The 71,017-nt window shown below is 48.3% G+C and overlaps 1 protein-coding gene across 10 annotated transcripts; it reads right to left on the bottom strand.

Moving 5' to 3' along the window:
* Positions 1 to 38,553: 38,553 nt before the first annotated feature.
* On the bottom strand, positions 38,554 to 70,675 carry KIF23 (kinesin family member 23). 10 transcript variants are annotated; one of them, XR_014785431.1, is made up of 24 exons: positions 70,467 to 70,675; positions 68,122 to 68,191; positions 66,308 to 66,436; positions 65,365 to 65,470; positions 64,528 to 64,664; positions 63,797 to 63,906; positions 63,518 to 63,691; positions 62,450 to 62,562; positions 61,026 to 61,147; positions 60,711 to 60,813; positions 55,971 to 56,050; positions 55,751 to 55,870; positions 55,317 to 55,476; positions 54,554 to 54,718; positions 53,984 to 54,141; positions 53,459 to 53,632; positions 46,803 to 46,982; positions 46,147 to 46,476; positions 41,659 to 41,889; positions 40,996 to 41,078; positions 40,331 to 40,412; positions 40,169 to 40,239; positions 39,818 to 39,918; positions 38,554 to 39,200 (listed from the first exon to the last, which is right to left on the bottom strand). XR_014785431.1 is itself a non-coding variant. In XM_084817586.1 (24 exons), the coding sequence occupies exons 1-24, from the start codon at positions 70,478 to 70,480 to the stop codon at positions 39,185 to 39,187; spliced, it is 2,970 nt and encodes a 989-aa protein (XP_084673712.1). In that variant the 5' UTR covers positions 70,481 to 70,568; the 3' UTR covers positions 38,559 to 39,184. The 10 variants fall into 10 exon arrangements, 8 of the variants coding, with proteins under 8 accessions (XP_084673717.1, XP_084673718.1, XP_084673719.1 ...); XR_014785432.1 differs by having other exon boundaries at positions 63,518 to 63,688; positions 70,467 to 70,568; XM_084817586.1 differs by lacking the exon at positions 39,818 to 39,918 and adding an exon at positions 62,888 to 62,929 and having other exon boundaries at positions 38,559 to 39,200; positions 70,467 to 70,568.
* Positions 70,676 to 71,017: the final 342 nt, after the last annotated feature.

Here is a 71,017-nt window from a genome sequence, read left to right as displayed (position 1 = left end):
TGCCCCTAAAGAAGTTCTGAAAACTGTTTGGCCATTTTCTTGACAACAAGATTGCCCTGCTCCCACTACTCCATTGGTAAGTAATGCTAGGACCCACAGCCACTTCATTTTTGGCGAAAAAGTCCCTTCAGCCCCTCAAGAGCCTGATAGTCCCACGCCATCTCTAAATCTTGCCCTGTGCCTACCTGAGCGTCCGGGGTCGGGGAGGGCAGAGGGTTATTGCTTGTGGACCCCGGGTCTCTTTGGGCACAGGATGCAGAGGTCTGATCTGGATACTTTTTTATCCTAGTATGATGAGTCCACCTATCCCACCCAAAAGTTTTACCGCTGTGTGGCTAGTCAGGGCCACAGTATAGGGTCCGTCCCACCTGGCAGTCAGGGGCTCCTTTTTCCACTTTTTGACTAGTACTTGGTCTCCAGAGCGGAAAGGGTGGACAGCCTGGTCAAGCAGCAAAGACTGGAACTCCGCAGCATGGCGGTGTAACTGAAACAAAACAGACTGCAAACCAGTAACATGGTCCCACAACATTTGCTTTCCCACTTCCCAAGTGGCTCGCTCCCGTTGTCCTGGGCGCAGAACTCAAGGTGGTCGCCCAAACATGAGCTCGAAAGGGGATAACTTAATCCCTTTGCGGGGTGTTTTCTGGATTTTAGTTAAGGTGAGGGGGAGAGCCTTGACCCATTTGAGGTGAGTTTCTGCACAGATCTTAACTAAGGTTTCTTTTAGGGTCCTATTCATCCATTTGACTTGGCCAGAGCTTTGGGGCTGCCAGGGCATGTGAAGGTGCCACTGGATCCCCAGAGCCTGGGCGGTTTTCTGAGTAACTTGGGAGACAAAGTGGCTCCCCATATCACATTCACTGGACTCAGGGAGAGAAAACCGGGGTACTATTTCATTGAGTAGGGCCTTAGCCACAGCTTGGGCTTGGCAAGTATGGGTTGGGAAACACTCAACCCATCCAGTGAGCTGATCAACAAACACAAGCATGTACTTAAAACCTTTACATGGGGCATCTCAGCAAAGTCAACTTGGAGCCTTTGGAATGGATAGTGGGCCCACAGTCTCTCTCCCATCAGGGCGGGAGGCTGTTTTCCCTTGCTGTGCATTTTTAGGCAGACAGGGCAGTGTGTGACTATTCTCTGTGCTTCTGCGTGCGGGGCGGGCCCTAGGATGGTGCGTCTAGCTAAATCTACCATGGGTCCAGCTCCCATATGGCCCTGGGTGTTGTGCAGGTCTTCCAAGATCTGCCTTAAAATTACTAAAGGGGTGTACACGATTCCATGGGGCAGGACCCACCACCCGTCTAGCCCCTTTTGCCCTCTGCAGATCTTGGCCTGTGTCTCTTCTTCCTCAGTATATTGGGGCTTTGTTACTGGCGCGGGCTTGGTCAGGCATATCCAGGTCATCCCGTCCTTGGCGGCTTCTTTGGCTGCGATGTCAGCTTGGTGATTCCCCCGATTCTGAGCAGGATCCTCGGCCCGTCCATGTGCATATACATGCACAACTGCTAATTCCTTGGGCAGCATCAGAGCTTCAAGGAGGGCTGTGATCAGACGTCCGTGGGCCACCTTGTGTCCAGAGGCAGTTATGAAACTTCTCTCTCTCCATAGCTTGCCGTGTGCGTGCACTGTCGTAAATACATACTTGGAGTCAGTGTAAATGTTTGCCCGCTTACTGGAGGCCATTTTTAAAGCTTCTGTCATCGCGACCATTTCGGCAGCCTGGGCCGAAAGGTGGGCTGGGAGTTTATATAGCCAGCGGTTTGAGCGGATACCACAGCTGCTCCAGTGTGTCGATGCCCATCTTTCATGAAACTGGACCCGTCAACGTAGAATTCTTCATCGGGGTCGGGCCAGGGAACGTCTTGCAGGTCTGGTCGAGCAAGGGTTTCTTCGTTGAGGACCTCTAGGCTGTCGTGGGTGGCTCCCTGGCCGGGCTCCAGCAAGAGGGTTGCCGGATTTAGAGTTGTGGAGGTCTTGAAGGTGAGATTTGGGGCAAGCAAAAGGGCAATCTCATAGTGCGAATGCCGGGCGGGGTTGAGGTATTTCTCTCCACCTCCTGAGCCTAATATCTGGGGAACCCCACGGGGAACAACCAATTCCATGTCTTCTCCTAAGGTTAGTTTCTTTGCCTCTTGAACGAGGAGGGCGTAGGCTGCAACAGCTCGCAAACAGGCGGGCCATGATGGACCAATGGTGTCCAGCACCCTTGAGTAATACTGGGTGAAGGGAGGGCCCATACTCCTGGCAAAGCACACCTGCTGCCACCCCCCCTTTGCTCATGCACAAAGAGGCAGAAGGCCTTGGCAGGATTTGGGATCATCAAGGCTAGGGGAGACATTAGGAACCGTTTAAGCTCTTGTAAGGCTTTTTCCATATCCTTGGTCCAGGTCCAGTTGAGCACTCCTTCCTTTGTTAAGGATTCATAGAGTGGCTTAGCCTTGCCACCATAGTCTGCAATCCATAAGCAGCAGAATCCGGTGAGGCCCCAAAACGCCCAAAGTTCACGCGGGCAGCTTGAGGAGGGGTAGTCTTGAATGGCCTGTATTCGGCAATGATCAAGGCGGTGCTGGCCTTTTGATATTTTATAGCCTAAAAAGGCGACTTCTGCTTTTACGAGTTGCGCCTTTTTGCCAGAGACTTTGTACCCACAGGTTGCCAGCAAATTGAGCAATTCGCGGGTATATCGTTCACAGTCTTGAGGGGTCTCGGCGGCAATCAACAGATCGTCACAATACTGTAAGACCTAGCCCTTTTCGAGGCCCCCCTTCCAGGCGGCCAGGTCTCTTTGTAGTTGGGACCTCAAAACCTCAGGAGCGCATGTGAGCCCCTGAGGCACTACTGTCCACATTAGCTGGGTCTTATGGTGGGTATCAGGGTCTTCCCATTCAAAGGCGAACAGGGGCTGGGCCGTTTCATGGAGGGGTATTGAGAAGAACGCATCCTTCAAGTCTAGGACAGAAAAGCAGGTGCTCTTTGGAGGGATCTGGGTCAGGATTGTGTGGGGATTCGGCACGACAGGATAGGGAGCTATAATTAATTTGTTGATAAGGCGTAAGTCTTGCACAAGCCTGTAATCTGGGCCCCCAGTTTGGGGACCCCCAAAATGGGGGTGTTGTATGGGGAAGTTCCTTCACTGAACCAGCTGCAAGCCTTGAATTTCTCAATGAGGGGTTTCAGGCCTTTCCAGGTAGCCAATTTCATTGGGTACTGGCAGACTTTGACAGGGCCGTGGCCGGGCTTTAGAGTAAAAACAACGGGGGCTGCAGTCTTTGCCCGGGCCCATCCTCCGTTCTCAGCCCAGGCGGAGGGGTCCACACCCGGGAATTGTGACCACTCAGGACTCCCCTCAGGAGCCCTGACCGTATAAGTCAACAAGGCCATGTGGTAGTTGGACGCCTGTTGTTTAGGAATTCTAACTTCTATTTGGCCATTGCAAAAGCTTATCTCGACCTGTAATTTTGTCAAGATGTCTCTTCCCAGGAGGGCTACGGGGCACGCGGGGATGCAAACGAACTGATGAGTAAGGTGGGTGTCACCAATTTTAGTGAGGAGGGGTCGGGCCTTTTCGAGGCGGGTCATATGATCCTCAACACCCTGAATCTGCGCACTCCCCCCTGAGCCCCCTGGAGGCAAAGGGGACGAGGCTAAGGGTAGGCCCAGTGTCAATTAAGGCAGGCATGGTCTGGCCCTCTACTTCAATTGGGCGGGACAGCTAATACCCTGGAAGACAGAAACAAAATTCAAAGTAGTCTTGATAGACTGGAGCGCTGGGCAGAAAACAACAGAATGGCATTTAATAGGGAGAAATGCCAAGTTCTGCACCTAGGAAGAAGAAACCAAATGTACAGTTACAAGATGAGGGATACGTGGCTCAACAACACTATAAGCGAGAAGGATCTTGGAATTGTCGATCACAAGCTGAATATGAGCCATCAATGTGATGTGGCTGCAAAAAAGCCCAATGCTCTTTTGGGCTGCATTAATAGAAGCATAGCTTCCAAATCCCGGGAAGTACTAGTTCCCCTCTACTCAGCACTGGTTAGGCCTCATCTGGAGTACTGTGTCCAGTTCTGGGCACCACACTTTAAGAAGGATGCAGACAAACTGGAGAGGGTTCAGAAGAGGGCAACATAGATGATCAGGGGACTGGAAACAAAGCCCTATGAAGAGAGACTGAAAGAAATGGGCATGTTTAGCCTTGAGAAGAGAAGACTGAGGGGAGATAAGATAGTGCTCTTCAAGTACTTGAAAGGTTGTCACAGAGAAGAAGGCCAGGATCTCCTCTTGATCCTCCCAGAGTGCAGGACACAGAATCATGGGCTCAAGTTACAGGAAGCCAGATTCCGGCTGAACATCAGGAAAAACTTCCTGACTGTAAGAGCAATACGACAATGGAACCAATTACCCAGGGAGGCGGTGGGCTCTCCCACACTGGAGGCGTTCAAGACGAGGCTGGACAGCCATCTGTCAGGGATGCTCTGACTTGGATTCCTGCATTGAGCAGGGGGTTGGACCCAATGGCCTTGTAGGCCCCTTCCAACCCTACTATTCTATGATTCTATGAATTTTTACTACAGGGTCCAGGTGTGCTCGTTGTAGGGATGTACGAAAGTTCCGCCACGGATCTCGGGGAGGCCAAATGCCAGCGCATTTGGCCCCCTGAAATCGGTGGCAGAACGGCCCGCTACCCCCCCACCACCCCCAGGACGGGACTTACCTGGGGCGGATCTTCCTGGCGGCGGCGGCGCAGCAGCGGCGGCGGCCGCAGCAGCTGCCACCGCCGCTGCCATTTCCAAGTTTAATAAACAAAACAAAACGTAATATCACGGCTAAATTTTAAAAAAACACCGTGATAGGCTACATAAATGTTTACGTATGATTAAAAAAACAAAAAACAAAACGCGCGTACGCAAATGGCGGTGCCCATGGGCATTTACATAGACTAAGACGTGCCAAAATAAGGAACGCAAATGGCGGCGCCCATGGGCGCCACCATTTGCGTACGTGCTTTTTTTTTTTTTTTTAATCAGCCCTGATAGGCTACATAAACATTTACGTAGCCTATCACGGCTGACTACAGGGATGCAAACAGCGGCAGCTATGGCCGCCGCCATTTGCGTCCCTGCTAGCCAGCAGCCGGATGTCCGGCTGCTGGCAGAGCCGGCTGGCGGAGCCAGCTGGTGCCTTCACAGAATTGCTGCGGAGCACAGCTGGCTGGCCAGGATTCTGGGGGGGGAGGAACGGAGCACCTCCCCCCCGGCGAGGGTTACGGGGGGAGGGACGGAACGCCTCCCCCCACACCATCAGCATAATCCCCGAAAGGTAAGTGATTTTCGTACATCCCTAGCTCATTGTTGAGCCAAGAGGGGGTACCTGGCACCCTGATGCCCCTATTCCGAATGATTTTCAGCATAAAACAGGGGAGCCAGGGGGGCCGGTGTCTGCACAGGACCAGTGGGCACACCACTGACCTGGTTCTGGGGACATTTGTTCTTCCAGTGTTTACAGCGGGCGCACTGGTTCCTGTCTAAACGGCGGCCCGTGTTTTTATTACTCTCGCCGCACCCTGGTCCGCTGCACAAGGACCCTCCCCGTCCCCCGCGGCCCCTTCCTCGGCATCCGGGATCTTCACCCCGGATGGCCATTGCAAGGAGCTTGGCCCCCTCGACTTTCTCTTTTTCTTCCCGCCGATCATAGACTTTCATAGCAATCTCAATAAGCTCTTCAGTGCCCTTGTCAGGAATGCCTTGGCGGCCTCTCTCAGTAGATTCCAATAGCCAACTCAAGACAGACGAAAGGGAATTCTTTTCAAAGCTTTAATCCCATTACAACTTAGTGACTCTTTCACTAAGCAGAGTGGCCTAAGCTTCAGGCAGGCAGGCAGTTGATCCCCATTTGAAAGAGAGTCACTTGAAGACCCAGAACTTATGGGCTAGGGAGAGATCCTCCCTCTTTCCCTTGGGTCCATGGGAGGTGGCCGTTGCTTGCACGCCAAACGGGCGCTACGCCTCCTTTCCGTGCCCTCCATCGCTCGTCGCTCTTTGAGTCTGCGTCGAGCATCTAAGAAGCCCCCCTCCCACACTCCCTCACTACCTGGGTCACTAACTATCTCTGGAATGCCAGCAGGAGGAATCTCTGCCAGGTGCTGAGCCTGTGAGGGATGAGCTGGCTCCACTCCCATGGATTGCTGTTCCTCCTCAGAATCAGAACTGCTCTGGGGCTCTCTGGGCTCAGTTTCCACCCTGACAGCCCTTTCCCATTACTGCTTCTACCTTTTGCAACTTTCTTCTAATGTCATCATAAGACTGGCCGACAAAAAGGGACACCAGAACCCGCCAATTGTCGGGGTTCTCAGGATCCAGGTCAGTATACTTCCGACATACCTCACACAGCCTTTCATAGAATCCCGCTGGGGATTCTTCTTTTGTCTGCTTTACTTCATACAACTTGGATAAATTGACTGACTTTCTAATAGGGATGGCGGAGAATTTCTCCACGAATCTCCGGGAGGCCGAATGCCAACGCATTCGGCCCCCCGAAATTGGTGGTGAAATTCTCTGACACCCCCCGCCCCCCCCTGGGATGGGACTTACCTCCTTCGAATGTCCCTCTCAGCGGCGAGTCCCGGCAGCTTTTCGGTGGCATTTCGGCGGGGGCTGGGGCGGCAGCCGGTCTTCTGACCAGCTGCCGCTGCCGCCACCGCCATTTCCCCATAAAGAAAAAAAAGAAAGAAAAAAAACGTGATAGGCTACGTAATGATTTACGTAGCCTATCACAGCTAGATTTTCAAAGCCGTGATAGGCTACGTAAAGATTTACGTAGCCTATCATGGCTGACTTTGAAAATCTAGCCGTGATAGGCTACGTAAATCATTATGTAGCCTATCACGTGTTTTTTTTTTTTTTTTAATTTACTTTTTTATTTCGCGGCCGGGGAGACGGGGCACTCCCCCTCGGCCTGAATTTCGGCAGCGAGGGATGGGGCGCCTCCCCCCCGGCCTGAATTTCGGCCGGGAGGGGCGGGGCGCCTCCCCCCCGGCCTGAATTTCGGGGGGAGAAACGGAGCGCCTCCCCACCACCACCGAACACAGCTGTGGAACCAGGTAAGGGACTTTCGTCCATCCTTACTTTCTAATACACTTCCTCATTCCCTTTACAATCAAATTAGCATAGCTGGCGTGCTGCTTGCACACTGCATCAGTCCCATGTGACCACCCTGGGTTGGTGTCGGGGATGGCCTCAGCCCTGCTAATTTTATCTTTGTCTTGGCTTTGTGCTCGAGCCATCTCAAAAGCACATTCCCTTACTTTTGTTTTTACTAGTCTACGCTCCTCAGCTGTCAGTAGGGTGCGCATGACAATCTGCATGTCTTGCCAAGTGGGCTTGTGAGTGTCAATGATAGTCTCGAAGACCCCGGCCATTCGGCCCGAGTCTTCGGAGAATGTAGGATTTTGATGTTTCCAATTATATAGGTCACTGGTAGTAAAGGGGACATACACATAGGTCGTGTGTCCCTCTGAGTCAAGGACTTCCCTTAAGGGAGCTTGGAGAGATGTTTTTGGCGCCGCCTCAGGGTCATTTTTGGGAGGGTCCGATTTGTGGCTTTGGAGAGACTCTAACCGAGCCTTGGCGGCAGCTGCCTCCCTCTCTTCACATTCCTTTTTCCAAAAATCCTCCCCAATTTTTTTCTCGGCCTCAATCTCGGGCGGAGTTTTCTGGGACACAGGTTGTGGGAAGCTGGGATATAAAGGGGGGGGGCTAAAAGGTCCTCGGGTGCCGGAGGAATAATGGGGGCTGACAGGGGGCAGAGGCCGTCCGAAGCTGCAGCCTTCGGGGGACCTCTGCGGACAATCATCATTTTACACTGAGACATTTTACATTTCAACAACCATGATGGCGAAGGTTTTCTTGTAACCATGGATTCCCAGGAATCAATATGGAAATTGGTCTAAATGGTCGTCTCTGGTGACTACTTGGTAAACAGAAGAGACCAGCGAAGGGTCATAAGAGCCTCCCTCGGGCCATCCAACACCAAACGTTGGCCACTCACGATTACAAAATTTCTCCAAAGTTTCTCTAGACATTTTGACACCATAATCACCCTTAAACTGTTTCCAGTGCTGAAGCATACACCCCAGAGGTGTGCTCTCAGAACATTTACTAGAGGCAGAACCCATGGCTCTCCTGGCCCCTCTTCCAATGTTAATTCCAAAAGAGAAACACACTCTTACCTCGTCTGAGGTGGCCGCGTCCGGCTGCTTCAAACCGTCACCTCTGAGAGGAGGACTGCTTGTTCTGTGTCCAGGAAGGGACTTCCCCTCTAGGGTCCCCAGCGCCAATCGACACACATCCGAGAAGCAGGGGAATGGCGGATCCTAATTCAGGCTTCCGGTGCGCACTTCATTCCTTGCCGTCGGAGGTCGTTTGGCCACGGGGGTCGACTAGAGGAAAAGTCCTGGCGGAGTCGCCATTTGTTGCACAAATTATGCTTAAGTTCGTTCCCTCTAGGAGGGGTATGCCAATATCCCCTTACAGACACACAGAACTCTGAGATGCAGTCCAACGCAGTTTTATTTGGCAAGAGACAAACAGTGCTGTTCGGGTGGATTCTTGCGGCTGGCGCCACAAAGGAGAACCACACCCTGAACGTTTTTGGTACAGCTTATATATGTTCGGGTCACATGACTTGTTTCTTTATCGGCTGGATACTCTAAGGTTCATAACTTTTGCCCTGCCTACTTATGACGTCTCCTTGACATGCTTATCCTCCTACTACATACATCGGATGTACATTATAATGACCCCATTAGCTATGCGGGGTGGGTCTCACAATATTCATGAACTTCATTAAGCATGTGTAGTTGACATGTCTCTATGGCTGACGTGTCCTTGCAGGCTGGGCAGGAAGCGATCTAGCTGGAACTGGTTCTAACCAGCTGCAGGCGCCGTGGCTTCGCAAGGGGGGGGGGACTCCTCTGGCTGTACGTGATATGAAACAGACCGTTGCTGTTGGTGTCAACAAGGCAGTTGCTAAGACTATCTTCCTCTGGGACTTTCCACCGCAGGAGGCTGCCTGAGATGGCTGCCACTACTTTAAGATGGTGTCTCTTTGGTTTTATCTCTGCTATTCTCAAAAAGTGCATGGCGCTCCTTTCCATTATGAATAGGGATGGCAGAGAATTCCATCATGGATTCCAGTGAGGCCGGATTCTTTAGAATCCGCCCCCCCGGAATCCGTGGCGGAATGGCCTCCTGCCCTCCCGCCTCCCCGCAGAATCCCCCTGGGACGGCACTTACCTGGGGTGGATTTGGCGGCGGCAGCCCACTACGCTATTTGCGTTCCCCTTTTTTTTGCCATTTTATCTTACGTAAATATTTACGTAAGATAAATCGACCAAAAATAGGGCACGCAAATGGCGGCCGCCGTAGCCTCCACCATTTGCGTACGCTGGGTTGTGTTTTTTTTTTACCCAGCCGTGACAGGCTACGTAAATTCTTACATAACCTATCACAGCTGCAAGCCAGGATGGCAATGGCGGCGGCAGCAGCCTGGCCGCGGCCGTCCAGGAGACCAGCCGCTGCCGCCAGAGCTGCCGCCGCCGGAGCCACCGGCCATCAAGGATTCCGGGGGGGAGGACTGGATCACCTCCCCCACGTCGAGGATTATGGGGGGAAGGACGGAGCACCTCCCCCCCCCCGGGAAAGATTCCGCGAAAAGGTAAGTACAGGTACTACGTACATCCCTAGTTATGAAGTAGATGGAGAACAGAGCACTCACTACTGAGGCTGGCGTTCACCAGTTAACAGGAGCTATGCAAGTTAAGCAGGTTGAGGGGGATCTCCCAAACTTTCTCTCTCTCTGCTCAAATATATAAACTCAGGAAAATTTACTTTAAATCTGGTTGCAGAGAGAGAGGGAGAGAGAGCGGGGGAGAGAAAGAGAAGCTCTTATTGTCCCAGAACTACTCAGAACAGTTACCAGCACCCGGCTGGCTGGCTGTTGACAGTGACTTCCAGCTGACAGACCCTTCTCAGACGCCGGCTGGCCTTTGATGGCTTTCCAAAATTGCCATCACGACCTTAGAACAAGGCCTGGCTAAGGCCCTTCCCGGCTCTCGTCTCTGCTAATCCCTCCATTAGGGCTTCAAATATCTCATCCTGGGTTACTCATTAGCTGCTCGTATTTCTCAGTGGCCAAGCAGGCCTGACGTTGCTCACAGCGCCTGCTGCCAGCGGAGACTTTCCAGCCAGTCTTCAGGCCTCTATTTGGTGCCATTAGTGGCGGCCTTAATGGCAGCTGTTGGGAACAGGTGCTTGACTATTATATTTAGCCGCCAAATCCAATTACGCACGAACAGGGAGGGGCAGGACTGCTTGTCCCTACTCCAGGGTGTTGGCGAAAGAAAAGGGCGAGGGAAACACTTCTAAAACAATGACACGCATGCACCATTAAAACAGAAGCCACTCCGTTCATATGCAAAGCTGTGCCTCAACCGCTACTTAGTGCTAGGCAGCTTACTCACTTCTCTGTTTCTCAGGTAATCATGTGCACACCTTATTTTTCAGGCAGGGAAGCACCGCGGTGAAGTGGCCCCCGCCCGCCCCCATATGAAAGCAGGCCTGCGCAACTTGTGACCTGTCGAGCCAACCACATCCCGCCCATCTAACACGGCAGCTCACCAGGGGTTCACAGACGCATAGGATGGTGGGGTTGGAAGGGGCCTCTGTGGGATGGCAAAAACAGGGCAGACTACCATAGATAGCTGGCAGGTGGCCTGGGCCAGGCTACCACAAGAAGACCGCTGTGCCCTGGCGTGGCTGGGCCCTGGCAAGGGGCCTGCCACGGACAAGAGCTCCCTGGGTTGCTGCTCCACCTTGATGCCAACTCTCTTGCCCCCTTTCCAGCCCAAGCAATGACAGGAGGAGGAGGAGGAGAAGCAACGGCCGCTCGCTTTGCTCACCTGCCTGCCCGCCTGCCCCGGGCTGGGCCCACCCCCACCCCCTGGAACCAGAGCCATTTCAATCTGACTTCAGGCCTGAGTATGGTGCTGAAACAGCCTTGGATCACCGTGACTGATGACTTCTATTGAGAGAGAGATGGGGGACAGCTACCCTGCGGATTCTCCTGGATCTCTCAGTAGCGTTCAACACAACTGACCACAGCGTCTTACTGCAGCGATTCTACGGGTTGGAAGTTGGAGGCACTGTGTTGCAGTGGTTCCACTCCTACCTGTAGGATTGCTCCAGAGAGTAGTGTCGGGGGAGTTCTGCTTGGCTCCATGGCACCTGTGCTGTGGGGTCCTACCAGGGTTCTGTTCTATCCCCCATACTGTTTAACATCTATATGAAACCACTGGGAACTGCCATCTGGGATCCTTAAAACACCTCCCCATCCAAAGTGAGCTGCAATTTTTTCCTCCCCAAGCTCACTTCCAAAGGGAACGGGTTAGCAAAGGTGTACAACTGCTTATCCAAAACCTAACTCTAGCAGGCCGCCTAGCTAAGGATTAACTAGGTACAACTGGTATAACAGTACATAACCACTGACAAACAAACATGCTAATGTCTAAGTGCTCTGCTCAAAGCAACAAGGGGCTATATGACGGTAAACAACAAGCAAGGCAAGTCACACTACTTCGGGACACGGCAAACACACTCAGGAGATATCTGGGACCTCAACCAATAGTCATACTACTGTCTAAAAATAATGAATTTCAAAGTATCATGACATGAAAGTACAGAGTTGCAAACAAACCTTCAGAATATTAGTAAATGGAATACACACCAGCAAGGAGTTACACAAGTTAACAATTGGTGGATTTATCTTTCCATACAGGATTACTTGCAATATAGAAAAAGTGTAAGGCTTAGTAACTTAGTTTTATTCTGGTTGTACTTTTATATTGTAGTTTTAAGCTTGGACAATGCCAAGGCAGACAAATATCGTAAGGTAGGTGTGTAAAAAGCATGCATTGTTATGTTTTTGCCATTTAAAAAAATACTGTTTTCCTTTTGACTTTTAAAAAGCCATGTAAACTCTGGTTTCCTGAAAGAAATTCAGTTTTACATCTTTAATTATAATCCTATGGTGCAGCAGTCATTCCGCTTCCAAGAGTCACCCCTGCTATCACATGGCCAATACACTACAAAGGGATTTTGACCCCCACAAATTATTGGAGTTCCATGGGGTTATTTTATTGCGGGCATGCAGGCATTCCCAGTGGCCAGGTCACGCTACTGAAATGTGGCAGCTGTTTATGTTTTTTTATGGGGTTGGGGGCTCTGTGTACACTCACTCTGGCCCTGATCCTTCACAATACTCTGGTGCCTGAGAGCCTGCTAAATCCCGGAGCTGGACTGGTTGCCACTTAAGCTGTGCTGGCCGCTCCAAAAGTGACCCTGCTCAGGATGCAGGGCTGGCGCCCGACCCCTTGCTGCCCAAAGCAGCTGCAGGCCGCAATCTCCGGCAGCACACAAGGATGCTGGTGGAGGGTCCTTTTCTCTTTTGGACATTTCCACATGGAGGCCAGTTCAGAGAAATGCCTTCATAACGTGAAGAGGGGCAGTTCCTATAAACATAAGAAATACAACGAAACGTATGCCCGCCTCAGAAATAAACTCATGAATGAGGCATAAGACCAGGGGGTTGCTTCCCTTCCTGTCCCCAGCCGTTTTTGCCAACTGAATGGCAACATTACATTTCCTAAGCAACAGTCCTAAATATGGATCCTTATTTCTTCCAGCAGAGCTTTTCCTGTGACAGGCGAATTCTCTCAGCACTGTACATAAAGCCCCAGGGGGGAACTAAGTTACTTTGGTGTGTGTGTTGGTTACAACATAAGCTTTAAATTGCTGGTGCACTGAACGACTACTTGTTTAATCTTTAAGTGTTTGGGTTCTGCAGAGGAGATGGGCTGAGCAGCACTTAACACCTTAAGAGGCAATAACTGAGTGATGAATTACCACCCTCCCCCATAAAGCCTATTTAAGCACTTCTGTTTTAGCATCTGTGTTGGTTGCAGTATTGACACTGACTGATGAAAGATGAGATGGATCCCTGCTGAGAATATACGGAAACAAGAGAGGATGGCTTGTGGGCTACCAAACCAGCCTTCCCAATAGCCACCCTCTAAGAATCCAGTCACAGGCCACTGCAGCCCAAGGCAGAAGTGGATCTTAGCCACTCCATGCCAAGGCAGCAATGTAACGGCTCACCAGCACACGCGGAGAAGGCTATGCAGCTCCGGTGCCTATCAGCTGGTGTTGTCAGTGCTGGCTCAGACAGGGCCTTGGACTGCAGACACACGGGTGGCGGTCGTGGCTGTGTGGCATTCTGCTCCCCCCGTCATAAGGGTCTGGGCTGGGGGGCTTTAACACGCACAAGGCTGGTTACCCTGTTGGGAAATCCTTTGATGCAATTGCCTTTTGAAACAAATGAGATTGCAAGAGAGCAGGAAAAGTTGATCAGCCATGGCCTCGGCAAACAGGATGTCTCCTGTCCGTTCCTCCACTGGCCCCATTTCGGGCACGCCAGGGTAGCATCAAGGCTCAACATCATCGGCGCCTCTCAAGGTCCCTCCCCAGCAGTGGGCCACTGCTGACTCCTAGACTGCCCAACCTGCTGCTCCAGTCCCTAGACCCCCCCCATCTTGTTGCTGGTCCCCAAATTGGGAGGGCAAATGTGCTAAGCAAGGGGAACCCCTGCTGTAATCTCTGATCACAGAATGGAGTTTATAGTGGGGACTTCTCTCCCACTCCTGCCCCAACCTGCTGGTAGCCAGGGAGCAGAACCATGGCAAAGGGGCTGGCCTCACCAGAGGCCCCATGGGTGAGGCTGGCTGGCCTGCAGGCCAGAGGTTCCCCATCCCTGGCCCAGTGGGTAGGAAGGTGGCAACCAATAGCCACAGCCACAAACTCTTTAGGTCTTCTCTCAGACAGGGGTTTGAATCCCCTGGTAGTCCAAAAATAGCCAGCAGCAGAGGCAGGGACAGGAAGAAGGAAGGAAGGAAGGATTTCCACTTCAGTCACAACATCCACCCAGTGCATGGGAAGAGGCCACATGTGGGACCCACAGGCCACAAGCTCACTAGGAGTCTTGTGACCACAATAGCGATGCCATGCAGGCAGCATTCAGAGCGTCACCCATACAACACGTGCATTTGTGGAAGCGGAGCAAGCTTTTTGCAAGGGAGAGAGATAGGGAGGACTGTGGAAATGGGGAATGGAGACTACAGATAGTAATCTCACACAGGAGGCAGCACTGTGAACTGCCCAGCAACTCAGTGAAAAGCATAAAACATACACAGGATAGGACCCTTGTAGTCTCCAAGCCCCGCTTGCCCCAGGCCGAGCCGCATAGACCAGGCCTTCTTAAGAGGCTTTATGTGGAGCAATAGCTCAGTGAAAAAGCTCAGTTTTGCTTGGAGAAAAGGCCGAGAAGGGACACGTGCCCATCTGAGGGAGTAGCTATCGCATGGCATTCAGAGTGATTGGAGCAAGAAGTAACTGCCTTGGCCTAGCAGCTGTCAGCCCCAAGATGCCTGACATTTGGACCATTTGGTGGCTTATCCACTTGTTATTTTTCTAGCAGACTATTTCATCAATTCTGCTCCCTGCTACGTTGTGCACCCTGCCTCCCTGCCTAGCTTATGACATCGCGGTACTCGACTGTGGTGGGGGGGAGGAAGAATCAGAAGAGCTGTAAGTTTCTGGGATGCCCCCAACTCACCTTCGCTGGTGCTCCAGTGGCAAAGCAACAGATAAGATGCACGCCCTGAACTCCGGCGAAGCAAGCGTGGGAGCCCACTGCTCCCTCGCACTCAGACGTTCAGCGGGGGGCGGGGAGAGCTACCAGCTTGCCATAGTGGGCAAGGAGGCACAACTGAATCGGTCAAAGCCTTACTGCACAGCATCAGTGGTGGAGGGAGTTCTGGCAGCACCAGAATGGGGTTCCTGGCAGCATTTTTGTTCTGGCAGGACTCCCTGTACCTTTCAAAGCAGCATTACTGACAGGTACAGCTCTCCTCATCACTACAGCTCTATGCTGGGTACGGCTGCTCCGGTAACATTTTGGTCCGCCTTGTATTCTGGAAATGCACAGAGGCCTATTCACAGAGGAACCAATGAATGCCACTAGTGAACTCCTGTTATAGGCCTTCTCATAGTCTCCATGGCACATCATGGTGGGGAACGTCTTCTGCATGTGTTGAATGGCTGCCTTGTTGCCTGTGGAGAGACATATGACCATAGTGATGCACCATCAGCAGCAGCTGCAATAGCCAGGTTCTGTAACAGGGTTCATTCGGGCTTGACAGAGTGCTGGAGAGGAGTACTGCTACTTGGGTCTCTTCCATTCCACATGCCCCAGCTCCTTCCTCATGCCCCGATGTCTATGCACGGAGATTTAGCTCCTGGGAGAGATTGCACAGTCATCAAGACTATGTTGCAGAAGAAGAAGAGTTGTACTGGAACTCTTCCACTGGTTCTTCGTTTGTTCTACTCCATGTGCCCTGGCTCTGATCCTACAAGGAAAAACAGATCAACAGTGGCAATAGGGAGAGTGCATTGTTTGGTGCTAACTGACAAAAAGGGGCTGTGCTCACCATTGCCTCCATTAGTGCAGGACAGGAGCTTACCTGGATTGGGGGGGGGTGTTGCTCAACAGGGGACACCCCCTTCCCATTTCCTGCACAATGCATGTGTAATCTTCTCCCCCCCCCCACACACACACACACTGCTGTGATAAGTTAGTGACTAATGGCAAAGTCAACTTCGAGGCAAATGTTTTACTAATGATCCATATTCAGATATATAAGCAACAATTGCAGACGCTCTTTGGCTTTCACTGACTCCTTCAAACATCCAGAAACAGCAATACAGGATACAGCTTTACATACAATATTAAAATCTTAGCACGTGACTCACAGTTGTTCTCTTGGTATCCATTCAGATGCTGCAGGTCACTGTCTACAAGGCTATCCGTCTCTGGCAATCTCTCTCAAAGCTCCAAACTGCAAAGGCATGATCCAAGTACAGCCCTGGGGCAAAAAGGCCAAGGAGGTGGAAGGACCCTACAACAATTAGCCCCACATTTGACCCAGATAGGCAAAATTATTGCAGCGCCCCTCTTTATTTCCTAATCTTTCTCTTACCTAAGCCAAGCTGTTCCGTGTTTACATAACTTTTCCAAGAGAGTGTGCTCCTTTCTTTCTAGGTCACCCCTCAGAAAACCAAACAAGACCAGTGGCTCCATCAAAACAGAAACCAAGAAGTCATACCCACCCCAACCCCGCACTGAGCAGGTGCTTCTGTTAGACATGTGAGAACAGCAGCATGTACCAAATTGCTTCTCAAAACTCAACTATTTATTATTACAACTCGCTGGGAAAACTCAGGGCTGAAAACTTGGACTGGAGGAAAAGGAACCAATGAAACATAACTGAAAATCGCTACTGCTGGATCCAGGCCAAGACGGTTCCGAGCCCCTGAGGAGATTATGCAGGCCCAACCGCTCATTCAGACTTCTGCTGCAAATGTGAAACTGTTTCACTCACATGGCTGCCTCATGCTGAGCCTTCCGGCTTACCTGTTAGGGACAGAATGCAACAGCTTCTTCCCCTCCTGTTTCTAAATATAAAGGGCCATACATCAGGCTTACACATATAGCCCATGTGTGGGAGAATAATCATGGCTCAAGCCGCTGAATAATAACAGCTCATTGTTAAGCCAGTGTGCAGTTTCCCCACATTTCAGTGGGAGACTCTTTGGCCATCAGCAATCTGCAGTGTGCAAGCCCATCTTTCTTCTTTGGGGAGGGGGAGCTTACAGGGGAGGGAGATGCATGTGCCACACATGGAGGCTTGGTCCCACCCTGCCCTGGAATCCTGAAGCAGGGTACCCGTAAGGGATTCTGAGAGAAGACAAGCGTTGCTTATCAGCCCTTCATCTTGTTTTTCTTGGCTGCTTGTGCAAAGTGCTCCATAAACAAAGTTCCACTTTGTGCTCATTTTTCTAAGGACACGGGGCCGAGAAATACAGCTCAGTCGATGCCACGCCTGAGAAGCAAGGTCCATGGCTGGGTCTTCAACACCCTTGGTGGTGTGTCATGACCGGCTGTAGCACTAGCGGGAATCCCATCCTCTGTGGAGAGTGCCGGCATCTGAGGCTCTCCACGGACTTCCGTGGAGTGTTTTCATTGTAGTGGGAACATGGGATAGGATCCCTTCTAAGCGCTGCTGCTTGCTTGCGGCACCCTCCGCTCCACGCACTTCCCCACCAGTGGTGTTGGCCTCTCTCCATGGATGCAGATTCATGATTGCATTGGTGCAGCACTGCATTCCAGCAAAAGTGCAGGAGGATTGCGGGATGATGCCATCCTCACCCATTGGGCATAACTTGAGGTCAGGACTGTGCTGTTTCTATCCCCCACCCCGCCCCTGTATGAGAGGAGGGTTAGCAAAGGAAGATGTGCTGCCTTTTGCCACTGTTGAAATCATTCGTATATTTTGGGCCATATCTTCCTGCCTTTAGAAAGAGGATTTATGTAGTCATGCATATTTATGAGGCCATCACAGCTCAAGAAGACTTCTTCTTTTTTAAAGATGCAATTATCTTCTAAAAGTTTCACTTTATTTTCATGCTAATGAACACATCGTTTTTTAAGACAGCTAATTGGCTTTGTGCTTTATCCTGCAGCGGCTGTTGCCTCATTAAGAGTGCCTCGATTTGCACATAAGCAAATTCCAAAGGAAGCCTCTTTGCTTCAGGTGAAAGTGTTTTTGCTTCCGAGGGACACACTGCTTCCCTCCCGGTAAAAACATAATGCTTCCTAAGCACCACCCACCCACCCACTCCCTTGCCAGCCATTCTTTGGAAGGCTTCTTCGTCTAGTGCGTTCTCCGTGGAAGCTTCTGAATATTCATTTGTTTTTAAAAGAACGTACAGGAGCGTCTCACTGCAAAGACAGAGAACAAGGGAGCCATTGAAAAAACAGGCTCACTAATTAATACTGGAAACCCAACTAGAAACAATGCAATTAATTGCAAGTGAATGAGAAATGCAAGTTAAGCACTGCAGGGCCTTCCCTTGGCCTCCCGCTTTGGTTCCACACTGGCTGCCCTGCCCCTCTCAAGTTGGCAGTACTTAATTTGTCCAAGATGGGGGCGGGGGGCAGGGGGAGCGACAATCTATTTGTAACCACACACATTAGATCTACTTCTAAACAAACCAAAGATGAAGGTTGACATCCATTGATTACAATGGACTTAAGCTTGGAAGCCGCATCCCATCCTGGTACAGGGGAGACTCACAGCAGCCCTGAATGTAGAGGAAGGATGGAAGGTGGCTGTTGCAGAGAGAGGAGGGTGTCATTAGGGCCCGCTGTCCCCTCAGACCTGTCAGTGCACAGAGGAGGACAGTGGCAAGGAAGACACTCTGGGCACTTCCTCAGGGACAGGAGGGTTCGCACCTTATCCAGGGCCCTCCTGGGCAGAGCTCATAGCCCTGCTGGAGGACGCGTCCAGCAGAACCGCCACCTCCCCAGCCTCACAGAAATCTAAGGCTGCAAAATCAGGTGAGGGCCCTTTAAAAGTCCCATCAGTTCCTCCAAGTGGGGGGCTCCATCCACAGAAGAATAGTTTCTAAATCATGGGAAGTGATAGTTCCCCTCTACTCTGCACTGGTCAGCCCTCACCTCAAATACTTTGTCCAGTTCTGGACACCACACTTTAAGAAGGATTCAGACAAATTGGAACAAGTTCAGAGAAGGGAAATAAAGATGATCATGAGACTTGAAATCAAGTCCTACAAAGAAAGACTGAAGGAACTGGGTATGTTTAGCCATAAGAGAAGACTGAGAGGGGATATGATAGTATTTTTCAAGTACCTAAAGAGTTGTCACACAGAAGAGGGCCACAAGTGTTCTCTAACATCCAAGACTGTAGGAAATGAAATCACTGGCTTAAGTTACAGGAAAGTAGATTTCAGCTGGGTGACCAGCCAGATGGGCGATTAATAAATTTAATTTTTAAAAAATTCAGCTGAATATCAGGAAAAAAATCCTAATGGTCAGAGTAGCCAGACAATGGAACCAACTGCCTAGGGATGTGGTGAGCTGGAGGTAGTCAAGCAGAGACTAGATAGCTATCTCTCAGGGATGCTTTTAACTGGATTCCTGCACTAAGTAGGGGTTGGACTCAAAGGCCCCTTCCAGTTCTATGATTTTAAGAGCTAACCACACTACAGGTCCTGTCAGCCTACATAAGGCTTCCATTGGCTTTAGCTCCCTGCTGAGATAACATCCACCTATGGTTATCCTAGTAGGAGAGAGCTTCAACCCACAGGACTCACCTGGAACTGTCCAAGATCCTGTTTCTGTGTAAGAGGCAGTTGCTTTGACTTTGCCAGCTGTGATGGGACTTTACCTACCTTGATTGGACTTAATCCGGAAAACAGTCCGGAAACTTCAGCTGGTCCAAAATAGGGCAGCAACATTGGCCTGCAAGCTCATATTACGCCAGTACTTTTCCAGCTGCACTGGCTGCCAGTCCGTTTCCGGGCCCGATTCAAAGTGCTGGTGTTAACATTCAGAGCCCTTAATGGCTTGGGGCCAGGTTACCTGAAGGATCGCCTCCTCCCAGATGTGCCTGCCCGGACCTTAAGATCATCGTCAGCGGCCCTTCTCCATGAGCCCCTGCCAAAGGAAGTGAGGCGGGTGGCTACTAGGAGGAGGGCTTTTTCTGCTGTGGCACCCCGGCTCTGGAATTAGCTCCCTAGTGAGGTTTGCCTGGCACCTACACTGTATTCCTTTCAGTGCCAGGTGAAGACCTTTTTATTTTCCCAGGCATTTTAGCATTTTAGCTTTCTAAATTTTTAGCTTTGCTGTTTTAAATCTGTATTTTAAACTCCTGCACTGCTGCTAGGTTTTATTGTGGTTGTATTGTTATATTGTGGTTTTAATGTTCTATATATTTTAAATTGTTTTATTGTGTGTTGTTTGGTTTTAATTTTTGTGAACCGCCCAGAGAGCTTCAGCTATTGGGCAGTATAGAAATAAATAAATAAATAAATAAATAAATATTAATCTACTTGATCTGACCTTGCCTGCCACTTTGCCTGCCTTGACCAGATTTTACCTGCCTTGATTCTACTCCCTCAGACATTCCTGGCTTCTCCTGCAAGCCTCAAGAACAGCAAACCAACATCATCCCCATTTTTTAACTGCATCTGTGTGAAGGCTTCTGCATGGAGAAGCACTACAACACCTTGATCAACCCAAACACTATTTCACCTTAATTCAGCACACACACCGTTGGCCCACTGCTAGCCCTGGATTTCATTTGCTCTTCTCTGCAACTATCTTTCTAAGTTAGCAATCCTAGTAAAGAACATGGACCAAACTGATGCTTTGGTTAATCCATCTGGAAGCCTAATTGGTTTCGGTCTGATTGGCACAGATTTGATTATTTAAGAGAATATGTTTGTGGGGTTCTTTTTAATCAAGCAGTTTTGTTTCCCTGAAACAGGTTTCATTATGCAAAGCTGTCTGGATGACAGAAACAAATACATTATTAATTTTGTAATCTGGTCCTTAAATTGTTCCATTTGTAATATCAATAGAGATGTCTGCAGCAGCCAAGGTACCCATGCAAATGCAATACATCAGCAGTGCTGGAGGGGTTGGAAGGCTCTGTCAGTTCATCTCTCTCACCTTCTCATATATGTATGTATGTATACACACAGACACACCTACCTATATGGTACGTATATAAAATTAACAGAACAAGAGGGCTGCCAGGGGTGGTTACTCAAGAATTGCTGTGTGGAGGTGAGCATAACACCCTTTAGTCATCCTCACAGCCACCTGGTTCGGCCCTTCCAATACATGTGAGGGATTGAGGTGGCAATTCATATGTCCACAAGCAACTCTGAGTATGGTAGCAGAGGATGGTTTTGATTTGGGGTTGATGAACAGATTAACACAAGTGAAGTCTTGATATTTAATGCAGTTGTAGGAGGTAAAAAAAGGGATGAATCCTGCTCATGCTGGGGTCAAAGGTGCAATAGCTGTCCTGCCCATGCGGCTGTCCTTGTCCTGCTCCTGGAAAGCATCTCATTCTGGGTCAGGTCCTCTGCGGAATTGCCTTGTCCAGCTACTCTTGGGACTTCACCATCGTCTGAGCCCCCTGGGGCAGCATGTGCTCAGGTGCAGAAGGGAATGGGGGTGTGAAGCATCAGTTCCAGAACTGGGAGGCAGCATGGGGGCTCTGCACTGGCCAGGCCTGGGATAAACACTTGAAGCTGAACCTTCTGCCCTCGCCTGGCCAGCCGGGCAGCAGGACCTTCTGCCTGCCACTGCCCCTCAGGCTCCAGCTCTCCCAGCCTCAGCCTTTCACAGCACCAGCCAATGACCTGAGGTTGCCGGACTGGAGAAGATGCTTCCAGGTCTTGCACGGGATATGGATGGCCAGAACCCTAGCCCAGCACCCCTACAGCTGCCCTGCCTAGAACTAATCCTGCTTAGATTCTGTGGGTCAGCTCCTTAAACTCCACCCATGACTCCTGTTGCAGACAGTGATGAAAAATCAGGGTTCTCCATTGCCTTGAAGGCCATGTAGATATATTCCAATATTCCAATGTGCACATGTTGGGTTAAACATGTAACTTGTATCTATTAAACTTTTACTAGGGTCTTTGGCATGCATACTAATTTGCAAAGTTGTATGGGCTTGCCTTTCCATGAACATAATTTTTATACATGAGAGAGAAGAAAACAAATCAAAAGCAGAAACACGTGGATTGCATTCCTTCACAGTTGGCTCCTTTTCTTCCAATTTAATAGAAGCATAATTTAAGATCAGATTTGATACATTAAGAGTCACTCAGTATTCTACAGTGGCCCAGCAATCATTCACCCTAAAGTAGAAGCTCTTGTTAAAAACGAACAAGAATCCCAGAAACTTCAATGACATAGTAATTTAATTTTCCAGCAGGTCTGTCCATAGGAAATGCTCTCAATCAAGGAGCAAATTCAGACTGTAATAAAATGTTATACAAATATTTACATCAGCTCTGCCTTGACTTTAAAAAGAGGTGGTATTATTATTATTATTATTATTATTATTTCTTATGTGTACTGCCAAACTAGTTAGCTGGCAAAGCTTGTGAAACTGAGAGAGAGGGAGAGGGAGAGAGAGAGAGAGAGGGAGAGGGAATCTCTCCCAGAATCACATTTCCCTCTTGTCTGTATCCCTTGCTGAGTGATTTGGTTGTTTATTTTTCCCATGCCTAACCCAGATTCCGTCATTTCTCCAGTCTAAAAAATCCCATATGTGCCCAGACTGTTCAAACATATAGGTGAAGGAGGTGCATGCATAGAGACAAATTTGTCAAAATTAAAGATGGGGAAGGTTGGGTGGGGAGGGGGGCGCAGAGTGAAGGAGATTGGTTCCAAGCCACAAGGCGTTGCAAAGAATTTATTAGATGTGTTGGCTGGTAGGGCAGGATGCCAGCTAAATTTAATATGGCTCTGCATCCAACAAAACCGTCTCGTTATACATAATGAATATTTAATCATGCACAGATCAAGCGTTTTTGCCACGGTAATCAAAGGTAGGCTTCCTTGATTTCTCAAAATGACACCCATCACGACAAAGTACATTGACCTCCTTGCAGGCACGACCTGCCCACATGGCATTATCAGAGGAAGAGGAGGAAGCTCATATAAAGAACACCCAACCCCACATTTTATTTTAACCATGAAGAGGAAACCGACTGCCTAAGGATGGCTCCCTTATATCTTGTACACCAGCAGCCAGTCACAGCCCCAAGCAGACTGCCTGTGTCGCTGCCTGGCTGAAGTTTCCCCAGTCAATTTCACCCGGGGGCATTCGCCAAAATATTTAACAGCTCTGTCAAGTGAAATGGCAACAGTATGTCTAAACTGCAATTGGCCACAGCTGAGCAGGAATCTGACAAAGCTGTTCTGTGCTACCAGCTGTGTTGCAAGAGCCACTGGGCTGTAGCTGCTCCCACCTTTGAAGGATGGACTACAGAGACAGGCCAGCTAAATATGTGTGGTGATTGCAGCACATCCTTCAGGAAAAGGGCTCAATAGTATCCCCTCCTGGCCAGGTATAGAATTATACACGCACTAGGGATGTTATCCCAGCTCCTCCACCCACCCAGCCTCACTTGATGTTGTTTGGTTAAACAGAATACTGGGTACTTAATGGGGAGCAACAATTCAAGGCAAACTCTGTATAGTACCATGAACTCTGTTATCTTCTGCATTTCTATGTGTTAATGTTAACTCAGGTCACATAGTATAATTAAGATATGAATTCTGATTTCTAAGCTGTGCAGCATTTTCAAGGTCAAAAAACAAGTCCAGACACAACTATTATCTCCAGCATTATACAGCTGATTGCTTCATCTCCATAAGAAATGAAATATAATTAATATTTGTCATGCACAGTCAGTTGCTGAATATCTCACCCCCCACAACTCCTCTCCATTAATTTGTTAGCAGCATCCAGCATGTTGCACATGGTAATAAACTTGCTGAAGTCCCAATTTTCCACTGGTCAGAGCCAAAGATAACCTAGAAGGCAGGAAGTGAAACTTCCCTGCGAGTCGGTGCCCTAACTCACCACAAATTTGTGTAATAAAGAGAAAACAATATTTCTCACTAAATTGGGTAGCTAATGGATAATACCAGGATATGCAAAAGGAGGCAGCCTTGCTTTTATTCAGCATGCAAAGAAGATGAGCATGTGGACTAGTTGCTAAATAACATCCCACAGATGCCCAAAGCTAACAAGGATGACACAAGGTTGTTCTCTTTTCCCTTAACGATGGGCAGTATTCTTCCTGCCTTGCTGAGGAGCTTCTTCCATCTTCTTTCTGTAAGACACACAACAATAATTCGGCCTATTCTCTCATCACACCCATCTCCAATTCCCAAAAGGTCAATTAATTTTGATGCTGTCACCGACAGGCAGGACAAGTGGTGAGAAAGATGCGCCCAGCAGCCGTTCATCAGAGGGGCACTGAGGAGCACTGAGACTGGGAGCTGGGAGGCCGAGGCTCGTAAGGCTGGGCTTTGCAAGGGACCCTGGCATCAGGGCATCTGGTCCAGCCGGGCTTCTGCCCTTCACTGCCCCCAGTGCAGTGAGAACGAGTCCAGGTTGCAGGGCTGTACCTGACAGTAGGAAGGTCACCACGTGGTGATCTTCATTGCGGTCCTTGCATGGCGACACTGTCTGACAGCTATGCCCAAGCTTTGGAACACATCTAGTTTTCTAAAAGGGTTTCCAGGAAGTGATGATTTGTATGTAGGCGTGGCTACAAGGCTTAGTTTCTTGTTTCAAAATGCGTGTGGGAAAATAGTACAATATAAATTAGACAATGGATGGATGATTATCTATCTATCTATCTACCTACCTACCTACCTACCTACCTTCTGGTGACTTTTCCAGATCAGGATATGATCACGCAAATCAGGCTTCAGAAGATCTTACTAAGATGGGCAGATGGACAGATGAAGGAAAAAGAAGAGACAAAACACAGACCAGTCATTATAGATACAAGCTTTTGTGTAGATCCAGGAACAAATGCATTCTAAAGTCACTTTGTAGATCTCATTTGATGGCAACAATGAATGCCCTGATCTGACCCTCCCCATCACAAGCAGAACCAAAGAGGTGTCTGTTGATCTGTGAGAATTATTTGCAAATGTTTTAAAACATAGCACCACACTGACATCTCCTGGTGTAAAGGTGCATTAATTGTATCAGTGGAGCCAAAGGCCCAGGACTCACGAAGTGGACACCTTACCTAACCATTTCACACCTTCCCCTGCCCCAGGCAGTGGGGAGCCAAGTCAGCCCCTCCTCCCATTTTTCTTTGGAGAAGAAATGCATTCATGGTGTCTTGTGATAATCTGTTCCTTTACAAACATACTGGTTAAGTGGACAGTAAGCACATATACAGGCAGATCTCTGATCGAACAGCAGCAACAGTCTTGTTCCCCAAATCCAGTTTCCAAACTTTGTGAGCGAGAAGAGCCGCAAACAGCAAACTAGAGCCAAAGCAGTTTCCACCCCATCATCACTTTGTATTACTTCCAAGGTGGCTTTAGAGAAAAAGCTGCCAACGGGCCCATTGCACGATGACGTCCCCAGCAATGCCCAGGGCACAATGACGCCTCTAGAGAGCCTTTGTACAATGAGACAGCAGGGCTCACAGAAATATTTAAATTCCTAGGTGCCTGCATGAAAAGTTTAGGAGCATGGGTGACCAAAGTGTCTGGGATTTTTCTAGCCCTGCTATTGCAGAGCTATAGCTTGGGGACAGGGCTCCGCAGAGCCGTACACGGAGCTGCTGTGCTCTGTGCTCTTCCCAGACCTGCTGCTACCCCTAGAATCCAGAACAGCCTCTTCTGCAACTTCCGGAGTGGCCCAGAATAAGTGGTGTGAATTCTTCAGTCCCATGGAACCCCTAGAACAGGACTGCTGAGATGGGCCTCTTACACCACTGAACCCACAATACAGGTGATTGGGTTAAATCGTCTTCCCCATCCCAGTCACAAAGCGATTTTGTGTAACACTCTGCATTTTTTTTTTTTTCTGAAAGACAGGTGGCCTTTCTTGGCATATACTGTTGGCTGGACTAGAGCAGGAAATCCCTGTGGTTTGATGTGAGTCATCTGTGAAAGACTCCTCATAAAATGCAAAGCTTTGTGCAATGAGCCAAAGTGGCTTCATTCTTTTTCACTCACAGACACTCAGGAAATGGAAGGCCACAACTTCATGAGGCCTCCACGATCCACAGCCTCTGTGCCACTGACCAGCAGGCCATACCGACATCAACACACCAGACACATTCATGACCACAAAGGCCTTCCAATCTCTGAACCATCACTTCTACCTCTAAGGGCACGACAATTCGATATTCTATGCACAGAAAAATACATGTTTGCCGGCAGAAGTGAGAACTCACTTCTTTAGAAGAGCCCCTCCCTTTTCCAGCAAACAGCATGCACATTTCTCATCACATTACCAACCATTATTTTATGATCACTGTTAAGGTTTCAGGGTGTTTCCCCCTGCAGCAGAATGACAGGTAAATAAGGTGATGCAGGTTCCTCTCACTCCGAATTGCTGCTGCTGCTGCCCAGCGGGTAGAGAGGGCAGAAAGCAAGGTGGAAAGGAAAGGGATCCCCCACCCCACCCGCATTTTCCAGTATCAATCCATGATGTAAGCAGCAGAAGTGAAGACAGCCATATGACAGGATGGCGCATCATCACCTCTTGCCGCTGTTTGTGCCTGTGCCTTTGAACAGGAAGACTCCACGCCCCAGCCAAACTCAGCGAATGGATTCACAGCTGCAGGTTTGATGGTGAAGGCACTGATATGGGGCAGGGGGGATTCACATTGGCACAGCTGTTCTTTGCATGGTGAAATCAACGTCACCTTTCCCTGCAACATACATGTGCCAGACTTGTGAAGAATTCAATTACATGTCCACAAGCTGCAGCTCACCATGTCCTGGAACCCCTGGCAAAAGTCAGAATAGCCCCAGTCTGAACACAGAAATGCCTTGAGCCAGCGTCATCCACGCAGAGAAAGATGGCCTCTGACCTGCACTGCAGGCGCTGCACGGTCAAGAGCAAGTCATGCGCTCCTGGCCACAGATCCCCACCTGCCAATGTGAGTCACGGTGACCTTCTTTGCATGGCTGTTGTAAAAGTGAGCGCACTAAAGACTCAGAGAAATCTGAAAATTTAAATACTACCTCTCTGAAAGTTTGCCTGTGTGTGTATGCAGAATCATAGAATCATAGAATAGCAGGATTGGAAGGGGCCTACACGGCCATCGAGTCCAACCCCCTGCTCAATGCAGGAATCCAAGTCAGAGCATCCCAGACAGATGGCTGTCCAGCCTCCTCTTGAACGCCTCCAGTGTGGGAGAGCCCCCCACCTCCCTAGGGAATGGGTTCCACTGTCGTATTGCTCTAACAGTCAGGAAGTTTTTCCTGATGTTCAGCCGGAACCTGGCTTCCTGTCACTTGAGCCCATTATTCCGTGTCCTGCACTCTGGGATGATCAAGAAGAGATGCTGGCCTTCTTCTCTGTGACAACCTTTCAAGTACTTGAAGAGTGCTATCATATCTCCCCTCAGTCTTCTCTTCTCAAGGCTAAACAGTCCCAGTTCTTTCAGTCTCTCTTCAAAGGGCTTTGTTTCCAGTCCCCTGATCATCTTTGTTGCCCTCCTCCGAACCCTCTCCAGTTTGTCTGCATCCTTCTTAAAGTGTGGTGCCCAGAACTGGACACAGTACTCCAGATGAGGCCTAACCAGTGCTGAGTAGAGGGGAACTAGTACTTCCCAGGATTTGGAAGCTATGCTTCTATTAATGCAGCCCAAAAGAGCATTTGCCTTTTTTGCAGCCACATCACATTGTTGGCTCATATTCAGCTTGTGATCGACAACAATTCCAAGATCTTTCTCGCTTGTAGTGTTGTTGAGCCATGTATCCCCCATCTTGTAACTGTGCATTTGGTTTCTTTTTCCTACGTGCGTAACATGGCATTTATCCCTATTAAATGTCATTCTGTTGTTTTCTGCCCAGTGCTCCAGTCTATCCAGATCACTTTGAATTTTGTTTCTGTCTTCCAAGGTGTTAGCTATCCTGCCCAATTTTGTGTCATCTGCAGATTTGATCAGCATTCCCTGCACCTCCTCCTCCAAGTCATTAATACAAATGTTGAAGAGCACTGGGCTCAGGATTGAGCCCTGCGGTACCCCACTTGTTACCTCTCCCCAGCTTGAGAAGGTCCCATTGATAAGCACTCTTTGAGTCCGATTCTGTAGCCAACTGTGGATCCACCGGATCGTTGTTTCATCTAGCCCACTTTGAGCTAGTTTGCTCATTAGGAGATCATGGGGCACTTTGTCGAAAGCTTTGCTGAAGTCGAGGTATATGATGTCTACAGCATTCCCATAGTCTACAAGGGAGGTTACTTGATCAAAAAATGAGATCAGATTCGTCTGGCAGGACTTGTTCTTGACAAATCCATGTTGGCTTCGAGTAATCACTGCATTGTTTTCAAGGTGCTTACAGGTGGATTGCTTTATCAACTGCTCCAGAATTTTCCCAGGGATTGATGTCAGAATGACTGGTCTGTAGTTCCCAGGTTCCTCCTTTTTACCCTTTTGGAAGAAAGGGACAACATTAGCCCTCCTCTAGTCATCTGGCACTTCCCCCATCTTCCATGATTTCTCCAAAGAGAATAGACAGCGGTTCTGAGAGTTCTTCTGCCAGTTCCTTTATTACTCTAGGATGCAGTTCATCTGGCCCTGGAGATCTGAACTCATTCAAAGTAATTAGGTGTTCCTTGACCATATGCCTATCGATCTCAAGTTGCAATCCTGCCCCTTCAGCCTGCACTTCACCTTTGCCAGGGGGGGTCATAGACCCTCTTTTGGGAGAAGACTGAGCCAAAGTAGGAATTGAGCACCTCTGCCTTTTCTTTGCCATCTGTTATCGTTTTGCCATCCTTATTTAATAGCTGAACCACCATTTCTTTCCTCTGACTTTTACTATGCACGTAGCTGAAGAAAGCCTTTTTGTTGTTTTTAGCCTCCCTCGCTAACCTCGGCTCGTTCTCAGCTTTAGCGTTCCTGACGCCATCCCTGCAATTCTGTGCTACCTGCCTGTACTCTTCCTTTGTTACTTGGCCTTCTTTCCACTTCCTATATGTGTCCTTTTTTGTTTTCATGTCATCCCTAAGCTTTTTGTGAAGCCACATTGGCTTCTTCTGTTGTCTTCCACCTTTTCTTCTTGTTGGAATTGTTTATGATTGTGCCTTGAGAATTTCCTTTTTTAAAAGCTCCCACCCATCTTGGACTCCTTTTCTCGTTAGCGTCGCTTGCCATGGGACCTAACTTATCATTGTTCTGAGTTTATTAAAATCAGTTTTCCTAAAATCCAGGGTACGCGTTTGACTACACTCGGCTTTTGCTTCCCTTAGAACCAAGAACTCAAGTACAACATGGTCGCTTTCCCCCAGAGTTCCTGTAACTGCTACTTTATCCACTAAGTCATCTCTGTTGGTTAGGATCAAGTCAAGGATAGCCGATCCTCTAGTTCCTTCCTCTACTTTCTGTAAGAGGAAGTTATCTGCCACACAAGTCAGGAATTTCCTGGAGGGGCCATGTTTTGCAGAATTTGTCTCCCAACAAATATCAGGCAAACTGAAGTCCCCGATTACTACTACATCATGCTTCCTTAAAACCTTGGCTATTTGCTTTTCAAAAGTTTCATCCTTGTCTTCTCCTTGGTTGGGTGGCCGGTAGTAGACTCCGACCACCAGGTTCCTTTTATTCTTTGCTCCATTTATTTTGATCCAGATGCTCTCGACAGGGCTACCAAGCTCATCCTACTGTCTTTCTGTGCAGAGATATGTATTTTTCACATACAGTGCAACCCCACCTCCCTTTCTGTTCCTCCTGTTCTTTTTGAACAAGTTATATCCTTCAGTTGCTATATTCCAGTCATGGGAGTCATCCCACCAAGTCTCAGTTACACCTATCCAGTCATAATTTCCCTCCTGTATTAAGAGTTCAAGTTCGCTCTGTTTGTTTCCCATACTCTGGGCATTAGTATATAGACATCGAAGACCATGTGCTTCTTAGTCTGGCTTTCTTCCTACATGTGTCTGAAGACTATTATTGGGCACTATTAGAGCTGTTCTCTCTGTTGCAGTGCATGCGCCTATGTCCATTGTTACCCCCAACATTACATCTCCCTTCCCCGTAGGATTCAGTTTAAAGCCCTCCTGATGAAGTTCTTCATGCTGTGGCCAAACACATTCTTCCCATCCTTTGTAAGGTGCAACCCGTCCCTTGCCAACAGCCCATCTTCCAGGAAGTATAGCCCGTGGTCCCAGAATCCACATCTCTCTCGTCGGCACCACCTTCGTAGCCAGTCATTCACCCGGAGTATTTTTCGTTCCCTTTCTATCCCTCTTCTAACTACTGGAAGGATGGATGAGAAAACTATCTGGGCCCCAAAGTTCTTGAGTTTCCTTCCCAGAGCTTCAAAGTCTGACGTGATCTCTTCGTAGCTCCGCTTGGCGGTATCATTTGTTCCCACATGGGTGAGAAGAAAGGGATACCTGTCAGTGGGCTTTATGAGTGCAGGCAACCTTTCAGTCACGTCTCTAATTCATCCTCCCGGGAGACAACAAACCTGGCGAGTCCATGGGTCTTCGTGACATACTTGGGTCTCGATCCCACGCATCAAGGAGTCTCCCACTACTACCACTCTTCTCTACTTCTTGTTGTAGGCCTGGGTTTCATCGCCTCTGCTTGACTGACCTTCAGCCTCTTGCTCGCTCTCATGCAGGTTCCCCTGTAATTCTTCCTCTGCAGGCTGTCCTCCAATCTCATCCGCAAGTACCTGGAATCGGTTCCACAGCTCCACTGCTTCCACTGGCGCAGAGTGGCATCTAGTTCTTCTTCTCCTAACTGTCACCCTTTTCCAAGGAGTATCCTCTATTCCATTTTTCTTCACCTCAGCATTTCCCACTGCCTCAGCTTGCTGTTGCTCTTCAAGCTTCTGGTCTGCCCTTTGCTGCTGTAGTTCCCCCATTCTGTCCAAGAACTCTTCGTGTTCTCTTATTCCCCGGAGGGTCGACAGTCGCCGCTCCAGTCCACGTACTTTTTCTTCCAGCAGCGTGATCAACTTGCACTTGTTGCAGGTGTAGGCCATGTTGTTCTCAGGCAAGAAAACAAACATTGCACACACCTTGCAGGTCACCACCACCGGAGAGTCTTGTCCTTCCATAGCCTCTTTTCCCTTTTTGTGTCTAGCTTTGTGATTGTTCTAGAGTAGCCTGTGCCTGTTCCTCTACTCAGTAGAGGTTAAAAGCAGAGTCCCACTTGTGTGAAAGTGTGTGCTACAAGACAAATAAATGGAAAAAAGTTAGTTAAAAATAAAATGAAAAATGAAAAAAAATGTTAGGGGCCTCCCCCTTGACCTCCCCTGACAAACTCCCCTGGCCAACTCCTGTTTGCTCCCCCTGTTCGCTCGCTCTGGTCGCTCTGGTCTGTGTATGCCTTGTTTGTGCTGGAATGAATTCCTTTGGAAGTTTTCAAAAGTGAGAAGAGGGATACAATGTCCTAATAAAAGTGTGTGTGTGTGTGTGTGTGTGTGTGTGTGTGTATCTATCTATCTATCTATCTATCTATCTATTCAAAGAGACAGGGTGACTGGAAGTGGGGCTGTGCAAATGATGATTGGCAGCTCTTGCCATTGTTCAAGGCCTTTGTGGCTGGGGGCGGGTCTCCCTGTCCTTTCATGGCTGGCCCATGGGCCAGCGACTCTCCAGTTGGCCAGGTGAGGCTTCTTTCCTCCTCCTCCTCCTCATTGCTGCAGCTGATCTATCTCAGCTGCTCCACTGAGTTCCATATAAAACAGGATGGAGGAGAGGTGCTGTGCGGATCAGGCAGTGCATGGAACAGGCGACAAGCCTGGGTCAGGACCGATCCGCTTGAAAGCTGGCTCCTGTGGCACTGGTGCCCGAGGCCCCTCTTCTGCCAGGGTTACTGAAGAGACCCCCCAGAACTGCTCAGCTCAGCCCTGTCAGGGCTTCCGGGCGAGGCCTCTATGGCAACATCGTCTCGCCCCATTCATGGAATTCTAACTGTGGGGGCAGTGGCCTCTTCTCTCACTCTCCTATGTTTTCCCACGGCTTATTCTGTCTTTCTTCTTACCACAGAAAACCTGTTAAGAATAACAAGACGGAAGCACTGCACAGGGCCTTCTGACTGTGAGTGCTAGGACCCCCCCGTCCGGAAGCACGCTCCCCCTCGCCCTCGCTCTCAGAGCAGTGTGCTGGAGCACAGGCATCCTGGATATCCTCCAAAGCCCTTGCCTTCTCAACAGAAGAAGGAAAGGGGATGTGGGGGGCGGGGTGCTTTAAAGGAAAGAGATAAACAAAGCCCCAACTGGCTGGACTTTAAAGGGCCTTGCTAGCTTTCGGCAATGATGAATGTACAGTTACAAGCTGCTGCTGTTTTAAGAGGGGCAGATACAGAGGAGCCCAAATGCTGAGCAGGATTCCGTAAACAGCCACGACATGGTTTTGCACTCTTGCTCTGCACAGAGGTGACAGTGTTCCTCTGCTGTTGATTCCGGGCATATTTGAAGGAGCAAAGGCTGGTTTGCCAGTGACTGGAGAGGAGCAGAGGTTCCTATGGCAGAGGGGGGTGGCAACACTTCAGGGCTGCTGGCATCCAAGTGTCCATTTGGGCGCTTGGCTCTCAGAAGCCCTGCTTTTATGGCTAAAATGCATCGGGTGGTTGCAATGGCGTCTCATTGCAAGGGGCTGAGAGCAGCCCTGGGAATGTGAAGGGACACACAGCTGCTTGAAGCTCAAGCCGACTGGCAGCAGTTCTCTTAAGCCTCATGGCTATCGGATGGCCTTTGACCTTCTGCATGCCAAGCAGGTGTTCTGCTGCTGAGCTGTGGGCCACCCTCTTGCCTCCTGAGAACCTGCGCCCCTGGCACTCGGAGAGGCCCAGGGAGCAAGGCACAGCCTGCCAGGCACATATCTGGAGCAGGCACTGGGGCAGCTGGATCCAGGCTCTGACCCTGCACATCAGGCAACAGCAAAGAAGCCCCTGCTGCTCTGCACATCCAAACAATCTGACAGACTAGATAAATAGACTATTTAATTAAACCAACGAGCCGTCATTTATTTTCACACCACAATAAGTGAAATTACTTTTTATTCCCATTTTCCATATCAGCACAGCAGACTTGGGCAATAAAAGCTGCGCTCACAGTAACAGCTGGTGTGGTGGTTGCTGGCTGCTGTTGCAGGCAGATCAGTGACAAACGAGGCCCGCTCGCGATGAACGGCTTCGGCTGTGGAGGCCAAGGTACCGGCTGTGGCATCAGACCGCGCCAGCCAGCCAGCCACTGTTCGTTACTGTGGCAGAGCTGTGTTGCAGGGAATGTGGAAGCAGCTGGTTTGTACCTGGGGAGATGAGGATGGCAGCAGGAAGCCCACCTCAGCGAAGAGAGTGGCAGCCCACAGGGGCCTCCGCACTCTGCCAGGGCAAATCAGGCCCTCGCCGCGCCGTTTCCCAAGAAGCACGGAGGACCAGACCAAACGCCCGCACGTGCATAAAACAAATGCAATGGCCACAGCGAATGGAACGTCCATTTGTGTGTGTGTGTGGGGGGGGCGTCTCTCACTCCTGCTTCCTGCAGTGCAATAGCAACATTCTCAGGCGCCTTTGTGCTTATTCCCAGGTCAGAATTTGAGGGAGGCAGGAGGGTGGGTCAGAGCTCAGTAGTACAGCAGAGCATTTGTTCAATCCGTGAAGCCCCCTGGAAATGACTCCACACCAGTCATAGTCCCAGACTGCATGCTGCAAGAGAACTGCCAGTGAACTGTGACAGCTACAGAGGCAGCGAGAAAAGTCTCATCTTTGGACAAAGTCCCTGCCTGTGGAAAGGGCTGCCTGTTGAGTCCCTGCTCTGGCCTCCAAATCGGCCTCTGCTGGAGGGTGGCTATTTGTGCCGCCCTCCAGCCGCTGGCTGGCCCCTGTGGGAACAGAATGCTGGACTCGATGGGCCCTTGGCCTGATCCAGCAGGGCTCTCCTTATGCGCGTATGCCATGTGGCAGGATTATTGGTCCTCTTTCGTCTGTGGGTGGCAGGTGGAGCACCGACTCCTTCAGCATATGCCGGGGGGGAGGCTTCTCAGGCGTACAAGCAATGCGTGCTTCCAGTTTTGCCTTGAGAGCGCGCTACCTGAAAAGTGGCCTAGAAATCTTTGTAAATAAATAACATTCAGTTCAGGAAGAGAATATTGGTTGGACCCTTGGTTCTTCAGAGTCTGGGAAACACACTGGCCTTAGTGATAGTGGGGCAGGGCACAGGATGAAATGTGGGCTACCAAAGTTGTTTGGGATAATCGAAAGAGGCATAAATTATACTTCAAAGAAGCAGCTGGTGCAAAAAGGAAGAGAAATGGAGCAATGAAGCTGACCTTTGCAGGAGGAGGGGGCAGTGGGAAGGAAAGAGCTGGTGTTCGTTTTGCGTGACCTGCCACAGCTCCTTCTTTTGCTAGAACCTAATAAATTCCAAGGCAGCGCCAAACATCATGTCCCTGGCAGGGCAAACACAGAGAACAAAGTTGATGGGAGTTCCTTACGCAGTTCTTTGAGGGTGTTTGATTGCAGGCCTTGTCCAATTCCCCTGGAACATGCAATCTTTGTTTTCAGAGCACTTAGCAGCTGTCATGTTAAGGAAGAGAACAAAATGTAGGTGTTACAAAGTCAATATTTTCACAGGCAGCAGCAGGACAAAGGTCCCGAAGGCAATGCTGGAAGGGAAGCAGCACCTTCAAGCTCAGGCCTACACCGCTCGGGTCAAGTGGAGTGTTTTGCTCACCCAGCTGTCTGGGCGCACCCCGCACAAAACACCGTCAGGTGCCGAGATGTTCAGCGGTGAGACAGCAGAGACCTGGAGAGACACACGCTCCTCACTTGAGTAGAAGATGGAGCTTGGCTTGAGACAAAAAAACACAGTTGACAGGGAGCCAAATCGCCAGGAAAGTTTAACTCCCACCTCAGACCGAGATAACCTGATGCTCTTGGGAAGCCTCTCCTCTTTGAGCAGTTATGAGGAGGCTTGTTTCTTTTTCAGTTGCAGCACACTGTCCTGGGACACATGAAGCAATAATAAAGAAAAAATGGTCTTTGTGCATAAGCAGAGCGCCTTTCCTGTACTACTGAGCAAACAGAAACAGCTTGTACTCATCTGAGGTTAGGCAAATAGAGATACTTAAATACCAACTGTGGTTTCCTTCGTATTACTTTCATCATCTGTCAGGATGATGAGACAGGAGACAGAAACAAGGAGAAATTTTATCCGAGGCATCTCCAGTGAGCTGAACATCTGCTTAGAGACCTTCGTCTGAACGGCTCAGGACTAACATTCTCTCCCTTGACCCAAAATGCTGGTGTGGAATTCCAGAGTGGAACGAGAGGTTTGGGCAACAGCAGGTGCCAGCTGCCTCTCAGTCTCATAACCTGCTCTGTAGAAGGTTTAATGGCTGCAGCACTTTGCTCAGCGTCTGGAATGACCCCTTTTGTCCCAGATTTGCCTTGTTCTAGCACCACTCAGCTCCCCAGTCTGCCTTTTATGTAAATAGCAACTCCAGCATGCTGACAGAGCCAATGTTGACATTGTGTTATAAACAGCCATGTCAACAAGATAAAGTTAATGACTTGTATTATTTGGAATATCACTTGCTTTGGAGGTTGAAATGATGGATAAGCAGTGCTTGCCCTAACCGTTTTGGGTTTGCACAGTGGGGGAAGAACAAACCATGGCAGGCTTCGTTGCCCAGGGGTCAAGGCTCAAAGGCCACAAGAAGGCGAGGGAGGGAGCCGGACTAGAGTGGGAACAGAACAAGCATCAAAATAATTACCTGTTTTTAAAAATACACCGCGGTTCTGCCAAAAACGCTCTTCCATTCTGCCAGTCAAAGGCAGTTTCCCTCCCATGGCAAAAAGCAGCTTTTAGGAGGCCATTTTCCTGAAGACTACAGCACGGAGCAGGTGGGGAGGGGTGCATCTCCCCACACATTGTGGCTTTGACTGGATGCCCCCAGCCCCACACCATGTTTGCTTTTTAAAAAAATTTTTAAACCTGTTGCTCAAATTCATGCATTTCATACCCTTGCCCCAAGTGATTGTTGGAGCAAGATAGTTTAGACAGGACAACGAAAGGGCACCTGGGAGGGAGCCAAGCAGATTTCCGGGAGCAAAGAGTTCCAAAGTCTGGGCGCCCCTGCAGAGGAGGCCTTTCCCCTCTACCCACCAACCCAACGTGATGGCCCTGGGACGTGGAGAGGACCCTTCCCCGATGACCTGTGTTGGCAGGATGGTGCCATCCCCTCCTAGTACCCTAGGGAGAGTCTCTCGAAGCTTCTCCGCCTGCCCACCCACAAACTAAGGTCTTTGTGCACTTCCTACCAGGATGGCACTTACGTGCTGCCAAAAGAGAGGACAAATGCTAATTTATAGGTGTACGTGCAAATTTAGAAATAATTACAATTTAAATAAAAATGCCATTGCTACTGTGTGTACCTGCTCAGGCTGCTGGCTGTTGATGGACAACATCAAGACTCCTGCTGCTCTCCCTGCTTGTGGTTCTTTATCTTTAGACGAGGCTTTCCCTCTTGTGTTAAGAGTTCAAGTTTGTTCTGTTTGTTTCCCATACTCTGGGCATTAGTATATAGACATCAAAGACCATGTGCTTCATAGTCTGGCTTTCTTCCTACATGTTTGTGAAGACTATTATTGGGCGCTATTAGAGCTGTTCTCTCCGTGGCAGTGCATGAGCCTACATCCATTGTTACCGCCAACTTTACATCTCCCTTCCCCGTAGGATTCAGTTTAAAGCCCTCCTGATGAAGTTCTTCATGCTGTGGCCAAACACATTCTTCCCATCCTTTGTGAGGTACACAACCCGTTCCTTGCCATCAGCCCATCCTCCAGGAAGTATAGCCCGTGGCCCCAGAATCCACATCTCTCGTCGGCACCACCTTCGTAGCCAGTCATTCACCCGGAGTATTTTTCGTTCCCTTTCTATCCCTCTTCTAACTTGAAATTTGTGCAATTCCCCAAACTTCCGTTCCTGCGCACGTGCGCACATTTGTACTTGCAAAAATGCACAAATCCCCATTTTCATGCTTTAGCCTATGGGGAAATGTGCATTTTCAGCCAGTGTTTTTTTAATTTTACATATTTTTCTACAATAAATTTGTGTAAAATTTCGGGAAGTAAAAAAAAAGTCTGCAAGTCCACAGAATCTGTGCGGCTTGGAAAAAGCTTGTGTGCTGCGAAATCCATGAGTCAGATTCTTAGACATCCAAACTCATGTGATTCCGTGTGGATTTCTCGTACATCCCCATTCCCGATACAGATCCTTTGGGGAGCGGGGCACTTCTTACATCCCTCCAATGATATTTGTCCATTTACAGCTATACTCTTGCTTCTTGTTCATTAACCAGTTACCAATCCATAAGAGGACCGCTCCTCTTATCCTACAACTGCTAAGTTTACTCAAGAGCCTTTTGTGAGATGTTTCACAAAACTTATTGGAAGTCCAAGTAAACAACCTCTCACAGATCACCCCTATCCAAATGCTTATTGACTCTATCAAAGAATTCTAAAAGGTGAGATGGGACTTGGCTTCCACAAAGCTATGTTGATTCTTCTTAGGTTTTCTAATAAGCTTGCTAAAATAATCTTTAGTGATGCTTTCCACCAATTTAGCCAGAATGTTAAAGCTAACCAACCAGTAACTTCCTGGATCCTTTAAAAAGCGGATTAAATTGACCACTTTTCAGTTCCCTTGTACAGAGGCCAATCTTAAGGCTATGATACATATTTCTGTTAGATCAGCAATTTCACACGTAAGAACTCGCATCAGGACCCAGTGATTTATTTTTTTAATATGCCAGTGAGGCCTAAAATATCATCTTGTCACCACCATTTCCCTGTTTTTCAGATGCCCTTCCTGGAAAAGTCAGTTCAGGCATGGGTGTCTATAGAAAAAGTTTATTATAGTTCTTTTATATTGGCCCGATGCGTTTTGGAAATATTGGTTTCCTTCTTCAGGGGCTTATCGTGTAGTCAATATGAAAAGGAAAGGAAATCAGTATTTCCGAAACACGTTGGGTCAATGTAGAGGAACTACAATAAACCTTTTTCTATAGGTAGGCACCTGGGATTTCTCCATTGTTTTTTTCCTGCACACATGCCTCCCCTCCTTGTTTGATCCTGTACAACAGTCCAGCCACCTTAACTGCTTTCCTGCTTTTGATGTATTTACCGAGCAGAACCATGCTGGCATCCTATTGGACTTGGTGGTATGTTCCTGACCTCTGATGTACATTTTAGCTGAGCTATTATTGTAGTTTTGAATAATGCCCAGGTTTTCTGAAGAGATGTAACACTTTTGGCCTTTCCTTTCAACTTCCTTTTAATCATTTCCCTCGTTTTTGAGAAATTTCCTCCTCTGAAGTCAAATGTGTCTGTATTGTACTTCCCTGGAATTGTCCCTGGCAATTGTGTTGGACTTCCCTGGCAATTCATATGTTGAATTTGATTGCACTGTGGTCAGTTTCTACTGTTAGTGCCAACGGGGGATTTTGTTCCCAATACAAGTACTAGCATCAGAGGAGTTTACCTCCGTATCTGCTCTGATCCCCCTCTGAAACAAGACTATTTGCATTTTTAGAACTTGCACTTAAATACAAAGATGATTCTAACGTTATGTCTAGTTTGGCCCTCACAATGTATTTTCAGAGGAGAGGATGCAGTGAAGGGAGGAAGAGACCCTGGATCAGAACTATTAGATCCTACAATAGCTGCTGCTAGCTATGAAATGCATGGAAGGCTTCCGTTTCTTACTCTTGAGAAGGCCAGATATGTCAGGAGTAAATGAGAAAGGCCGCAGAATGCAAGAAGCTGTGAATGAGGTTTTTATTTGCAAATTCAGTCTAAGATCACACATGGATATAATCCTCTCGCTACACAGCTGTGTAATCATCTCAATATGTTAAAATCATGCATAGCAGACAGAGGAATAGAGAAGGTCACCAACCCTGACAGTTCACTCCTTCCTGCTGCTCAGAATGCACAGCAGGAGACAAGGCCCTCTTTGCACTTGTCTGCAGGTACAGGAATGCCCCCAGTGCAAAGACAGCACCATCTTGAACTGACAGCTGTGGGGCGAGGAGAGAGCACTATTGCTAAATCAGGACTACAACTCAGAACTGGCACCAAGGTATTCTAAAGTGCATTAGGACAGCTAAATAAATAGCAGCATATTTTGAATACAGTCTTTTAAAAAAATACACACGGAAAGAAGGAGAGCAAGACAACAGAGGTGGGTCATATGCAAGAAGGGCAGCCTTACAGAAAGACAGTCAAGAGGTAACAATAAAATAAGGCCATCTTCCTCAATGCCATGATGTCGAGCAGGGCCAAAAGATGTACTTTATTATATATTTGACTCTTTTCTTTAGCCACTGTCTAGCATAGCCAGCTATGTAGCCTGAAACACTCTTTGACAAACAAATCCAAACGCTTCACGGTTTCCTGCGTCTGCAAAGGAATTACAAACACAGCGTAAGCTTAACTACCAATTGGAATATGGCAGATTAAAAGCTGTTGCATAATTCTCTCACCACCTCCCGCCCCCAAGTGATCCGGTCAGGTTTGCCAGCCCCAAAACTCCTTTGCATGCCCGCAACACACATGTGGAGCCCAGGGTGTGCAAGCAATTCCTCTAGCCACTTCCCCGACAGGAGCTGCACTGCTGCTCAACATTCTGCTGCCAACAGCTTCCCCAGAAGCGCCGGTGCTCATGATCGTTCCTCAGTACTGCAGCTGTCTAGCTAACAGTTTGGAAGGGAACACACAGGGAACAGCCAGAGAAGCTGCGCCAGGCAGGTGCAGGACTCAGCATCCCACAAGGGACACCAAAAAGGGAAAAGGCTGCAATGGGAATCTACAGGGTACGTGAGCGATACCCAGCAAAGAGGTCTCAGGAACTCAGGGTGGCGGCAGCGGCAGCCAGGGGAGTGGCACAGCACAAGCGAGGCTTCTGTGGGATGTCTGGCCCCCTCTGCAACTCTACCATACAGGTTTCCCCAAGCGCTGATGGTCGTCTTTTTTAGAATTTCGGATGACTGGTTATTTTTCCTTTCCTTTTCTTTTACCTCTGATGCCCTCTTTCCTGCCTGTTAACATGTCTTGTAAAACTGCCAGTTTTCTTCCCCTGAGCTGAATAGATCACTTCCACAGCATGGCCAGCACCTATCTGCAAGAGGCCAAACCTCAATAGTAAACTCTGTTCTTCAATCCTAAACCTTAATTCCTTCTGTCCACCCCCTCCCACCCAAAGCAGCACTCCTCCGTTTCATCTTCAGACTGTCAGGTGCCTCATTTGGCTCCATGCCCAGCCTCTCTCAGGAACATGCAGACTTTTAGGAAACTGCAATCCTCTTTCAACATGAGGGGATCATGGGCAGGCCAAGGGGGTGAGGGGTGGCGTCAGGCAGAGGGCTTACTTGGGCTGAGCATGATGTTGATATCCAGGTCCAAGATGAGATCCTGCCTTCATTTCCACTGCAACAGAACACTGGACAGAGACACATAGGTCAAGAGCCAGCCCAACAGCCCCCTCCCCCACCCCTGCCAAAGCCATGACTGGCCCATTTCCCAAGACTTACTCTTGTTTCTACATCGGTCCATTCTGACTCTGTAGCCTCATCTGGTGGCAGAGGGCTTGAGGGTGAGGATCTTCGCTTGCGACTGGAAGAAGCAAAAAAATTACACATGGGAACCTCTACCCAACGGACAGGAAAAGCCATTAAGAGGGACATCGCTAGTTCATGGATGCAGGACTGAGGACTCAGAGGCCCACCCCTTGCCTGAAAGCGAGCCAGCCACAAACGAAGAGGGGGAGGCAAAACCTCCATCAAGACTGCCAGCACATCATGACTATCTCAGCATGTTGCTGGTCTGTATATTTGTTTATGTACCCTGTATTTGTTTTTGTGATTTGATCTCAAATAGAGGCATTTTATTTTGTTGCTATTTGATTGTTTGAGGTTATATTTTTCCCTTTGTGGTGCATTTATACTTCATTTCATGGTTAACTCCTCATTTGGAAAATGCAAATGAAAAATTTAAATGGTTACCAGCAAAACTGAAGTGGGCAGAAGAAGTCCATGGGGAGACGGATTTCCTGGCCTTCTAGCAGGAGTCCAGCTCACCCATATTTAATGATGGCAATCTCACCAGGTCCTCCAGCGTCCAATAGCCTCAAGAATTCATATACATTCCACGGAGATATCAAAGGACAAGGAACCTGTTTGGGCTGGGAGTAACTCACCCCGTTGGAGACTCTTGTTTCAGGGTCTCAATCTCGGTGAACTGGACTGCCTGTCCACCCCCTCTGGTCTTGTAAACATCACCCTAGAAGCAAGAAGTAGTTAATACGCTCTTTGCATTGAGAAGTTTTGAATGGAGCTGTTGGGTCTATTGCTTTAACCACACTTCATCTTTACAAAGATGTTGACAAGGGCAGAAGGAAAAGGCCTCTTCTGATCTTCCAGAAGCACAGACCAGCTGAGTCACACCAGCCTTGCCAGAGGAGGCCTAGCGTGGGGTTGAAGGCAGGTCTGAAAACTCCATCAAGTTTCCTTCCCTACTTGACCACACACCTCAGAGTGCAAAAAGTTAAGTGTGTCATACAGTTTAGCATGACGGGCCACAGCTACTACCCTCGTGCAAACAATCCCAAGGTCCATGGTAGAGTACCCTTGCGCTAAATGTGGACAACTATAATGGCACAAAGAACTCCCCTTGTTTCAGAGCCAATAAGCCCCAGAGTTTGGTTGGTGCCATCAATACCAAGGAAAACTGACATGCAAGGCAGACCTGATGGTGCATTCTTTATCACCCCCAGAGTGAATGCATCAGTGCCTCCCGCAAAACCCACCCGGAAGCCCCCGCCAATCCCTTTTATCTGGAAGCCCCCGCCAATCCCTTTTACCTTAATCAGTTTTGTCTCAATTTCCCCATCAGAAGCCAGCTCCTGGTGGGTCAACATGTACTTGTCACATTTAGCCAATGCCTTTTCATTTGCAGCTGCCACTGTGATGGCATGGGGTACGTGGGGCTGCATGACCGTTTCAGTCTGCACATTGGAGGAAGGCTTATGGTCCACCCATCTCTCCCCAGCTGAGCGAGAACGCCTGTGCCTGAGACGAACTGGCGGAGCATTCTAATCGGATCACAAAAGGAGTGGGTTATGGAGGCTCAAGGATGCAGACAAGGGGCTTGGCCTAGTCCAGTCAACCACCTGAGTCCTCGACCCTTACCCTTCATGGCTTATTACATCTAATAGGGAAGGGATAGCCAGCTGGGTCCAGGTTGTAAATTCTTCCTTGAGAGAGGGAGTGGTACTGGCCTCTTTAAAGGAGGAGGTAACTAGACCACTCCTGAAAAAGCCTAACCTGGGCCCAGAAGACATTAACTATAGACCAGTTGCCAACATCCCCTTCCTGGGCAAGGTGCTTGCTTGAGTGGGTTGTTGCTGGCCAACCCCAAGCACTCTTGAATGAGACTGATTATCTAGATCTATTCCAGTCAGACTTCAGGCCTGCTTTTGAAATGGAAGCTGCCTTGGTCGCCCTATGGGATGACGTTTGCCAGGAGAGGGACAGGAGGAGTGTGACCATGTTGATTCTCTTGTTCTTCTTGGTGGCTTTCAGTACCATCGACCATGGTATCCTTCTGGGTAGGGTGTCTGGGTTGAGAGTTGGAGGCACACCATTCTACTTCTACTTGGATGCCCATTTCCAGAAGGTTGTGCTGGGGGATTATTGCTCCGTGCCTTGATAGCTATACTATGGGGTTCCACAGGGCTCTATTCTGTCCCCCATGCTGTTCAACATCTACATGAAACTGCTGGGGGCGATTATCCAAAGGCGTGGGCTGAGGTGTCATCAATATGCAAATGACACCCAGCTCTATCTCTACTTTTCATCAAATCCAGGTGAAGCAGTAGCTGTTCTGAATCAGTGCCTGGACATGGTAATGGACTGGATGAGGGTCAATAAACAGAATCAATCCAGAGAAGATGGAGGTATGGTTAGTGGGTGGTTTGTCTGCCCAGCTAAGTGATGTTCAACCTGTTCTGGAGGGGGTTGCTCTTGGATAAGGTTCATAGTTTGGGGGTGCTCTTGGACCCAGAACTGTCACTTGAGACACAGGTGGACTCAGTAGCATGGAGCACCTTTTATCAGCTTAGGCTGATACACCAACTACAGCCTTATCTGGACAGAGATAGAACATAGATAACTGTAGCTAGGCTAATAATCTCTCATCTGGATTACTGCAATGCATTATACATGGGGCTGCATTTGAAAACAGCCCAGGAACTTCAGCTGGTCCAGAACAGGTCAGAGAGATTATTAATGGAAATTGGCCAATGTGTACATATTATGCCAGTATTTTCCATTTGCACTGGCTACCAGTCCATTTCCGGGCCCGATTCAAAGTGCTGCTATTAACATACAAAGCTTGAAATTCCTTGGGCCAGGTTTCCTGAAGGATAATCTCCTCCCATATATACCTGCCCTGACCCTAAGATAGGCTTCTCTGGGAGACCTCACAAAACGAAGTGAGGTGAGTGGCTACTAAGAGGGCTTTTTCTGTTAGGGCACCCCAGTTGTGGAATGAGTTTGCCTGCCACCTACATTCTGCTCTTTTCAGCACCAGATGAAGCCCTTCTTATTTTCTCAGGCATTTTAGTCTTTCAGTTTCTGTTTTAAATCTGTTTCTGTGTTTTAAATCTTTGCACTGCTGACAAGTTTTATTCTGGGTTTTATTTTATACTGTAGTTTTGAACTTTTATATTGTATTTTATGTTTTTAATTGTTGTGAACTGTCCAGAGAACTTTGGCTATTAGGTGGTATAGAAATATAATTAAGTAATTAATGAAGCAACAGTGTGATCACCAGCAAATTTCTCCCAAGTTTATAGCTGTAAAATGCATATTCTGTGCCCTGGTCGACTTGTAGAGCCATGTTAAAAGAACTTGTGGGGAATTTTTTTTAGTAATTTTCTTTTAATTCCCAACACTTACAATTTACACTTAACTCTGAAGATAAATCTTTACGTGCGCACTCCTGGTATTTGCGGTGGGGTGGGGTGGAAGAAAAGAAGGGCAAGCATAACAGTAGCCTTGAATTTGTGCTAACAAATAGTTGGACAGATACAAGTGACCAGGACCAAGCTGGTGGTGGTGGTGGTGGTGGGGATTAGTTTCCATGCGCAAAAGTCTACTTGTATCCTTGCTTTAGATCCGTCATAGGTGAAACATTGTCCTCCTGTTTGCAATAGGCTTTTTGATCAGAGGAGATTAATCACTCCCTTTCATTTGTTGCCTGGATTCTCAAAGTTTCAGCATTACTTGCACAGTCACTAAGGGAGCAATCCTATGGCTGCTAGTCAGCGGCTAGATGGCCATAGGATATGTCAGTTTCTGGGAACTGACACCCCCCCCCCACTGCCTTGGAAGGAGCACGGAGTGACAAAAACAGGGCATTCCGGGGTGGGGAAGGCGGAAATGCTGGTATGACACATCCTATGTGTCGTCCGGCAGTCACTTCCCCCACTTCGCCTTCCCGCGACTAGACAGCTGAAATTGGCTGTCTAGACGCAAATGCAGGGCGGCTGAAGCACAGAGACGACAATCCCCTCCGTGCTTCTCCTGCCCTGCATCAGATAGGCAGCTGCCTCCAAACCTGGAGGCGACCACCTATCCTCATAGGATTGTGCCCTAAGAGAGCAAAACTAGTAGAGTTTTGCACTCCTCTGGATTTTGGGAGAGCATTTGTCGGTGCCTGCTAGAGACTGGCCTAAACAGCTATTGCCAACAAAGATGCCTTTGAACTTGAAGCTTACTAATAGTTTAAGACACCCTGAGGTCCCGTGGGCAAAGTCAAGAAGGCAGCCCCTCCCCAAAAGCAAGGAGCACGGATTACTGAAGGCCCAGCCTCTTCATCTTCTGCCCTGGCTGTGACCACCCCCTCCCATCCCTGAGGAGGCTAACAGGGCAGAGGATGACCAGGATCCGCAGGGGCCTGCCATACAAAGGGGGGCGCTTCCTGCAGTTCGATATTATGAATGCTGAGAAAGAGACGGTTTGGTGGACCTTGTGTGTGACCTGCATGCCAACGCAAGGTCCAACAAGCCTCTCCTGCCCTCCTTTTGCCAGTAAACCCAGTCTTTTCTTGTGTGCAGCAATTGCTGCTATCCTAGCCCCCAGGTATCCTTATGGACTTGTTTATGTGCTCAATGGGAGCCACCAGCCATCATAAGCAGCAGGTGCAGACTAACCATGATCTGGTTATACAGCAGCTGTAACCCTTGTAACTAGAGATGGTGGTCAGAAGACCAATTTGGAGAGGGATTGCATGTAGCGCAGTGGTAGAGCACATGCTTTAGATGCAGGGGGTCCCAGGTTCAATCCCTGGCACCTCCAGGTATGGGCTAAGAAAGGCCCCTGGCCTGAAACTCTGGAGAAATGTTGCCAGTGTCAACAATACTGAGCTAGACGGACCAATGATCTGACTCAATAGAAGGCAGCTTCCTGTATTCCTATGATTATGATTAGGTACAGCAGTAATCAATTTAAGATTAAGAACTGGATTGGAGATTAAGACTGGCTGGCCACAGATTCAATGAAAGCAATCCCCAATGGAATAGTTTTCATTTTAGGCTACAGGACACACACATACAAAGCCATAGCAATTTAGAAAATAAGGAGCCAGGTTTGCATTAAGAAAACTGAGTATGCAAGACTGTTTGATTACATGAAAAGCCAATTACAATCATTGAACTGAGGCCACCTAGCCACAAACACAGCAGAAGACATGCAGGACATGCATGGCCTTCAGGCTGCCATTCTCTAGAGGGGCTTTGTCTTGACCCAGTTCACCGAAAATAAGGACTAAGTTAGTGCACAAGGCCCTTGGTTTAAAGCTGTGAAACTCACATCCATCACACAAACTGTTTGTCCAGATGCTGCCCACTGACAAGAGCAGAGGGACAATAACTCCTGTGGCCACCATTACCTGCCCAGAGGACAGCAAAAGCCACATGGGCTGCCACGTACAGAGACAATATGGTGTGCAGTGAAAGATGTTTGGAAGCAGGAGAAGAGGCCAGCTCCTATGAGGGCTTCTAGAAAAGAGCTGGTCACACCTTACATGCGTTTGGGAAGGGTGTTGTTTGTTTGGGAATCTGAACTTGTGGCAGGCTTGGAAGCTCTACCAATGGCAGCACAGGTAGCTCTGGCGTTCTGTTCCGGGCTCTCAGAAACTCCCTTGGCAACAGCACCATCCCTAGGGGAGGAGTGCCAGAACAGTTAACCTTGACTGCCCTCTCAGTGGCCACTTTGGGGAAGGGTGGTCTTTGAGCCACTGCACCAGACTCAACCCCATTTCAGCCGTGGCTGGGAGGAGCACTAACCCTGCAGCACAGGTCCTCTTCTACCTCTAGTGCCTCTCTACCGCCAGGGACCTCAAGGGCTCCGATCCAGCACATGCCCCGCCTTCTGTCTGACATGACACAGTGCCTAGCTTGCTCTGGTTCCTGTTGTCTACTCCTGCCTCTGGGCATGCCACCGCTGGGGTGCTTGCTGCTGTGAGTAGGCGTCCTCTGCTCCCATTCCGAGATGCAGGAGGCCACGGAAATGCTGCTACAAGAATTAGAGCGCCTGTGCAGCTGTGGCAGGCTTGCGGCAGGCAGGTGGTGGTGGTTGTTGTTGTTAGGGAGCTGACTGACACAGTTACTAGAAAACTGAAGAGAGGTGCAGTTAGTGAACAAGGAACAGAGGAGAGGAACCAATACAAATCCTTCACAGAAAGCCAGCCTGTGGACTCCGCACTGCCACAAGCCCACGGCAAGACCCATGTTCTTCCAGTCCAGATTAAGCAAATTTATGAGGGTAAAACATGCTTCCAGATGTTTTGAGATGTGGGTGGAAGGAAGGCATGAAGAGAAAAACAAAGGAACTTGGCAGACTCACAGCCAAGTTACCTTGACAGACTGTAAATACCCAGCCCCCAAAATGCCTCGATAGTGCGTGTGCACGCGCACACAGATGAGAACGAGAGGCAACTTACAGGGACTGGTGGAGGTGACAGTGATCTCTGCAGGGCCTTCTCCCTGTCCTTCTCCCGAGAAGGCCTTTCTGGTTTGCTGCTCTTTGGTTCTGTGACGATGGCTTTTAGTTGCTTGAGTTTCTCGTCTTTTACCCAGAGCTTATTCTGCATCTCAAGCTGCTTAGCTGCTACCCGCCGCTCCTGCCAGGGAGAGCAAACTGAAGTTAGGATTGTAATGTGGATCCCAAATAACTTGTGATGAACCAGAATGAGTGCCGCTGAAATGCTGTGCGTCCTTATATACAATGACAACTCAACCGCAGAGAAGTAAGCTCCACTTACTGTGCAGGTCCATTCTGTCTGTTTCCTGCCTCCCAGCAGAGCAGAGCAGAGCAAGCTGCTCCAGCTGGTCCAGGGACTACAGAAGCAAGCAAGCTCCCAGAGAGCGAGTGACCACAGCGAGTGAACAGGAGTTGGCCAGGGGAGTTGCAGTGGTAGAAGAGACAAAGGAGACAGAGGCTAAGAGGTAAGCGGGCTGCAGGAAGCCCAGGGGGCTGCCCTTTATCCTTCTGAGTGGCTGTGAGCTCACCAGGTGCTTCTGAGAGCGCCAACTGAATTGGGGGTGTGTGGCCTGAGTACTCCCAGCAGCTGAGTGGGAGGGAAGCTTCAGTCTGTTTCCCGCCTCCCAGCTGAGCAGAGCAGAGCAGAGCAGAGCAAGCTGCTCCAGGGATTACAGAAGCAAGCAAGCTCCCAGAGAGCGAGCGACCAGAGCGAGCGGACAGGGGGAGCAAACAGGAGTTGGCCAGGGGAGTTCAGCAGGGGAGGTCAAGGGGGAGGCCCCTAACATTTTTTTTTAATTATTATTTTCATTTGTAAAAATTTTTTAACTAACTTTTTTTCATTTATTTGTCTTGTAACACACACTTCCACACCAGTGGGACTCTGCTTTTAACCTCTATTGAGTAGAGGAGCAGGTACAGGCTTGTCTAGAACAATCACAAAGCTAGACACAAAAAGGGAAAAGAGGCAATGGAAGGACAAGACTCTCCAGTGGTGGTGACCTGCAAGGTGTGTGCCATGATTGTTTTCATGCCTGAGAACAACATGGCCTACACCTACAACAAGTGCAAGTTGATCATGCTACTGGAAGAAAAAGTAAGTGGACTGGAGCGGCAACTGTTGACCCTCCGGGGAATAAGACAATATGAAGAGTTCTTGGACAGAATGGGGGAACTACAGCAGCAAAGGGCAGACCAGAAGCTTGAAGAGCAACAGCAAGATGAGGCAGTGGGAAATGGTGAGGTGAAGAAAAATGGAGTAGAGGATACTCCTTGGAAAGGGGTGACAGTTAGGAGAAGAAGAACTAGATGCCACTCTGCGCCAGTGGAAGCAGTGGAGCTGTGGAACCGATTCCAGGTACTTGCAGATGAGACTGGAGGACAGCCTGCAGAGGAAGAATCACAGGGGAACCTACATGAGAGTGAGCAAGAGGCTGAAGGTCAGTCAAACAGAGGCGATAAAACCCAGGCCTACAACAAGAAGTAGAGAAGAGTGGTAGTAGTGGGAGACTCCTTGATGCGTGGGATTGAGACCCAAGTATGTCACGAAGACCCATGGACTCGCCAGGTATTTTGTCTCCTGGGAGGACAGATTAGAGACGTGACTGAAAGGTTGCCTGCACTCATAAAGCCCACTGACAGGTATCCCTTTCTTCTCATCCATGTGGGAACAAATGATACCGCCAAGCGGAGCTACGAAGAGATCACGTCAGACTTTGAAGCTCTGGGAAGGAAACTCAAGAACTTTGGGGCCCAGATAGTTTTCTCATCCATCCTTCCAGTAGTTAGAAGAGGGATAGAAAGGGAACGAAAAATACTCCGGGTGAATGACTGGCTACGAAGGTGGTGCCGACGAGAGAGATGTGGATTCTGGGACCACGGGCTATACTTCCTGGAAGATGGGCTGTTGGCAAGGGACGGGTTGCACATCACAAAGGCTGGGAAGAAAGTGTTTGGCCAAAGCATGAAGAACTTCATCAGGAGGGCTTTAAACTGAATCCTACAGGGAAGGGAGATGTAATGTTGGGGGTAACAATGGACGTAGGCGCATGCACTGCAACAGAGAGAACAGCTCTGATAGCGCCCAATAATAGTCTTCAGACACATGTAGGAAGAAAGCCAGACTATGAAGCACATGGTCTTAGATGTCTATATACTAATGCCCAGAGTATGGGAAACAAACAGAGCGAACTTGAACTCTTAATACAGGAGGGAAATTATGACTTGATAGGTATAACTGAGACTTGGTGGGATGACTCCCATGAGTGGAATACAGCAATTGAAGGATATAACTTGTTCAAAAAGAACAGGAGGAACAGAAAGAGAGGTGGGGTTGCACTGTATGTGAAAAATACATATCTCTGCAAAGAAAGACAGGAGGATGAGCTTGGTAGCCCCGTCGAGAGCATCTGGATCAAAATCAATGGAGCAAAGAATAAAAGGAACCTGGTGGTCGGAGTCTACTACCGGCCACCCAACCAAAGAAGACGAGGATGAAACTTTTGAAAAGCAAATAGCCAATGTTTCAAGGATGCATGACGTAGTAGTAATGGGGGACTTCAGTTTGCCTGATATTTGTTGGGAGACAAATTCTGCAAAACATGGCCCCTCCAGGAAATTCCTGACTTGTGTGGCGGATAACTTCCTCCTACAGAAAGTAGAAGAAAGAACTAGAGGATCAGCTATCCTTGACTTGATCCTAACCAACAGAGATGACTTAGTGGATAAAGTAGCAGTTACAGGAACTCTGGGGGAAAGCGACCATGTTGTACTTGAGTTCTTGGTTCTAAGGGAAGCAAAAGCAGAGTATAGTCAAACGCGTACCCTGGATTTTAGGAAAGCTGATTTTAATAAACTCAGAACAATGATCAGTAAGGTCCGATGGCAAGCGACTCTAACGAGAAAAGAAGTCCAAGATGGGTGGGAGCTTTTAAAAAAGGAAATTCTCAAGGCACAATTACAAACAATTCCAACAAGAAGAAAAGGTGGAAGACAACCGAAGAAGCCAATGTGGCTTCACAAAAAGCATAGAGATGACCTGAAAACAAAAAAGGACACATATAGGAAGTGGAAAGAAGGCCAAGTAACAAAGGAAGAGTACAGGCAGGTAGCACAGAATTGCAGGAATGGCGTCAGGAAGGCTACAGCTGAGAATGAGACGAGGTTAGCGAGGGATGCTAAAAACAACAAAAAGGCTTTCTTCAGCTATGTGTATAGTAAAAGTCAGAGGAAAGAAATGGTTGTTCAGCTACTAAATAAGGATGGCAAAACGATGACAGATGACAAAGAAAAGGCAGAAGTGGGCTAGATGAAACAACGATCCGGTGGATCCACAGGTGGCTACAGAATCGGACCCAAAGAGTGCTTATCAATGGGACCTTCTCAAACTGGGGAGGGGTAATGAGCGGGGTACCGCAGGGCTCAGTCCTGGGCCCAGTGTTCTTCAACGTTTGTATTAATGACTTGGAGGAGGAGGTGCAGGGAACGCTGATCAAATTTGCATATGACACAAAATTGGGCGGGATAGCTAATACTTTGGAAGACAGAAACAAAATTCAAAGTGATATGGATAGACTATAGCGCTGGGCAGAAAACAACAGAATGAAATTTAACAGGGATAAATGCCAAGTTCTGCACCTAGGAAAAAGAAACCAAATGCAGAGTTACAAGATGGGGGATACATGGATCAACCACACTACAAGCGAGAAGGATCTTGGAATTGTTGTCGATCACAAGCTGAAGATGAGCCAACAATATGATGTGGCTGCAAAAAAGGCCAATGCTCTTTTGGGCTGCATTCATAGAAGCATAGCTTCCAAATCCCGGGAAGTACTAGTTCCCCTCTACTCAGCACTGGTTAGGCCTCATCTGGAGTACTGTGTCCAGTTCTGGGCACCACACTTTAAGAAGGATGCAGACAAACTGGAGAGGGTTCAGAGGAGGGCAACAAAGATGATCAGGGGCCTGGAAACAAAGCCCTATGAGGAGAGACTGAAAGAACTGGGCATGTTTAGCCTTGAGAAGAGAAGACTGAGGGGAGATACGATAGCGCTCTTCAAGTACTTGAAAGGTTGTCCCAGAGAGGAAGGCCAGGATCTCTTCTTGATCATCCCAGAGTGCAGGACACGGAATAATGGGCTCAAGTGACAGGAAGCCAGATTCCGGCTGAACATCAGGAAAAACTTCCTGTTAGAGCAATATGACAATGGAACCCATTCCCTAGGGAGGCGGTGGGCTCTCCCACACTGGAGGCCTTCAAGACGAGGCTGGACAGCCTCCTGTCGGGGATGCTCTGACTTGGATTCCTGCATTGAGCAGGCGGTTGGACTCGATGGCCTTGTAGGCCCCTTCCAACCCTACTATTCTGTGATTCTATGTACACTTGGTACAGGAGCCATCAGGAAATGATTCACACCTCCTCCTCACAAGGCAAGCTAACCAAAGGGGGGCTGTTACTACCCCCTTTGGGGAGGAATGTGCTCTCAGTCTCAAAGATCACTGTAGCTGAAGGAGGTGGCTACCAGTGACTCCTAGGCATGATGGCTCTACATCTGTGGTCACCAACATGGTGCCTGTGGACCGTGTGCCTTGGCCCCCACCACCCTTCCTGCCCCTCCTGATTTTCATTTTAATTAAGATTCTTTAACACTAGAATTATTTAATTAGCCGGCTTGCTGCGAAAGTGAAGTGCTGCCCTCTGGTGCCACCTCCATTTGGGTTAAGAAGAGTGTCTTTGTGCTTTGGAACCCTGACCCAACCTCTGCCTCGTACATGGGCTCTTGGGCAAGTTCCTTTTCTTTTAGTCTCACCAGTTTGCCTTCTGGGAAATGACTATTTTGTGACCAGCCATGCCCACCATTTTATGAATGGGCAAGCCCCAACCCCACCACAGCCATCTGGTGAGAGCTCCAAGAGCACTTTCTCAAAATCCCAAATGTGCTCACCGACCAAAAAAGGCTGGGGACCCCTGCTCAGTATTAACTCCAGGATCAGAGGCAGGATGCCTCTCAATACCAGTTGCTGCGGAACACGAGCGGGAGGGTGCTATTGTGCTCATGTCCTGCTTGCAGGCTTCCCATTGGGGCATATAGTTGCCTGCTGTGCGAACAGAATGCCGGACTAGAGAGGCCTGTGGTTTGATCCAGCATCTATATCACAACTTTCTAAAATGTATTTCATATGCATTCATTGCTATGGATATGTACAAATCTCTGCATGTATATTTTTTAAGAACTGGGGAAAAATCATTCTAGAATGTTAGTGACAAGACCAACTTCATAAGAGAGTAAATACATGGGGGATCCTAGCTAGCCTATCTTGGGGGCTGTGGGAGGGTCATGCAATGGTGTCCATGGCCCCACTTACACAGAAACACACTAATTTACTCCCAGATATATCTACTAGTTCTCTTAAGAAGAGTACACAAGGGGTCTTTACAGCAAGTCCAACTTCTTTTTCTTGTAGAGCCAATAGGAAAGAGATGTTCCAGCGCAATTTAAAAAGGCAACAAACTCCTAGGGTTACACCAATGTAGACAGGGAGACCCACATGTCCACCATACACAAAGCCAACTGGGAAGCACAGGTGCCTACCTAGTGCAAGAGGCAGCCACCCCATGTGGCAAGTGCACCCTGATGGCTTCTGAAGCTGTAGGATCCTTGGAACTCCTCATGCGTTCCCAACAAGTTACAGCTGCCCACAAAGTAGTGGAGCCCTTTCATTCCCACTGACAGGAAATGAGCAGATGGTCCAAGTGCCTCATTTGTTCTGTTTATTCAAGCATGCCTTCAGGCCCTTCACACAAAGTTGCTTAGGACAAAAGGTAGGTCATATTCACTCCCGGCTTCTCCTCCAGAATTGAAAATTGACTCTTTTAGGATGAAAAATGGCTCAGTGCACAGAATTACTCTAACCAAATGCATACAGTTCCTCTTGGACAGGAGGTGTTGAAAGCTCCCCCACCCTCTGGGGAAATGCAATGGTCACTCCGAGAAGGGCTACTTTAAGGTAAGAGCCTTGAGGCTGCCAACACAAGGGCCTAGGGGACTAAAAACAGATCCCATAATGAGTTCCAATGAATGGAGGAGGGAGTGTCTCCTTAAAAGGGGTTGACACGGGGGTGCCGAAGAAACACTTTGCCATGGCCTCCCAGTATGCCACCTAACTGTTGCCAGTCACTGAAGGATTCCTGCTTTGGGGGGTAGGGTAAACACAACCTCATTTGCCTGATCTGGAAGGCTGGGAATGAGATGGCTCACTTCCCAGCGCTTTCAGTGTCTACAGCAGGGGAGGACAACCTCTGTCCTGTGGCACCCAGCCAAGCCACAGGGGCTTGGGCTCTTTCCACTGGCCCTGCCCCACCCCCACCCCCAGGCTTGGAGGCTACTAGGGGCTATGTGAGGAAATGGGGAGAGGAACCCCCTTTTTATCTCTGATCACAAATTGGAGATAACAAGATTCCCCTGCATATTCCAATCCCTTTCCTTCTTGGAGTGGGGTGGGGGGGCGGGAAGACAGCAAAAGCGGCCGCCATGATGTGGACCACTGTTCACAGGCACCCAACCCTCCACGAGTACTTTCTTTGCTGATATTGAGAAAAATGGAAGAAACAATACTTACACATTCCTTCTCCCATTTCATCGTTGTTTCTGTCACCATGCCCTGTAATCGTGCCTCTAGTCTACGCTTGTCAGAAGCTTGACGCTGCAACTTCTGGCTCTTGTTCTCTAGTTCTTGGTGCAAGTTGCGCTTCTCCTCTTCATAAATTGCTGTTGTTTTCTCTAAGATGTCAATCTGATAAGACAAATTGCAGTTCCTGTTTGGAAAACTCTCCCACCCCCCATTTAGCAGACAGGGTTTTTTTTGGCAAAACAAGAGCCAAATTGGTGCCACCAAACATGCAAAATTAGCAGCTGTCATGTAGGTGTAGAGAATAACCTGATTCCAAGAAAGGACAGCCTCTAAAATCCTTGTCCTTTTACAGATCGTCAAAATAGAAGGAAAAACTAACATTTCTTAAGAATCTACCAGCAATTTAAGATCCTGCTTTTGAGCAAGAAACTTTAACAGAAGACAAATCCATACAGGAGTTCAGCTTACACAACTCAGGACACATGCTTAAAAAAACAAGCATCACACACAAACCTTGTATTCCAGCGTCTTTGCTTTCTTTTCCAGGCGCTCTATTTCTGTTTTCTGCCCTGTTATTACTTTGTCTCTTTCAGCCATTTTCACCTGTGCATAGTTCTCTTTGGAGACTATGCTAGCATCAAGTTCTTGCAGCATACCCTTCACGGAAAGCACTGCAACAGAAGACAACATTGGAATCTTTTTTTTACCAGCCAGATTAGTTTGGCCCAAGTTCACTAGAGAAGCCAAAACTCATGCCTGGCCCGGGGTAGTTGCATCCCTCTAGGCTGTAGTCACATCTGTGAAATGGAAATAATGTGGAAAACTCATGCAACAGATCCCAGGGAAGATGAGAACGCCAAGTGCTTCTTGTGGTAGACATCTTGTGCATTAGTATCACTCTTCAGGCCAGAAAATAAAAAAACCCTGCTGTGAACCTGCTGCATTACGAGCATCAGCAAGAAGGGACAAGCAGTCATGATGAACTCTTTTAAAGCACTCAAGCTCCCCTACTCCAAGCAGTGATGAGTAGTTCATTGTATCTACTTTTGGCCAGAGAAACTTGAAGGGACTCCAAGGACTTACCATTTTTGGCAAACTCTTCTGACAGCATCTGCCTGATGTGATGCCGTTTTTCAAGCACTGCAATCAGCCGAGGAAGGGTCTGGTCATCGTTGATGTCCAGGAGTTCACAAGAAGGCATTGGGGGGAAACTCTGCAGAAGCATTTCTGTGACAGAACGCTCCCGATCTGTAAAAGACGGATCAGTCAGTTGTGCGGGCTCATACCCCAGCCAACCTAATTCGTTCAGGGTAGGCAGCACTAGTAAGACACTTGCTCCCACCCCACCAGAGAAGCACTGCACTCCTGGACTACAAGTCCTACTGGACTAGAGCTCCAACAAGCTTCCAACAGGAGGAGCATCCTTCAGTGCCGAGCAACTACAAAGAGCCTCTGTATCAGCCCTGGATGCTTCAACTTGGTGCATGGATAGAAGTCAAATCCGACACTGTCACTCTGAATGTGAATGCACATCTACGACCACAAAAAGATGAATGTGTTCATACATATATTTTACAGGCCAAAATACACATACTAGTGTAATGGTAGCCTGATACGTCCTTTGAGAAGGGACCATTAGGCTGCTTTGCAACAAAGAAAGGTGGAGGAAAAGAGGGCGCTGACTTAAACCTTTCCCTTCAAACACCCCCCTGCAGCTTTTAGCCCCACCCATGTTCCAGACCCAAGGGTTAAGCAAGACAAAAAAGCCAGGAGAAGGCTGCATTGCTGCTTGATACATGCAACACAAATCAGTGTCAGGTGGTGTAAATAGCCTCTCAAGATTTACCTCCATCAATTGGTCCGCCTCGAATTTCCAGCTGCCGTGAAAGCTCCTCCCTAAAGGCCTGGTTCTTAAACCTTCGACCAGGGGTTAATCCACACAGCGGCTTATCAGCAGGTCTTGCAACCTCGACTTCTTGTGTGATTTCAGCAAATCGCATTACTTGCTACAAAAGAATGATATTTAGGAGTATACAAGACTTGGTACTTACAACACAATTAAACAAGGAACAGCGACATTAACTAAGCTTTCAGTAAACCCACAGAATATCACATATCCTGGGAGACACCACACAATATAATTCTGTTCTTAAAACACAGATCAGCTTTGCACAGTTTAAAAAAAAACCCACATCAGAGGCCATCTGGTTAACATCAAGGCAGCCTTCCACCCGTTTCAGTAAGCTCAAATCATGGAAGTTAACATCAGATCGAAGTTACCAAACTCTCATCGTAGTCTTCAGCCTTGGGGTTCACACAGACAATCATACGCACTTTTCCTTCTCCATCAAAGTAGTTCTTGAAAAGGTGGGTCAGTTTGGAGTCTCGATAAGGGACCATCTAAAGGAAGATTTTAGTGGACACAAAGCTCTCAGAACTGTGTGAACCCAGGGGCAGAGGAGCAGGGCAGGGGGAGCACAGAAATGGGCAGCCACAATACCTTGTTGGTCCCGTATGTTTGGTTCTCCCGCAGAGCTTCAATACAGGTTCTTAGTGTCATTAATGACTGATTAATATTACCTGTAAAAATGAACATTGTTAGTCTATCACCCAGCTAACACCGTGCCTTAGCCAAAAGACAGTTTGAATAAACAGGATTTTCTTACTCTAAATGGCCTTTTCTTGCGAGAGAAAGGAGGGCTTTCTAGATCTTTCAGGATTGCCCCTCCCACCCGAAGGAGACAGAGACAGCTTGCACTTCTGATTCCCCAGCTGGGAAGGTGCTCCCACCCTCCCGGACTAGACTGGTAAGAAGAACTCCCTCCGAGAAAATACATTTATTTATTTTAATCCACCCAATAACCAACATTCTCTGGCAGATCACAAACTGTCAAAAGACCATTGAAGCTTAGCTAGTGGTCCTGTCAAGGTCCTGGTCACCCCTTGGAGTGGGCTATCAATATGATTGCTCCCAAACGTCTTTGACCTAGTCATAGAACTGTGTCAGCTCCTTGGTATTCCAAGGGTTATGAAACAACTGGGTTGATGATTAGAGCCCGAATGGCAGAAGACTCGGAACAAATACGATTGAAAACAGGTAAGAATCCATTTGCAAACTTATTCTATGGCAGCGATGGCGGCAAAGAAATCCTACTCCGCTGCCACCATTGTGTCTGCTCAGTGTTGTCCAGCAGAGTTTTTTTGTGTGGTTAAATGCCTCTTAGGCGTAGGGCTTGGAACACAAGAACTTGAGCCCTCAAAGGCCCACTGTGAACAATTTGCCAGACACTCTGCAGAAAAAATTGCTCATATTCATGCCAACTTGGATGCCATTGTTTTGACAGTATGATACGGACAGGGCTGGTGCACTATCTAGTCATGTTATGGATACCTTTCGGCTTGTGCAGCCTGAGGACGTGGACAAACTGCTTGGAGGACTGAGGTCTACTACTTGCCCTTTAGATCCTTGCCCATCCTGGCTTGTGAAATCTGCCAGAGCTGGGCTGGATATCTGGACCTCTAAGGTGGGAAATGCCTCCTTGAGGGACAGCAAGGTCCCCACAGCTTTGAAAGAAGCTGTGGTGAGGCCCTTGCTGAAGAAACCAAATTTAGATCCCACGGTTCCAGATAATTACCGCCCTGGGTCAAATTTGCCATTCTTGGTCAAGGTGCTGGAGCATGTGGTAGCCTCACAACTCCAAGCCGTTTGGGATGAAACTGATTACTCAGATCAGGCATGGTTGTGGGACGGAAACAGCCTTGGTCGACCTGGTTGATGACTTACGCCAGGGAATGGATTGGGGAGTGCAACCCTGTTGGTTCTTCTGGACCTCTCAGCAGGTTTCGATACCATTGATCATGGTACCCTTCTAGATTGTTTATCTGGATTGAGCCTGGGAGGCACAGTTTTAAACCAGTTCCAGTCCTTTCTGGAGGAGCGTTCTCAGAAGGTGGTGCTGGGAGACTTCTGTTCCACCCCATGGCCATCAGCCTGTGGGGTGCCGCAAGGTTCTACCTTGTCCCCCATGCATCTAACATCTACATGAAATGGCTGGGGGAAGTCATCGGGAGGTTTGGGCTGAGTTGTCATCAGTATGCAGATGATACTCAGCTCTACCTCTCATTTCCATCTGCACATCCCAGGCAGGCTGTAGAACTCTTGAACCTGTGTCTGGAGGCTATTTTGGGATGGATGAGGGTGAACAAGCTGAAACTTAATCCAGACAAGATGGAGGTACTGTGGGCTGGGAAACCAACTACTTCAGATGGAGGTTTACAACTGGTCTTAGATGGGGCTGCACTCCCCCTGAACGACCAAGTGCGCAGTCTGGGAGTCCTCATGGACTCTGAGCTAACTGGGGAAGCCCAGGTGGCTGTGGTGTCCAGGAGTGCTTTTTACCAGCTTAGGCTGGTATGCCAGCTGTGGCCCTATCTGGAGAGGATGGACCTTGCCTCAGTTATCCACGCACTAGCGAAATACAGGCTGTATTATTGTAATGCGCTATACGTGGGGCTGCCTTTGAAGAGAGCTCAGAAACTCCAGCTCATGCAGAATGCAGCTGTCTGGGTATTGGTGGGGGCGAGGCGCTTCGATCACATAATGCCTATACTGTGCCTGCTGCACTGGTTACCGGTGTGTTTCCAAGCCCAGTTCAAAGTGCTGGTTTTGGCCTTTAAAGCCTTAAACGGTTTGGGACCAAGTTACCTGAAGGACCACCTTCACCCATATTTTACTATTTAAAATTTTTCTTGGCTGCCTTTCAGGGCAGTAGCCCTCCCAAGGTGGCTTATAGCAATAAATATCAGCCTGCCTGTGCTTTAAGATCAGAAAGAGAGGCCCTTCTCATTTGCCCACTCGTGAGAGCAGTCAGGTGGTGATCACATGTGAGAGGGCCTTCTCTCTAGTGGTCTCACACCTTTGGAACAAGCTCCCATCAGAGGTCATTGTTTTTAAGAAGGCTTTAATATGAAAACATTATTTTACCTTGGCCTTCTCTTGATATGACTGCTGTTGTTGCTGCTACTGCTGTTATCATTGTTGCTGGTTTTATTGTTGGCTTTTGTTTTTTTGTTTTGTTTTATCACTTTTAATATTGTAACTATTTTTACAAATTTTATTGCTGTAAGGCACCTTGAGAGGGCTTCTGCCCTGCCAATTTTTTTTTAAATAAAACTAACATGAACATTACAAACCATGGCTAACCTGGCTGAACCCTGGCCGAACCCTGGCCAGCAGCCCAACAGTCAAACTATTGTTCTGGTTGAACTACAATTAAGAAAGGGTAAAGGGAAAGCACTCCCAGGTGCTCCTATCTCTCTCCCAGATGTGCAGAAGGAGAAACTAATACCACCTAGAGAAGTTATCAGGGCAGATGGAATGCTCTCCTTACTTTCCCAAGAACAGGAGTTTTATGAAATGAAAAATTCCTGTTCTCTCAGGTAGAGTAAGGAGGGCATTCTAGAGCCTTTGGGATTTGAAAGAGCAGTTTCTGTTAGGGTGGATTCTCAGGGTAAAGGGCATCCTCACCAAGTTATAACTTCCTGCAAGAGTCTCCTACCAAAGGCTAATCTGCAGAGATGTGTGAAGGTACAAACAGATGCCTAATTGGCTGCTTAACAGATATCATAGGGGAGATCTGCCCCAGAAGGCTAAAGAAAGTCCCCTCACTGAGCAGTAGCTCTCTCTAGCAGCAACCTGCCCAGTGCCCAGGATGCCACAGCAGTGCAGTTACGGAGCAATGTGGATAAGCGTTGATTTGGAGACCCTCCCCACGAAAGCCTTCTGGAATCATATGAACAAGGCCTACAGCTTCCCGGCAGCCACCATCTTATATAGAATTAATCTAAGTGCTCTTCTTACATCCAACCTGTGCCACACAGTGTTTGGGGAGAAGGAGGGAAGTATCATCCCTGGGGACCCAGGAAAGGTAGGTAACTTTAGAGAAGCTGGAGTCAGACAAAGCTGTCTGCGCTATGTAAGGCCGATAAGGGGGGGATACGCCCCTTTTCCTATGGCACTTGTGACTAGAAGATCCTCTTCTTACATCCCCTACCTTTATGGGACTTTTTGTAAGGAGACCGGGAAAGGGGGGGGGGGCTGCTTTTCTAAGGGTTACATACCCTCTCGCCTGCCCACACACACTTGTCCAGCCCCTGGGGCATTTTCTGTATCTTTTGTGCAACAACTAAGCCTTTGAGCCAGTTAAGAACTCAGGGTGGGTGTTCTTCCCCACAAGGTCCCTGCCCCTGCCCACCTCACTGCCCACAACAGCCACCTTTTGGCTGCTGGAGTAGGTGGAGTTGTCAGAGGCCAACAAGGTGCAACCTTCTCTCTGCATCCTACCTGTAGTGTGGAAAGGCAGATGGAAGGTTGCTAGATTGCTCGGAGGCTCTGGCCTGACCCACTTGCCCAGAGAAGGCAAAGGAAGGCACCTGCTGCTTAGGGGGATGAACAACCACTTCCTGCTGAGTCCCTCTTTAGAACTCCCAGCAGACCAGGCCCCAAGAAAAACGTAACAGTAGGGAAAGATCCTTCAGCTCAAGCACCCTGCATTTTGTTTTGTTTCTTGGTCTTTTTTAAGACCACGCAGCAGCTCAATTGGTGCCCTAAGGCCAGGCTGAGAAGCTCCCAGTGATGCAACTAGCCTGTGCTTCGGGGGGGGGGGGGGGGGTTGTTGCAGGCCATACTCTAATGTTGCTTGACGTGATCAAGAAGTTCTCTACCCATCAGCACCGAAGAAGGCTTGGCGGAGAGGGAGTGGAGCAGCTGCAAGGAAACAGTGCAGCAAACTCACAGCTGAAAGCCACGGCTGCTAAGGCCACTTCCTTCTTTTTGCAGTAAGTCCAGCCCTGCAAGAAATGGCCCAGGGCCTGGGAGGGATGGAGCCAGAATTTCCCTTTCTCCCACCCTCACCTGGATGAAAATGCCCTGAGTCCCTGCTAGGACTTGATGCTTGCTTTTTTTAATAAGTCACAAGTGCTCACGGTGGGCCCTTGAAGAGCCCAACACAGGCCCTGCTTCCAATCTGGGAGGATGCGAGCACCTCCCTAGCACAGCAGTCAATAGCACAAGCTAGTCCTGCCTTCTTCCATTAGGGGGGGCAATCCAAAGGATCCAGAGTGCCCCCTTGCTTTGCCAGAGAACACTTTTCTATTGGATTTCAAAATCAAGCTCTTGCAGTTGGGGCACGACGTGGTGGGCATGACAACGACTGGACAGAAAGGAAGGAGTAGCATCTACCTGCTTCACGTAGCCTGCTCCCTTCTGCTTTGGTTCTGTTTGTTCTCTCACTTCCTGCCAGGTCAACCAAAGATAACTGGCTCAAGGATATTAGGTCTCTCTCCTGAAAAAAGGAGAAGCAGTCAGGGATTTAATCAAGAACACCACCACCACAAGAATTCTCCACTTAGGAACAGCAACAGCAGTGCTAAGGCTTTTTAAAATACCATACCCTGACGGGGTTGCATTACCAGTCTGACAGTTGTCACCTTTTGGGAAGTGCCCCCCCAACCCAGAAGAGAGAAGCTGTCTCTTATAAGCCCCTCTCAATTTTACCTGTAGAACATTATCTCCATTTGCATCCAGTGGTGCCTGGGCCAGTTTAATTAGAAATACACTATGCGAACGACTGGATTCACGATTCAGCTGAGTATTTGCAATGCGTCTCTTCTTTTGGCCTGTTAGTGGAGAATCACAGAATAGTAGGGTTGGAAGGGGCCTACAAGGCCATCGAGTCCAACTCCCTGCTCAGTGCAGGAATCCAAGTCACAGCATCCCTGACAGATGGCTGTCCAGCCTCGTCTTGAACGCCTCCAGTGTGGGAGAACCCACCACCTCCCTAGGTAATTGGTTCCATTGTCGTATTGCTCTAACAGTCAGGAAGTTTTTCCTGATGTTCAGCCAGAATCTGGCTTCCTGTAACTGGAGCCCATGATTCCGTGTCCTGCATTCTGGGATGATCGAGAAGAGATCCTGGCCTTCCTCTCTGGGACAACCTTTCAAGTACTTGAAGAGCGCTATCCTATCTCCCCTCAGTCTTCTCTTCTCAAGGCTAAACAGGCCCAGTTCTTTCAGTCTCTCTTCATAGGGCTTTGTTTCCATCCCCTGATCATCTTCGTTGCTCTCCTCTGAACCCTCTCCAGCTTGTCTGCATCCTTCTTAAAGTGTGGTGCCCAGAACTGGACACAGTACTCCAGATGAGGCCTAACCAGTGCTGAGTAGAGGGGAACTAGTACTTCCCAGGATTTGGAGAAGAGTTCTTTAAACCTAGCAGTGACTGAAAATATGAAGACTAGTATCCTAATGCACCCACATCTGGATTGCTTTGCACTATTCTGGCCACCACATCTCAAAAAGGATATTGTACAGCTGGAAAAAATGCAACCAAAATAATCAAGGGTTGGAGCACCTTCTCCATGAAAAAAGGCTAATACATTTCGGCCTTTTTAGCTGTAGGAAAAGAAACAACCAAGGAAAAACACAAGAGGTTTACTAAGCTATGAAAAGTGTGGGATATTTCTCCCTCTCTCTTACTAGAACTTCAGGGTTAATCCATGAAATAGATTGGCAGTGCAGGGCAGACAAAAGAGAGTAGTACTTTGCACAGCTTACAGTTTATGGAATTTACTACTATACAACACAGTGGTGGCCACTGGCTTAATTGGTCTTAAAAGAGACTTAAGCAAATTAACAGGATATGTCAATCTGTCGCCACTAGCCACAGTGTTCCCCTTGAGTGTTCAAGGGGAGCAGACTGACTATCAGTTGCTGCAGGCAAACAGTTTCGTGCCATGCTGGTGGGCTTCCCAAAGGCACCTGCCCGGCCACGGTTAGAGAATGCTAGGCTAGATGAACCCTCCCTTTGATCCGTCACGTCTTTTGTGTACAGAAGTGCAGGAGTCTCCAAACCAGATGTTTTCAATGCAGTCCTCCACTTCTGTGTCAAGGATGGCACTTTTAGGAGGCACAGCATTTCCTACCTCTCCAGAAGACTTCAAAAGCTTCCTCTGTGGATTTGACTTCTACTTCTGTGCATCCAGCAACATACATGTTGTGATTCTGATCCTCACGGAGAATTTTGGATTGGGGAAGCCTGCAATGGGAAAGGGTCCTGATAAAATCGGTTGCCAGCAATACACTTGCTGCTAGTGATGGGAAGTCAAACTAGTCAGACACACACCCTAAAGGTTACTGATGGTACAACTTGCCGGCCAGTATTAGCTTATTCAGGCAAGCAGCGGGAAAGAAGGTAGCACAAGCAACTTAAGGTTTTACTGTGGTTCATGCAAACTATCAACAACAAGCCTCTAGATAAGAGAAGCAGAGCACAGACTTCACAGCAGCAGACACTACCAGCTCCACTAGATGGAAGCCAGTCATGTTGACTGCTATGAAAGGAAAATAGTTTGTACACATACATAAAGTCAATGTTCCGCACTGGAGTACCACAGCTGTTCCACCTACCAAAGAAATACAATTAGAGTGTCACAGGCCTGCATAAGTCACTTCCCCTCACTAATTAATGTAAGAGCATTTTCCAAGAACAATTGTGATGGTGACAACTACTGTGACTTTGGAAGACATTCCTGTCCCTTCTTAGAGGATTGTTGAAGTTTTGACAGCCAGCAAAGTTAAACCGAACAAGACTTTTGGTTCCAGAAGTAGGTAATGCCAGCCCTAGGAACGTCATGTTCAGAGGTGTTTCCGCATGACCCTGGTGACAAGAGACTTCCAAGATGTCTAACAGAGAGAATGTTGCATGTTTGAAAGCTAGGGTTGACTCATCTTGGTGCCAAAACTGATTTTAATACATCTATAAGCAAGATACTCCTTCATTGTTATGTTATTTCCCAATACCATCTCAGCCTGATCTCCTACAAATACCCACAATGCATTTGTCTCCAAAGCATCAGATCTGGAAGCCACTCTCCACATTACTTTTTGGAATCCAAGCCATTAGATCACAATTCTGCCACTTACATTAAGTGCAACTATTATCTAGTTAGCTGTCAAGAGTCAAAGACCCATGCTGAAGGAGCTTTACTCACTTTGGTTTGGTGGGATCAAAAGGGGTTTCTTCCAAAAGGTCATAGATGTAGTTATTATAGATCTCGATGTAAGAGACAAACACGCTGTAAACATTATCTTCATCAACTTCTTCCACTTTACAGTTATCTTGTACATTAATCATATCAGCAATTTCAGGGTCTATCTGCCGTCTGCTAAAAAAAATGAGCATGACAAGCTGTGATATTAATTTATTTGACAAATGATCTATGGTAGTCCTGATTGAGACTTGTGTCTCCCTGTCTTCCATAGCTACTTACTTGCCAGATGGAGTTTTTAGAATTGGAAGAGCTTCTCTTTTCTGGCGTTCCAGTAAAGCATCAACCTCGCACTGCACCTCCACCCCGTTCTTATCATCAAGCTTGAAAACCTGAGGGTACAGATTTCGCAGCAAATATCATGTTACTAGTAGCACAGCAACAAGATAGAAGAGACTGCAGGCTGCTATTTCAGCCTAGAACCTCTTGACTTCAGTGGCAGGAAGGATAGGGAACTTTAGCCTGAGATTTCTACACAAACTTGTGTCGCTCTAGTCTAAATAACCAACAAAAAATGCTAATGTCCTTGATGGAGAGCACTAACTCAAAATGCATCAGGTGTTATCATAAATTTTGAGACACACTTGTTTAAATCCTATTGTTACTTTCGATAGACAACTTTTTTCTTCATCTCAGCTTGCTTCTGCCCATTGACAACGGTCTGACTTTCACCAACTGCAGCAGCCTTCCCCATGCTGGTGTCCTCCAGTTGGTTTGGGCTTCAACCCCATCAGCCCCAGCCTGCAGGGCCAACAGTCAGGAATTCCGAGAGCTGTAGTCATCCAAACATCTGGAGGGTGCCAGACTGGGGAAGGGTGAGTGACAGCAAAGACTTGCAGGCTGCTTTCCCAGCCTTAAACACAACCTCTTGCCTACACAATGTATACCAGCTGGTTCACTCAAGTTAAGCATTTAGCACCTTACACGCCAAGACTTGTTAAGAAGCAACTTACATATCGTTTGGCCTGAAGAGAACCTATGCTGTTGAAGATCATGTCTAAGCAGCGAGGAAGCAACCCGCCATCACCAGGAGAACCTGTCATGGTATGGGTTTTCCCACTCCCTGTGACACCATATGTAAAAAGGAGACCTAGGATTCAAAGATATAGAGCCACCTATCAGTACTTATGAGAAAGCTTTACCATACACGCTTGACATCAAGAAGGCATGTGCTTTCTACCAATACCTCCTAAACAGCATTTGTCAGTGAGTTTCCTGCAGGTAATACTATAGAACCAATATGCCCAAATAGACAAATGAGATGTACTTCAAAGGTCCCAAGTATAACACACTGAACCTCTCCTGTGCAAACCCATTTAAACAAGGAGCAGATCCAAAAGAGCACAGCTTTCTACAGGGCGGGAAGAGATGCTGTTCCTAGAGGATCACACCCCTGAGGAATAGGGGGAGTGCTTTTTGTTGTTTTTAGAAATAGGCATTTGCAGCTGGGAAAGCAGTTTTCAAAACTGTGGCAACTGTTTAACTGGATTTCCTGCCTTGGGTCTGTATTGAAGAAAAGCAGGTTATAAATTGTTATTTTTAAGCCCAAAGCAACATGGTTTAAGTGCATTTGTTTCAAGAGGAGCTGACCAAACAATAACACATTTTACTCAAGTTAGATTTGATTTATAATGATGTCTGTACTTAATACACTCCTACTCAAACATGCTTTTGATCAGTACAGAATAAAGGAGATCCTAATCAACATTTGAACACTTCTAGCAGTAAGTGAAGTGGAAAATTTAGAACTTTGGTCCTAAAGCATGAAATAGCCCCAAGTCACAGCATACCATTTTTTCCATGGATAATATCTTCCACTAGAGGTCTAGCAACCACATCAAACACACGCCTCTGAGAAATGCTGGTGCCAAACACTTCTTTAAATGAATACTGAACCTAGAGAGAAAGTCAGCAAGCTGTTATGAAGCAGCAGACAACAGGCATTTTGCAGCTGTTCCTAGACTGCAGGTTACCTCTTGGTTCTGACTGAGGATGTTTTATGCTGGACTTTGCTTCAGCATATTCAACCCCAGTAGTCAGTGACCTCCTATACCCCAAGATGGTGTAAGCTTAGTCCCTGTTCCATGAAATTGTCCATCCATTACTTTTAATGGAAAGAGCTGCTGAAGTCAACAACAACACCTCCCATTTCCTTCTGTGGCACCTCCCACCCTATTCCAAGCTCTCCTCAGGTTCTAATGTAGGTTCCATCTGATGATCAATGACTTCTGCTCTAGCAGTGTACACCTTTGGACCCCACCCTGTTTCCTTGGGCCTGCAGTAGAGAAAGTGGAGAGAGAGATTTTCTTCCTCTCTCATAATACTAGAACCCAGGGTCATCCTATCAAGCTGAATGGTGGCAGATTCAGGACAGCTTAAGGAAGTCCTTCAAACAGCACATTGTTCAACCATGGAATTCACTACTACAGGATGTGGGGATGGCCACCAGCACAGATGACTTTAAAAAGGAATTAGACAAATTAATGGAGGAGATAAGGCTATGGCTATATGCTACTTCCAGGATCAGAGGCAGCATGCCTCTGAATATCTGTTACTGAAGAACAAGACCTTCAAGTTTTTAATCTCCTCTCCCCAACAATCCTGTTCCTTGTGGCTTTACCAAAGAAAGGAGCTCTCTGAAGATGTCAAGCAGATCTAAGCAGATCTCATCCTTAACTCATCAGAACCACAGTTTTCAGCTTCTGTTTCTGGCAACATTTCAGCAAGCTTTACCTCTTTATACTCCCCATTGCGGCTGATGCGATATCCATCAGGCGGGTGAACCTGGACTGTTGTGCTACTGATCACTTCAATGCAGCACTCCTCATCTGGCACACTGACTGGACGCACCCGGCAGTACACCTGAGGAAAAAAACTCATTTTTAAGAAATGTCAGGACTCGCATATTCAAAGTGTTGTTGAGCCTGTTCTCCCCCAACCGCCCACATTCAAACAAAGTAAGTTGCACTTGTCAACAGTGGGATTTGCTTCTAAGTGATAGTGTTTAGGAGTGCAGTACCAGTATGACAGAGTCTGAAAGGCAGATCCAAGTAGCTTACCAAACCTTATTTAAATAATTATGATCAAGCACTTATGCCTACTGAAAGGAAAATTTAAAGATGCAGAATCCTTGAACAATTTCCCCTTAAGCCAGGTAAGACATTATCAGTTAAGTTCCCTACTCCTTGCTACAAAACTAAAGATTCACCTAAGCTAACCAACATCTATATCGGCAAGAGACAAGCTTGAAGAGCATCTAGTAGCATCAGAAGGTGAGACTAAGCTAATGGTTAGTAGTTAATACATTTTATATACATGAACAAGTCTAACCATTTATGCTGATGAAAGGTCATAGGTAGAAACATGTTTTATATGCATCTCCAGTTTAAAAGATCTTAAGCAACAAAGCTGGGAAAAGGACCTCTGTCTGAAACCTTAAGGGAAAGAATTTTAAGCCTCCTCCAAATCCACCTTTTTTTGTTTTCAGAGAAGGGAAGCAGAGGACAGACACTTCATGGGAAAAACTATATTGTGCCCTTATTTGCTTATAAGGCTCAAGAGAGCATTCACACAAAACACTAAACCATGTTTTAGCACTACATGCATGAACAGGAAGGAGCCACATGAAGCCTCAGGGGTATGCATTTTCCCCTCCCCTCTTGTCCTCCCATGCAAGTAGGTATAAACCAGGATTCCGTTTCACTTTAGCAGATTCCTATATTGTCCTTATTTGCAAATCAGGAATTGTGGTTTAAAAGAAATTCCAGACAATTGCTAAATGAGCCGACAATAAACCCTGCATTGTTTTGCTAGTTTGTTCAACAAAATGGAGCTTATTTAAAACCACAATTCCTGGTTCACATCTAATGACAGTCCAGGAACCTGCTAAAGCAAAACTGAATTCTGGCTTGTTCCTCCTCCAGATCATATAAGAGAAGGGAGGGGGGAGTGCACAAGCCCAACACTTCATGCAGCTCCTTTCTGAGCAGAAAGCACATATACAGCGTTAAATCATGGTTTAGCATTACATGTGAACACTGCTGCCACTACCTGTATTTGCTTGCTATTAGAGACATCTTGAGGGGCCGCGGTGGCTTAGTGGTTAAGATGCTGAACTGCAGACTGGAAGGTCGGAAGGTCAGCAGTTCGAGACCCGAGTGCTGCATGACCGAGTGAGCTCCCGTCTTCAGTCCCAGCTTCTGCCAACCTAGCAGTTCGAAAGCAAGGAATTGCAAGTAGATAAATAGGCACCGCCTCGGCGGGAAAGGTAACAGCGCTCCGTGCACCTCGGTGTTCAGTCATGCCAGCCACATGACCACGGAAGCGTCTTCGGACAGCGCTGGCTCTTCGGCTTAGAAACAGGGATGAGCACCGCACCCTAGAGTCGGACACGACTGGTTGGGGACACCTTTACACCTTAGAGACATCTTGCTATCATACAGGAAGAGACATTTTAGTTCTGCCTTTCTATTCAATGCCTAAAATATGCAGGAGCAGTATTGTACTACATACTAAGGAATTTGTTCTGCCTTAAATAAACTACTTACCCCAACAGGGTCCTTCAAGCTGTTACTGGATGCCTTCTTCACTGTATGCTTCCTAGGGGTCTTAGTTCTACTGGAAATGAAAAAGCAGCAAGTATCAGACAGGTCAGCCAAAAACTAAAACACACATTACATAAGACAAACATGATTGCTTTGTGATCCCAAACCATTATGAGGGCTATTAACTGTTAGTGCAGGTTACATTAAACGATTAGTGCTAATAAAACAAAATGTCACATGGAGTGCATTTCATTTTAGAAGACACACACAAAAAAAGGTAAAGGTGTCTCCAACCAGTCGTGTCCGACTCTAGGGTGTGGTGCTCATCTCTATTTCTAAGCCGAAGAGCCAGCGCTGTCCGAAGACGCTTCCGTGGTCATATGGCCGGCATGACTGTACACCGAGGTGCACGGAACGCTGTTACCTTTCCCGCCAAGGCGGTACCTATTTATCTCCTTGCAATTTCTTGCTTTCGAACTGCTAGTTTGGCAGGAGCTGGGACTGAAGACGGGAGCTCACTCCATCACGCGGCACTCGGGTCTCGAACTGCTGTCCTGCCGACCTTCCGGTTTGCAGTTCAGCGTCTTAATCACTAAGCCACCGCGGTCGCATTAGAAGACACAACCAGCACACAAACATCTTCCCCAGTATTATGGCTCAGTTAAAGCTGAAGGCAGTCTAGATAGAACTCTGAGCCAATCTTAAATGCTTGGCTAATACTAGAAAGGAGGAGTGGGTGAGGGAAAGAGAACATCTGAAACAAGCACTAACATTTGTTATATTGGTTTATGTCCTAGCGTTCTTTTAAAAAAGAAAATGCCCAATGTGGCTATTTGTTCACTGTGCTCCCTTCTTATCTGTGCCTCTGCCTGTGTCATCTCCTACACTGTTGAAAGTTATAGATATTGTAAGTTCCTCATGGGCAGGGACCTATTGTTTTTAATTATCTTGGTCTATAAGATACCACATATACCAATAGAACATATAAATAATAGAACACAGCAATGAAGGCTAAGCCTGCTATATGGATCCAACCCTCCTCCTCTGCAATTGTTCATCATAGTCAAAAGTATTAACACTTATTTGTAACACACTTGGCTCAGTGGTAGAGTACAGTGGTAGGGCCCATGGCTCAGTGGTAGAGCACCTGCTCTGCATGCAGAAGGTCCCAACTCCTATCCCTGGCATTGCCAGGTAGGGCTAGAAAAACTCCTGCCTGAAGCCCTGAAGAGCAGCTGCCAGTCAGTGTCAACAATACTGGGCTTGATGGACCAAGAGTCTAACTCATATAAAGCAACTTCCTACATTCCTATGAATGTGGACAAGAGGAGGAGAAAGAGAAAGATATGCAAAAAATGCATAATTTGTAGCAGAAGACAGAAAGGTCCCTTTTACAGGAGAAAATGAAAGATTTGTTTATTCTGCTTGTACTGTGATATACCAAGGTTGTAAACTGCTGTGGCAAATGAGGGCCAAAACAGACATTACTTTAACTCCATTATCTAGCAGCTACTTTGCATATTTACTCTAGAGTAGGCACAGGGCCTACTCTAGGATCCAGATCTTAAAAGTCGCCCTGCCTCCCACAATTAGCTCCCAATCCAGATCAGGCCTCCTGCGCTGAATCTAGACTAAAAACTTCAAGTAAGACATAGCTGCTAGATACAGATTTAAAGCGATGTCTGGTTTGGCCCCAGCGGTGCGTCCAGATGAGACTTTTGTAGCATCATCGCCCTGCTTTGTTCGCAGAATTCTGCCGGGCACCCAGATGACCTCGTCTTCGGTTTGTAGCCCTCCCACGTTTTCCCACTGCTTCTTCCACCTTTCTTCTTACCAGAAAAGAAACTTGGGGGGGGCGGAGGGGGGAGACAAAACAACAGCCGCAAAGGCGGGGGGGAGACAAGACAGGACAGCCGCAAGGCTCTCCTCTAGGCCGGCAAGCGGAGACGTTTTCGCGACTCAACGAGGAAGGGCGGCCATCTCCAGGTCATGGCGGGGGAGAACTGCCCCCCGCATGAGCTACCAAAGAACACTGCCGACAGCAGCAGCAGCTTGAGGACAGATTTATCGAGGCTCAGGCCGACTTCCCCAGGGGCGCGTCCTGTGCAGCTACGCGCTCGCGAGGCCGGCTGACACCGACGTCAGTTACGAAGGCTGCCCGGAGCTATGGAGCCCATGTTCGTTCGTTCGTTCGTTCGTTCGGGATATGGCACAGGGGTCGCCCGCCGCCCCGCCGCCCCGCCGCCCCGCCGCCCCGCCGCCCCGCCGCCCCGCCGCCCCGCCGCCCCGCCGCCCCGCCGCCCCGCCGCCCCGCCGCCCCGCCGCCCCGCCGCCCCGCCGCCACTCACGCGGCCGCCTTCATCGCGCCGAACCCCGCTGCCCGCCTGGTCGCCCGAGGTTCGGTTTGAACGTTCCCTCCCGCTTCCCGGCATCCGCTGCGCGACCCGCTGTTATTCAAATCCGGCCAATCCGGAGGGAGTGAGGGAAGGGGCGGAGCCGGAAGAGCAGCTTCCCAAGAGCCTCCCGTTGCTCCTCCTCTTTCTTTTCCTCTCGCCCGAGCCTCCCGCGACCCGGCGCGGGCCTTTACGTCACAAAGGGGCGCGGGGAAAGCAACTACGCTGTCGCTATGGCAACGGGAAACCAAGCGAGCTCTGGCTTGAGCGAAGTGAGCTGGGCCTGACTGGAGCAAATCTAAAAATATTGGGGCAAACAAAGAGCAGGCGACTATTCAGGAAGCATGGCCGCGTTTCCACGACAGCGGAAGGAGAAGCGAATGGAGGACTCCGGATTCTTTAAATCACAGCCACAGACTCTCAGCCCAACCAGCCTCACAGGGTTCTTGTTGTGAGGATAAAATGGCGGAGGATTATGTACGCTGCCTTGGGTTCCTTAAGGAGGA

The sequence above is a fragment of the Heloderma suspectum genome, chromosome 11 (genome assembly GCF_057233095.1).
Source record: "Heloderma suspectum isolate Gila_16-S chromosome 11, 16-S_ref, whole genome shotgun sequence".
In the NCBI taxonomy this organism is placed as follows: domain Eukaryota; kingdom Metazoa; phylum Chordata; class Lepidosauria; order Squamata; family Helodermatidae; genus Heloderma; species Heloderma suspectum.
This window is presented reverse-complemented; position numbering and strand designations above follow the sequence as displayed.

What these genes read in the sequence shown, in the direction of transcription:
- KIF23 (XM_084817586.1), bottom strand. An exon ending in TTTGATCCCACCAAACCAAA is followed by an intron (nt 62,930 to 63,517) that starts GTGAGTAAAGCT and finishes TTTCTTTGGTAG; the next exon opens with GTGGAACAGCTGTGGTACTC. An exon ending in GTGCGGAACATTGACTTTAT is followed by an intron (nt 62,563 to 62,887) that starts GTATGTGTACAA and finishes TTCCCATTGCAG; the next exon opens with GCTTCCCCAATCCAAAATTC.